We start from the raw sequence: 72,089 nt of genomic DNA, 5'->3' as shown, positions 1-72,089 counted from the left end.
GTGTCCGAGCGCGTCGCCTTGAGCAACTTGCTTTCTTGTCGCGATCGGTTTGTGCTAAAGCAACTGCGGCTGGTTTCTTCTTACCATTGTTCTTTTTTTTTTTTTTTTTCATGAAGGTTGCTCGCTGGGGCGCGGCCAAAGATGCTTTCACCTAACGCGAAATTCTGAAGGTAATAATGAATTCGCCGGACTGGCGTATGATTTGATTGCGCGACTCCCAGACGCTTATTTTTTAAGAGGACACGGAAGCAACACGCGTTTTGTGTTTCCGCTGAAACATGCACTACTTCAAGGACGCCTGGTACAGTGCGCAACTCATTTTAGGTTCGGCGGTTACGCACGCACGTGTCGTTGCCAACACGTCCTGTTACATCACACTCGATGAGCCAGCAGACGACAAGCTGAGTGCATAATCGCCGTGAATAACCACATCCAAATGCAGGAAAATTCTTTATGCACGCCAGCTGTTTCAAGTTGCAGAAAAAAGCGCGGTGGTACCACGGGACCAGCAAAACCTGCGTACGCGCGCGTTCTCGCATTTGTCGTTCAATCGAAGTATGCACAGTCGCACGCTTCTGAGAAGAAACCTGCACCATTTGGATCAGCATCACGCATCAAAACCTCAGTCATGCGTTGTGCTTGGTGTGCAGTGGTATCGCTTCTGTGCTATACTGCCCGCGTCCTCTGAAAATGAAAGGCTTGCACTCCGCACTGCTTTAAACCAGCTAAACGGAATAGCTTTATCGTATGGACAGGCTCTTGAGGCTCTCGTATCTCACAGCTGCAGAAATTCACAAAAGCGTAGTTACGATTACAGAAGGCAATGGCGGATTCAGCTTTCCGTCTGTGACACAGCGCTGATAATTTACCGCTATACATAGGCAACTTCAACAGTGGACTTTCTCTTTTTATCTTAGTCTTTTCCTCCCCTTCCACAAGTGCAGGGTAACCGACCTGGCTCAGTACATTGTTAATCTATCTGTAGTTCATTTATCCTTCCGCCTCTCTCTCTCCTGGCTGCGGTGCTGCTGTTTTAAGGTGTCGGAGAGAACTAAGAAGAGCCGTTGAAGAACTAACGAAGCGGTGTACTGGCAGCAGTTGCGCGTTTTCATTTACCCAAGAAAACAAAACAAAAACACGTAGTGACAATGACAGTGAGCACGGCTTATAGTTGATTATTTACGTGGCACTATAGCGGGAGCACAACAAAAACATTTTAAGCGGACGCGCCGGCGTTACCGTGTTTTGCCTTTGCTCCTTCTTGCGTCCGTGCTAACGAACCGACTTTCTTATTCGTTCCTCATCATACCAGCTCGCTCAGCTGACACGGCTATTCCTTCCTCTACGTTCGCAAACACGAAGCTAACCGAACAGGGGCAAGTACCGACAACGCTCGTTTGCGGGTGTAACTGCTTAACTGCACCTCATGACTCCCTCCTCGGTACACTCTTAAAAAATGTTTGCACCCTTTAGGGCTTGTCTTGCCCCACAAGAATAATCGTCATCTGTCTCGTCCGCATTATCTTTAACGCTGCGAGACCCGTACTTCCAGGTCACGTATGGCAAGCGCGTTATCACTGTTACCTACACTCCTAAAACAGTGACACCCTTTGGAATGTATATTTGTCCCACAAAGATAATCGTCATCTGTCTTGCTTGCGTTTCCTTTCTTGATAACGCTGCGCTCGCTATACTTCGCTCTCGAGAATGCTATGTCACGCCGACTGCTGTTCGTGACTTGGAAGTACCGAGTTCGCAGCGTTAAAGAAACAAAATGCGGGCAAGACAGATGACGATTATTGTTGTGGGACAAGATACGCCCCAAAAGGGTGCAAAACTTTTTTAAGAGCGTAGCTTTCGTACTCCTCGATAAAACCCCTTCATGCTGCTTTGGGCAGAGACTCAGTGAAATGAAATAAAATGTGGGGCAAGCAGTCACGTACTCCAAAGGAAGACGCCAGTGCTGTTCTTGGAGTGCAGATAAAAACGTCTCCGAGTTGAACGGGGAGGGCGAGGGGAGGGGCTTACGCTAGAAGGCCATAGAGTTTCCACTATAACACCTAGAGGGAAATCTGGCGCTTACCGTCTATGAGAGTTTCTTAAGGGGCGCCGTGAGGGGGGGGGGAGCGTCATGGGAATGACGGTATATGTGTCTGCGAGGCTCATGTAGGCTGGTGTTGCAAGAGGCTTCGCCTGGAACGTGGATATAGCTACACAAATAACGCGTTCTGAAAGTAAAATCGTCATAAAATGTTTCTATTCACGCATATTATATCTTTACTCACCTACAATGGATGAACAACCGAAGAAAAGCAAGAACGGACGGCAAACTGTTTCAAAGCGAGCGCGAATCTTGTCGTCTGTCCTCCAACTTTAGCAGCCCGCTGATACTTCTTACGTATAATATATTTGTACATGCAATAAGAAGTCCTCATAGTTAAACAAAACATGTTTTTGTGTGCTAATAAAGCGAAAACAGCTTTTTACGTGCTGTTCTAGTAGAAAATTAATAATTGTGACAGACGGAACGGTGCTTGCCTGGCTCTCCGGGAACGATGCCAATCCGATGTCACAATATACCGGCATTCCCATGCATACCACAGCGTGCACAACAGCGCCAGATTTCCCTCTAGGTAATATAGCGAGAAACTCTATGTAGAAGGCATTTGAAACAATCCAGATGCCAAAGAGGAATTTCAGGAAGGGACGGAAAAAAAAAAAGAAACATACAGAATCCGAAGCGCAACGGGCAACCCGAAACGAAGCGAGCTGGTTCCGCGCGCCTCTCCGAAAGGCTGAGATGCAAACGCGTTTGGTATCACGTTCGCGCGCGACTAGCCAGTGCCGGCACGCGATACCGGAGAGTGTGTTGCCTATCGACTTCACGCCGAGTCTGTAAGCTCCCGCGGCGGAACCGGCACATTACGGCTTCTTCGGGCGGTTGGCCTTGCCGCTCGACTGTGGAGGCATCCTTCCTCTTCTCTTCTTTTATTCTCCTTACCACTCACTGCCCTGCGCAGTGCTGTTGAGGCGTCCTCACAACGAGAGACACTTACGGCGCTGCACTTTTCAGTTTCCTTCCTTTAAAAGTCACTTACCATACGGCACATTACAAGCCGAACAGCGAGCCTCGCTCTCTCTCTCCCATCTTGGCCCGCTGCTCCAATATCATCCGCCTCAAGGTTCGCCATTGTAGCATAGAAGTGCCGCAGCTTCGGCGCGGCGGCTCGGCCCACACAGAGTGCCAACAGCGCTGACGCCGAGCGATGAAAACAAGAGAGGGTGAAAGCGAAGCAGCGGAGACAGGAAGGGTGCGGATGGCGGAGAAGGGGGGTACTAAGCTATAGGCTCAACTGCGAGTGAGGAGGCCAAGGAGAGGAGCGTTCGAAGAACAGAAGACCAGAGTGGGAACTCAAGCAACCAGAACAAAGCTTAAATATAAGCGTGCTCGTAGAAGACGGAAGAAAGAAAGGGAGACGGTGACGAACAGTGAACAGAGATGACGTGAAAAGAGAGAACGGGTTGATTGCAGAAAGTGACTAGGGCTGCAGCGAGCACGGGTTTAAAGAAAGGGCAAAGCGCAAGGAAGAGAGGAATAATAATAATAATGCGAGCGACATCAGAAAGGAAGCGAGGAGAAATATAAAGCGTGCAAAAAACTCAGCCCGAGAAACGGAACGTGAAAGACGGAAGACAAGAGAAAACAGAGATGTTGCTAAAGGAGCCCCCTGCTCGCACGTGTGTGGGTGCTCCACCGCGTTGCCCGCTTGCTTCTTTTGTCAAGCTCGAAAAAAAAAAAAGAAGAAAAGAGAGAGATAAAAAAAATGAAAGAAAGAGGAAAGTGAAACCGACGGAAAAGGAGATGACTAAGTAAAAGCGAAGTGTCGGAGGGAGAAAGTTAAAGGGGCGAAGGGCGGCGAATTGGTAGCTAAGCCCCATATTGGAAACCTTGGGGCGACCGAAGACAGTGGGAAAGGAATTCGGCACAGCACCTACGCTTGTTCAACATACCGGTACGCGTATCCCCCCTCACTACCGCTTTGTGCTTCGAAGGAATAAAAGATGATCTCGGGGGCGAACAGGCGGCGTATATGACCATCGCCCGCGAACTCCACGTATACAAGAAAGGAATGGGCCAAATAGCCGGCTGTCTCTTTTCTTCGGGGAGGGAGGAGGACGAATCTGCATCGTAAATATGGGGAGGGGAGCCAAGAGGGGACTTAAAAGGCCAAGGCGGGGGAACGGGGACGCCCAGCAGACGACGAGTAACATGTTCGCAGGTCTGAAAGGGAGAGCGAAATTGGCCGACAAAGTATTTAAAGGAACTTGGAACGGGAGTGCAGTGACGGTGGTCGGGCATGCCGACGCATTATTCTCCCCGCGCGCGCTAGCAGCATAGCGCGGTGGTCCCTAAGGGAGGGAGGGAGGGAGGGAGGGGGTTGCGAATGTGAGTCATGCCGGGAGAACTTGCATCGTCCTCGCTTGGGACATTTCCAAGCCCCGCCGCTGCGGCCGCCGTTGTCGCGTAACTTTCTTCTCTTGCGAAACTTCCATCTCCCTCTATCTCTCGCTCCGCGCTCGGCCTCTCGTAAAACTGGCTCGCGCTCCGACCGGGCGGCACTCGAGTCACAAACACGGGGTGAGGGAGCGCCCCTAGCGCGGCCTCTCACAATAGTAAGCGGGCCCTTCTTCCTAACTTCAAGGAGACGATGCTATGCGCGGAAGTGAAGAAAAAAAGAAAAAGCAGCCGACGAAAGCGGCCCAAGTCGGAAAATGAAGTTGGGGGTGTCGGTTGGGTATCCCCTTCTTCACACAAAGGAGTGAAACGCTGCGAGGTGTCGTACAGTGGATAAAGAGAGAGAGAGAGAGAGAGAGAGAGAGAGAGAGAGAGAGAGAGAGAGAGAGAGAGAGACCAACTGAACCGAGAGGGTCGTAATCTAGCGGTCCCAGAAAAAGCAGGTCCCGTTGCACAACAGCTGATTTTCGTTCGCTTCCTCTCCCCGCCACTATCTTACTTTTCTGTTTCTGATGGAAGCACTAAAGAAGAGGAATTTCGTTCTTTTTTTCTTATTATTATTGCTTCCTTTCTGCCCGCCCCGTATTCTTTGTCAGAGCGCGCGTTTCTCTTTCGGTTCGTTTGTTTACGCGTTTTCTCTTCGGGAAGCGAGGGAACGGAGGGGGCCTTTGTTTGGCCGGTCATTTCCGCGTATGTAGTATGCCTGCCTCAGCCGCATAGCTGCCGCGAGGAGAGAGTCCTGGCGGCGCATTAGGGGCGATGGCCCAAGCGCTTTGCGACCAATGAGCTGTCGCCCGGTTTCGCAGCGCTGCGTCACAGCACCTGCGCCCATGAAGCGCCGCGTTGTTCCCTCGAGGTCGGTCATGAAAAGCGGCCACGATGCATCTTATGCACAACGAGTTATGCGCCAAGGCACTTCGTTGCGAAATGCCAGCGTCCTATCCTATACAATGTAATAATACGGGCAGGAACTTCGTTCGCTTTCGACGATCAAAATCGAAAGCCCCCTCCCTCCTCCTCTTTCTTTCTTTCTTCTCCCTCCTCATTTTTCAGTGCGTGTGGGCTGCAGGACCATAACGCGCGCGGCGTCTGACCGTGATGCATAAGGCAGGCAATATGAGAATATATCGCGGAGCACGGGTCATGCGACCGCAGTGCTCAATTTCTCCAGTGTTCCATCCTTTCCAGTTCACGCGGTGATCAGTCTTGCCACGTCGTGTATGCGCGATGGCTCGCACAGCTGGGGGCTTAACCTTTCATTAAAGGGCTGTTGCATATACGCTCCATCTCAAGCGAATGCACGCAGACGGCGGTTGAAGGTTTATGCAGGAAAGAAACAAATACGACGGAGGGGAACGGAACACTGACAGGCACGTTAAAAAAAAAAAGAGAGAGAGAGAGAAAGAGACTATAGAATAAGAACTATTACTGTGTGTGAATGCGGTCCCTATAGTCAAGGCTGATCGGAGCTGAATTATAAATTACGAGATAACTTCCTTCTTGAGAATACCTCACCGCTTTCGGCACACATCCCTCTCTAGCTGGATAGCTGTAACCTTCCAGAACAACATTGTTGTTCCACATCAAGGTCGTGCAGTAGCCGTATAGGACACCCGACTATTTAAGTATTTCCTTTCTTTTTGTCTTTCTCCCCAGAAAACGTGCTCTGATAGTCACGACATGGTCACAAAATACACAGACACATAGGACATAGATACACATGGATCACAGATGGAGACGCAGACTCAGGTAACAATACATCACTGCAAATTTGCAGTGCATGGCGAAAGCCACCCCGAAGAACAAACAACCGGCACAGTCATGACGTATACATGCATGTGCACTTCCGCCTCAAACAATGCTGCGCGAAGGTTTATTCATCGAAAGGCGTCGGCATATGTGCTAATTAACAACGTGACATTGCCAAATTCAATAACTATCAATGCAGACATATATATTTTTTGCATGCACCGGTGTCACTTTTAGGAGCGCACAAATATCACTGTAACCCGCAAGCGACCGAAACAACAATCCGTGCCTGCGGCGTGCAGTGAAAATGTCGACTTCGCAACCATTTGTGCGCGCACGACCTCCGCGATATAAACGCGCCGCATCCTTTCCAGGGAACAATAACGTGACCGAGGTATAAGCGAACGACAAAAATATATCAGACGTTCGCGACGCGGGATGCACGCCACATGTGAGCGCGGTTCGAAGCGGCGAGGCCAAGCGAGCTGTTTATGCAAAAGCGGTGACGGCACAGTCAAGTTCGCTGGCCTCGCTTATTTCTGAAACGGGGTTCGCAGCACTACCTCGACTGATTCGCGGGTGGTTGACAACATGTACACCGCTATACACGTGCGCTGATCAGCTGCTGTATATATATAGACGCGCTCTAGAACAGGCGGAATGCCGTTCTTTTGTTGGCTTAACGCATGCCGCTATATATTTTCATGTATCTGCTTTCCTGTAAATAAATCACCTCTCCACCCAGCCCCCCTGCCCCCCCCCTTTCTTTTTTTTTTCATTGCGATAAAGATGTCGCTGTAATTCCTTAGCCAAAACGGCAAAAGGCGCTAAGCAACTATAACAGACACCCTCCATTTCCGTATTATGTCGTTTCTTACACGGCATGTCTTTCACTTTGCCAGCCCTTTCTACACGTTTCAGACCGCAAGCATGGGACGTCGCATAAGTTAGCGAATCGGGTGCCGTATTCGATGTGACGTTCTCACGTGTCAGGGAGAACCGTTGCTGGTCCGCGCTCGAACACTGCAGCTGACAACGACGGCTCCGCAATGCCGTCGGATAGTCGGCCAACCATGCTCTGGCGAAGGAGAATGCCGTTCCAAGCTGCAGTGTGTGTATGGGCGGACGGCCGCAGCCCTCTCCTATGTGTAGCTCGTATAGTGCAGCAACGCTTTAAATTTTGAGGCTGCTGTATACCTGTCTCCAGTGATCGTGCTTGTCAAGTCGTCGTTGGCATGTATGAGGGTTCGTGGGACTTCCGTCCACGTGTGTAGCAGCGCACTGTGGCTTTTGCCTGGCCGCTTCAGTGTTTGTCACATTCGATCACGAGGGTGCTTTGAACATGTGCGGACGGTTGTTTCCACACGAGGAGCCAATGGCTGTACCGAACACTATAGTGTCGCGCCAGTTTCTTCCATCTCTATAAAGGACGCTGGACTCGTATGGCTATGTTATATATCAGTTATATGGGGTTATATATAACCGATGTGTTATATATGGTAATATGTGTGTTATATGGTTATATCGACGATATGTTAAGATTTATGAGAGTGAGTCAGCCAGGCAGGAAAGTGGCGCTATATACTGTGTATACGGTTGTGATCTATAGCTGCCCGTACTAAAAGCATTTATTTATTTTTACTCGTGCACAGATTCGTGAATTCGTCTCATATATGTAGAGCACCTGTCAAGGGAGCCCCAATACGGGTGCCACACTGGCGCATTCTCGGTCGCGATCGATCGGCATCAAATTTCTCGATCGCGATTCGTTCCTTTACGCGAGCTTCGAAAGGAAGCCAATAGCTGTCGAAAAATTCGATCCCGATCTGGCTCGATCGCGATCGAAGATGCATCAAAAATGCACCAGTGTGACACTCCTATCAGTTAAGCTGTACATTGGTAGGTAAAAATTCTGGGATACTAACTAAGGCACCAACCTGTACGCGAACTGAGGCGCGGTGATCGCCACGTTCTTGCGTCATTCTGGCTCGAGCCATCTCCAAATTTCATCGCCTGCGCATCGTGACGTCACGGATTTTGACATCTGCGCGAGGCCAGTGAGTATTTGTTTATACGTTAAGAAAACTTGAACTGCATTCAACAAAACGCGAAAGGACTCGACCTATCACCTGTTATACAGGCACTCCCAAAGCGTAAAAATATGTTGAGTTCCAATAATGCCGTGCAGCATCGGCATGTCGCGAAATCGGAAGAACAAAGTTCACCCTCCCTTTGACCCTTACTGAATTGTTGTAACGTAAAGAGGGTTTCGAAAGAACGTTCTGTACACTCCATGTTGATTTAATACTTCCCTCTTGTGTCCCTATAATAGTCATTGCACATAAAAACCTACGCGCTGACAGTGAACTGCGTGCACATCTTTCGGCGCCTGTCCAGGAAGGAAATGCGAAATAAAGCTCAACATAAAAACGAACGCATATCATCCTGCAGCGCACGGCGGAGACACCTGAACGAAATATCTGGCGACAATAAATATAAAAATAAAAAAGGAAAAAAATTAAGAACAGATTAATGAACTTGCTGGGTGTAAACGAGGTCGTTTCCCTCTGTAAAATGGCCTAAAATGTGTATTTTTACTCCCCCTGCAATATGTGACGCCACGTGTGCGTCTGCTTCAATTTTCACTGCATGCACATAAACTTAAAGCACATTAATTTGTCTGCTTTTCTAATATGTGCTGCCTCCCTTAAAGCGGAAATAAAGACAGGTGTCTTCGCAAACGCAGCTTGTTCGTGACTGTCAACGACCGAGGGCGTTAACTTGTGTGTCGGGCGCTGGCCTTTGCAAAGTTCGAGCGCTGACTGGCAGTTCGCTTCGGTGTGTGTCTATTTTCTATAGGCTCGGGGACAAAAAGAAAGTAAAAGCCAGGAACGAAGAACAACAGCGATAGAAACGGAAATACCTGCCGTACAGACTGTACGGGTCCATGCATATATAGCTAAACTTTTGAATTATTTTTCAACGGGCACACGCCGTACCGAAGAGGTCTTTGCTATTTCGCAACATGTCCATACTACTTGTTGCCCTCGCGCCGTAAAAAGCAGTAATTTTATGAGGCGGAGAAGTATGTTGTCGGCTGTATAGTGCACACGTACGGCAAACGGTAAACGCGGTCTCAATCAACGCGCCACTGTCACGTGCATGAACAGAGAACAGGCGCTTTGGGAAGTTCCGCGTTTCATTTTTTTCTTTTGCCTATAGTATAGCGTTGGTTTGTGCTGTGTCCGCTTAAACACGAGAGAGAGAGAGAATGCGCCCGGGGAAGTATACGCCCTCGCCGTCGTACACGTGCTTCGTGTTTGGTTTCGTTCGCCCTTGTGAGACCGTGCGCAGAAAAGCCGGAGTTCGACGTCCGGCGTGTGGAGGGGAAAGCTGACGCGGCTTCCACTCCCTCCTGCCTCTCTGTGGGCGCGAACTGCGCCCGAAGGAAAGGCTCGAGTTGAGCGCGCACGTTGTGGCGACACGTACACGCTGCAGTTCGTTATCGCGGTGACGTATCGAGGATGCCGCGCCACCGGTCGCTAGCCCTCGAGGTCTTACCCACACGCCCCGCTGTACAGCATGCATGGCTGCCGCGAGGGTGGCGACGACGTGCACCCCACGCCAGGGCGCCTCGCGGGGCAAATGTATTGTGTGCTCGCGCGTGTGTATGTACACAGGTGTCCTTCGGTTCTCCGCAGTGACAAATCCCGTGGAAAAGCAGTGGACTCACTTTGTACTACGTATTTGGCGGCTTGTTCGCGCGGTTCGCGAACGACTGCAGGCCAGCACCTGCGATTCGGTGCGTTGACCCGCGAGTTGTGAACGAGGAAATAAAGCTTTCGTTCGGCGGAGTGCGCGTGACGGATTTAGCGCCGGCCTGAAATGTGGCTGTCGGAAACCTGTATGAGTCTACAACTACTTTGCAAGCAGTGATGCTTTGGCGTTAGAAAAATGGTGAGAGTGTGAGGTTCGGGAGCGCTTCACGCATGGACAGGAGACATGCAGGAAGGGTCGTTGCAATGCATGGTATGCTGGTCAAGGCCGCAGTCCGGCCGGACTGTCCATAGGGAAATCACGTATACGAAGAACGACCGGGTGCACGGGGCTAAACAACGGGAGGGAACGTGGGAAAGGAGGTTGGAATGAACTGAGGGTAAGGGAGCGTAAGTAAACCTATCTATATACCCACATCTATAAGATGTGGGTGTATAGGATGTGGATCTGGGGGAATCTGGGATGTGGATCTATAGAAGCCTGCGCTACTGCACGTTACTCAAGCGCTGCGAAAAGCCGAGGCAATGCTAAATGTAAAAGACGTGCTCACCACATACGGCGCTTACAAGCGTAGATACACATAAATAAGTTTTATTTTATATGTGCAGGCCATGGTAGAATCAACTAGTGTATGGTAAACAGGCATGCATAAGCGATTCACTCAGAGATAAGTTACCGCACGATTTTGACCCCTTGACAAATTGAGTTTTCCTTAAACCTTTAACGCGCCACTTCATAATAAAAAAACGGAAGCTGTCAAGTTATTCCCCTCGCGTAAGTGTGACTCACTTTTTCATCATTTTTCATCCTTCGCGATGACAAACGGTCCTCGCGAACCACGCTCGATGGTTTGCCCAAAGTGCGGACGCTTATTTCGCGAGACAACCACGATGAAGGCGCTCGTATAACGCTCATAACCTAATAAGCGCCATCCAAGGATTCGGGCCAATTTCGCAGCTTATGACCGCGATTAGGCCCCATTTTATCCGACTCGCTAGCAATCTTGACCGTCAGCAGCGAGAAGCGCGTAGCTCGGTGGCCCACGTACGTATACGAGTATATATTTATAAACATTGTAACGACTTCCTTGGACCGGAAGTCATCGTACGGAAGGCACATCCCCAAGTTGCGCGCGAACGGCCTTCTGAGCTACGCGGTGTAATTGTCTCGGCTCTGGTTAATTGCGGTGCCACTTGGCGCCTGCCCGGCGCTGTATGTGTTTGTTCCTTAGTGCTTGTGTGTGTGTGTGTGTTTTAATTGAAAGTAGAAATAGCATGGAAGAATGAGCTGAAGGTGGACGAGAAGGTAACTTGACGAGGTAGGAGCCACATCCACACCTTCCGTACCGTACGAGCGACTATCTGTCTGTTGCACTATACACGGCGACGGTACCCTCGCACCCACATTCTCGGTTATTTATGTATGTGCACTAGATCTGGCCCTGGCAGTGTTACCCAGCGCCACTCACATATAGCCAACGAGGTGAATGTGTGAACATCCTTCTAACCGCTAGGTGTCATGTAGTACGAGCAGGCAGATGAGCAGGCCTGTAAACCCTCGTTATGTGCTATCAATTAATGCGTGGTGGGCTGCGAACCTCGGAAACGGCATATATATATATATATATATATATATATATATATATATATATATATATATATATATATATATATATATATATATATATATATCAGCCACAGCGACGAAGTGCAGTAGACCAAACGCTAAGTGCTGGGAGACAGAATGAAGGCAACCTCTTTTCTCTCTATTTTTCTCTTTCTTTCTCTCTGTTGTCCTGGCAGAAACAAAAGCGCTTCTCCGATCTCGGAACCCATAGTACACACTGCGTAGAAGTAGGCTGAGAGAAGCAACGCGATACAAAAAAGACAAAACAAAGTTGACACATGCGCGTTTCGCATCGCATATACACACACGCGCGCGCACAGGCACCGCTCGGCACGGAGGCGCACCCAACTACTCGGAGAAACAAACACCCTTCCTCCCGCCGCGCGTGCAAGCACACTCGCGCTCGCTCGATCCGCATTGTTCGAGCGGGACTCGTCCTCGGAGAAGGGCCTGCGCGCTGCATGCAGTGCTCGCGGCAAACAAACAGCACGGGAGACGCAAACAAACACCTTTCACGCCCACGTATACAACATAGACGTGTGGACCCTTCCTGCGCGCGCGCTTGAGCCTTGGGGGCGCTCTGACGTAACGCTATTCCAGATTTTCCTATTTCAATTCGGCAATCAGCCCTCCGCGATTGGTCAAAAGCTTTTTTGGACCACCCCCACTTTGCATGTCTGTCATGCGTGCGACGTCACGAAAACCGCGACAGCTCCCGATCTGACATGACCTGTATACACACTGATTATGCATGATTCGACCAAACAAAAGAAAAATAATTATTGCTGATTCGACGCCTTTTCGCCATTAACCCTCTGCTATTGGACAAAAGCTTCAGGCTGTACCCACTTCACCTGTCTGTTAGTCGACGTTACAAAACCGCAAAAACTCATTCCGTCAAAGTGACGTGCATGTACGCGTTGAAGATGCATTAATATGCGGAACAAAACTGTTTTTTTTTTCTTTTTTTTTTCTGAATAAACGGAGTCTTCCCCATTCCCGAAGGAATAGAAGATGGCTGCCGCCGATCGCTCAGGCACTGGCTGCTCGCAGCTGCCGGAGACCATATGGGTTAATTTGCGCATAAGAAAACTTTTTTCGTGGCCGTATAACAGTATCGAGCCCTTTCGGCACGCATACGGCATCGCTCTGACAACTCTTCTTTGCTGAGAATCCGTTTTAGCGGCATTTTTAACTGTCCGTTGCACGCCACCGCGATTTTAGACAAGCCAGCGCAAGCTAAGTAAGGGAAAGCGGACCAATCCCAGACGCCGGTACCTCCCTCTTCATACGGTTATCTACTTTCAGTGCCCTGGCTCGGCTCCACCGAATCCCTCTCCACTTTAACGTGCTCCTCGCCTCACGTCAGCGAATTGGATAAGACAGGCCGCGCAGTGTAGGCAATGTTATTCGTTTTGAAACCAAACAAAAGTGACCTTCTATAAACGAGGAGAGCGTTTGATTGGGCTGTTCAGGCAAAGCTTCAGGTCACTTGCCCGATGTTTGCGTCGGCGGTTACGTAAACTTGACGTCGGTAGATTGGAATAAAAAGATATTGGAATAGTTTTATATTACAGGGCGCTTCGCATCTCTCTGTCACCCGTCCTTAAGTAATTTAATTCCTTCATCCCGCTTCCGTGTTCCTTTTCTTTTTGACATCTTGCAATTCGAAACGACACCGATCCTTCTAGCGCAGCAACATTGTTATCCTTTCCCTCAAATCATAGACTAGACCATGTATTGTAGTTTACCTCGAGAAAGAACAGAATGTATGGTGAAACCTGTCCGCGGACAGCGCAAACTATAAGCACCAAATCGCATAGCGCGAGCTTGTGGCAGTCTTCGCCTGCGTATAGAAGTGGCCTATATAGAAGCAGTTGGCCGCGCGCACACAATCTATATAGTGCGTGTGTTCGCGAAATGTACGAGAGAATTTGCCTCAACAATCGAAACCGTCGTGGATGTTATGGTGCCCGGGCCGCCTTCTACGTAAAAGTTCAGTGCAACGTTGTGTCGTCCAAGTGAATGGCATGCTGAAAAATGGGCATTTGCCCCGGGCTAGAGGTAGCCAGCGCTGAGTCTGTATAACATAACGATTCTTTTCGCTATATTGCATTCCTTTCTTATCATCCACCATTCACGCGGGTATACACGAAACCACTGAAAATGTGGGCGGAACGCCCAAAGAAATAGCTGCATTATCCTGGCTCTGGACCGAATTCGCGCCTCAATTATTTCACAGCGGAGGCGACGGATGGACTTCAGGCTGCGCAGGGAAGCTAACTTCTAAGTTTCACATAGAGCGGTCCACAGTCCATAAGAGTCCCACGTATCTTCCGTCTTCACTCAAGTGTCAGGGCTATAGCTCTGAAAGTGGAGTCAGCCTGTTTCCCTTCACAAGGAATACCGCGAGAGCAGAAATGGAGAGTCGAGGACACGGGTATACGTGGAATGAATAAGCATCTAGCGGAAGAGGCTGCGGCGCGCGGGGCTTTGGAACGCGCTTTGAAGGACCCTCAAGCCGCGCTTCGAGGGCAGAGACGATGACATGCTGGTGGGACGTTCACCGTTGCTGCTCCATAGAAAAGGCCACTGAGAACTCCTCGCCAAATATTCGTTTCTATCGAAATGTACACCATTCAACAGGAAGCAACATTTGTGAGTGTCCATCTTTTCGTTTCTTCCTTTCTTTCGCAATGGTTACGTCTCACAAGAAGGCAGCAGAGGTTTAATACCGCATACATAAGAAACGGGCATCATATTTTTTTTCGGCCTTCCCAAACATTCTCTTTCTAGAATTCTTCCTTTCTTTCTTTTCTTTCTTTCTTTCTTTCCATGTCAACCCTCCATGAGCGGGACAACGCTCTCTTGCAAAACTTGCTCATTTGGGACTCCGTTCGCTCCTTCCTTAGCTTTTCCTCCAGGCGTTCGGAACACAAATCCAGTGAGTGGTTCAAACGGTTGAGCGCGGTCAACCTTACTGGGAGTTTAACGCGCCGTGCCTTTTCCTAGTATAGCGCACGGTTGAAGTGGCAAACGCGTGAGCGGAGGACAGAAGCAGAGGAGCGCTGCTCTTCATCTTATATCGGCCCCGATCTCTCCGTCTCTCTCATAATCCTTAGAATACTGCCGAAAACGATACCGCGTTTTCTCGTAAACCCGCGTGCACTAATCCGGCGCAGCGACTAATCGGTATTTCGATCTAACTTTGCCGGTCGCTTCTTTAGTCTCTACCCGCGGACCACCCACGGCGATGCAATCCCCGACGAAAGTTGTCGCGCTGTTTCTTCGTCGCCCTTTCGAAAGGAACCCGGCGTACCTCTAGTGGCGCCTTCGCACGCGCCGAGTGCGTATATAATGCGGCCGTGCTCCCGGCTTCCAAGCGCGCCGTGCACACACACACAGCTCAGGTGTCGTACCGCTCGGCCGCAGCGGCGTGATTACCGGCCGGCGCTGCAGAAGCGTAGCGGCGGAGTGAGCGCGCGCGCTCGCGGCAAGCCGGCAGGTCTCGCCCGAGATGCCCACCGTTGCGTGTCGGCGGCAGACAGGCCCCTCGCGCGGACTGCCGCGGCCGCCTTGGCTCGGCACCAGTGTGTGTATACTCTTTACTCCGCCTTCCACGTTTGCTCACGCACCCGTGCATCAGTGAAGCTTTGGCGCCCAACCAACTCCGTGCAGTGCACCGGAAGGCGACGGCTCGCCTCGGTCAACCAGGAACGAGAACCACAGGGGCTCGTCCACTGTCTGCCGCTAATCCTTTTTAAGTGCCACGCCGGACGTACGCAAGGATAACGGAAGGATAAGCGGCGCGCAACCTATACCATACCGCCTTTCCCTGAGAACACATACGCGGATGCTTCCGGGGCTCAAAGCTTTTCGTTCAGCAATCGGCTATATACGTTCGATATAACGTTAAGTTTCTTATCGCGATTGGCTCCCGCGCCTGTTCTAACGCCACACTGATCCAGCGTACACACGAACCGGTTTTCTTGTGAATACGGGCCCATGGTTTCCGATTGGCTGAAACGATCCGCGGTAGGGTTCGCCGCGCTGCACGGAATTGGCGAGACGGATAATGGCAGCCGTGCCGGGGTAGCAGCGGTACGGGCAACAACTCGGTGGAACGTACCGCCCTCTGTTCAGCTGACCTTAGCACCCATTCTTTCCCGATTTCGCACTTCCTTTTACCGTCACCCTCGCCGAACGTTCTACAGCGGCGACTGCGGGAACGCCAAAGGAAGAAAAAAAAAAAAAAAAAGAAAGACAGTGCGAGGCAACCGCCGGCCTCTCTCGCTCGAGAAATGACGCCGACGACCCACTTCGAGGTGAACAAACACACACGCCGTCCGAGGAAAGCGAGCGCACGCGGCTCAACGGCGACCTTCTCCGCCGGCCGGCTTGGCTGAGCTCGCTCTGTACTTCTAGTTTAGCACACCGCGGAAGCGAACGCACTCTGTGCGCCGCTCGGCTGATGGGCCGCAGAGGCAAGTTCGCATTCGACTCGCCCTGCACTCAAATACTCCGTCTGACAAACTTCGTGCAAGGACTCGCGTCAGCCAATCGCTAAACCAGACCCGGCTGCGCGTGTCCCAGAGGTGGGAGGAGGAGGAGGAGGAGGAGGAGGAGGAGGATGGCTCGCCCGTGCATTGTGCGCTACTAGTTCTTCCGGGATGCCGAAGCTTTTATGCTCAGCCTACGTTAAATAACCTTAGGTGGTCGACATTAAGCCGGAGCACTTTTATAGCCCATGTGTTGCTTTGGGGCGCTAAATCTCCGTAATTCAACATTTGAGGAGCCGAATTCACAAAGCTTTTCTTACGCAAGTGCCCTCCGCAATTAGTCGGCCGCCTTCGCTAATTATATATCCAGCATCAGGACTGGCTGGAATTTGCTCTTACGAGCAATTCTAGCGTACAAGAGCTTCCTTGTGAATACGGGCCCAGTTTCTGTGCTCAGCGCCGCCATGGAGCCATGCACCTATATGCTTCGCGGGTGATGTCGAACCCAGAACCGTGAAATATGCTCTTCCCTTTACTTATGACGTACGCACTTTCGCGAAGGAACGGAGAAGAAACTTCTCGTAACTCACGGTAACCCGTTGTACGAATCATTGGCCTAACGAAATATGAAGGACGCGCACGCGGTGCCCGTGAAAGCAATTGTTCAGGCCAAGGAACGGTTAGGGGATGCGGGTGCCGCAGCCTCACTTGCTCTTCAAGTATCGACCGTCCATTCTCGGAACGGCCACGGAGCGTAAACACGTGCGTTTGTATGTACGCCAATCGATCCCGATTCACATCTCTCTCTCTCTCTCTCTCTCTTCTTTTTTTTTTCTTCTTCTTCTTCCTTTCTCAGACGACGTCGAATGAAGAACTGCAGGTGCTGCGGCGAACGGTGCACCCGCCACGAGTGAAGAGGACAGACAGAAAAGAAACAAAACGGAATAGGTGAGATGAGGTTTTCTTAAATCCGCGCGCGTTTTCCATCGACGGACCGTTACAGTGCGACGCACGCAAATGTGCGGCTGTGTTTGCGTATCTAAGGATAGAATGAAATAAAAGGACAGCTCCTCCAGATGTTCAGCGACGTTACATGTAAACCGACGCGAGGACGTTGGCTGCGGGAATGAAAGACACACCTGCAGATTCAGCAGACTGCCTTGATCGCGTCTGGGTAATAAGCGAATGGAGATAGGAGAAAATAATAATAATAAAGTTTCTGTTCCACAATGTCTGCGCAGGTGCATGCGGTGACTGCTGCTTTCATTTTCAATGTTGTGATAACGGGAACTGTTAGTCGTTACATTAACAAAATTCAGTCATACTGTATGCATGACTTACCGATAAAGCTATTGTGTAAAGAGCAAATATACATATAAAACTCTGTTATCTCGGATATTTATTGCAGCGCTACTCTGATCCTGAAGCATATATTAACGGACCCAAAATGTTCATCAAAGACAAAATCAGACTTCCTGTCTGTTTTTTTTTGAGTCCCCTGGCTGAATGACCTCAGTTCGCCCAACAAGAGGAAGACATGGAAGTGAAGTTGAAATATATTATCTACCACCATCACCGTTAGGATAATTGAAAACGTAACAATCATATCACACAAGGTGGTCAAAAGAAATCGCTTGCGAATATGGTTCCAAACGCACGCACACCCACACACACAAACGTGCGCGAAAAATACATTATATATGTATATGCCCCCTCCCTCCCTCACCCCCCCCCCCCCCCCCCGTCCGCCGAAAAAGAAAAGAAAGCCACCGAATATTTACCTTGCGTCTTAAATGAGAAGGATTTAGTAATAGTCAGCCGAACGTTCGTCAGTGAACACCTTTCAGCTTAAAGCAAATCAGTTCTGCGGAAACCCGCATGCAAAGTGGCGGAAAACTGACGAAAGGAAATATTGTGGTTCTCCCGACTGTATCACGAAGCTAAAGGAAACCGATAGGGGTTACTGAAAAAGAAAGCTTCGCAGTATACAAGAAGACCAGTACGGTTTTTTTTCCCTTCAACTGTGAATCTTTATTACTAAGAAACCTGTATGGGTTTCCCTTGTATCCTGCGTACAGTTGAGTGGACAATTTTCCTTTGACGATCTGTCTTGAGAGGAAGCATTAGCTCGGGCCCAACTCCGACGCGGCCTATATTCAAATACATGTAAAACGCAAAAACGCTTTTCTGAGATAACCCTTGCACCGATTTAAAATGAAATTTGTTGCATTTGAGAGAGGAAGTTAAATTCTAGTGACTGTTGGAAGCGGAATTTCGATTTAGGGCCTGAATTTGGTGGAAAAAGATTTTAAAAATCCGAAAGTTCGAAAAAAATAGAAGCACGAAGTTTACAAATGAATATATCTGCATCAAGAACAGGTATCGTTGTTCTGTAAACGGCATCTGTTGGATCATTTAAAGCGGACAAATTCTATATGTCAATTTATATCTTATGTGAATTTGTTACGTTGTGCACAAGGGTTATGCAAAAGCCTTATTTCCATATTACTAAATTTTTACAGATTCATGTGCAATATATCAATTTTGTCCGCTTTATATGTACTATAAGACGCAATTAACAGAATTGTAGCATTTTTCGTTGTTAAGTTAGAGTTTTAAACTTGATAGTTTCGTTTTCTGGAAGTTTGCAATTTTTTCCAATTTTTAATAAGAAGAATGATGGCCTAAATAAAAAGTTCGAAGCGAACAGTCACTAGATTTTAAGTTTTTCTTTTAAATGCAATAAATCTCGTGAAGTTTAGTGAAGTGGTTGCCGAAAAAAACGAATTCTCCTTTTGCGTGTATTTAGAGAGGAGCACCCGAGCTAAAGCTCCGAACCGACGCAATGCTTTGCATTCTGATCAGCTCGTGCTCATTCAAGGCGACGTTACCTCTCGGATTACGTCAGCTTGCTTTCTCTTACAAAAAATATCTAATTGCTCCGATTGCTAAAATATCCGTTGTTCCGGCAAAATTACGCCAGATTTCACAGTAATTAGGGAAACGAAACCGTCTGGAGCAATATTAAAGAGATATCGCATTCATTAACAACATTCACACACGTTCTCTAAATTATTATTTTTCATGCAGCTGGCATCGTATCCTTTGTATTGGCATCCTTTGTACTTCGGTGGTGTCTTTTGTAGCCGGTCATCTTTGTTCTGCGTTGAATATGTTAGTATTCTATTGCGTCTGTGCATTTTTTTTCAGCGCTTCCTGTTGTCGTAATTTATTATTTCATTCCAGTGTTCCCTTACTGAGGGTCCCGGTATACAGCCTTTCATATCGGAACCCTTGTCTGTGTATGTTGAAATGCGGTCATCCGACGAAGACAAACAAGCACAGGTGACAATATTTCTAAGCTCCCGTACATTTCGCCATCAGAATCAAGCTTCGATTTGTCTCAAATTTTGTCACAAGATATGCCAATGAGCCCGGCTGGCAAAATACTTTATATACTTCCAGGCGCACATGGGCTGGACAAGACAGGCTGATCTAACTATATACGCGTTATCCTACTTCTCAACCCGGCCTTGAATGCAAAAAAAAAAAAAATAATAATAATAATAATAAATGGGTTGGTCTTGAAGGGCTTTTGCAGAAACAAAGGCGGGCTTCAATTTGCGTCTTAAGATATCTTGGGGAACAATATGAGAAGCCCGCAAGTGGGTACGCTACTTTCATTATGTATGCATTATCACCGCAGACCTTCCGTGAAAGGCCGTCTTTAGCATACCTCTGCGTGCAGCTTTGCCTTCGCATAAGCGCCGCATGAGTCCAGCTCGCTGGCTGAACCAGTCCACACGGCGCGTGCAATGCATTCCGATTCGTTCTGCCAGTTCTGTCTCGAGCCGGGGAGAGTCGTTTGTTTTCAAGTCGGCGTATAAACCATACGGCAAAACACCGCCACGGGCACCCCGCCAGCGCTGACGGAATAAGACACGGGGAGACAACAGTACCTGCATTCACAAAAAGCTCTAGCGCTAGAATCGTTCGTAAGAGAAAGTTCCAGCCAATCATGATGCAAGGCATATATTAGACAAAGCGATCGACAAATGGCAAAGGTCACTTACGTAAGAATAGCTTTGTGAATCCCGCCTCAGTAGTTATGACTCTTCAGAATTTTTTTTTATTGAAATGAAAATAAAAGAGATGTAGTCACCTTACAATGGTGACGGCTACTGCTTTTCGCGTAGCAGAAACAACAATAACATAAAATATATGTGTAGCATGAAAATGAAAATAAACCATCTCATAGGGCCAGAAATCCACAGCACACTGTCCTCCACACCCACTAACACATATAGAAGGCAATTAATGGAAGGCGCACCACAATGAGTTTAATAACTTCCGGAGAATGGCCCTGGTACAGCTAAGGGATAATTTTGAGTGAGAAAGTCTCTGCTAGCGCCTCTTGATATCCTGAGGCCACAATCGCGAGTTCGTTGGACATGGTGCCAGCATTCTTTTCTAAAACACGCCCGATTAGTGGACGAAAAAAAGAAAAGCGTTCCACAAAAGTAGTAGCACGGGAACCGTGGCGTTATGGCGCTATTACTTATATGTCCAGTATTTTTGACGTGCAAAACTTATGGAGGGGACATAGTCACTGAATTGTCGGACAAGAAAGAGCTCAGACACCTTGACGTTCCATTTTTCGAAGCGTAGTCGTAAGGGCAAGTTTGTGTCATTGAATACTACACATCTGTCGAAAGAGTTGAGACCTAATTGTTTTGCTGGTTCTTAGAATAAGATCAGTTAAATCCAGTCTATATATATATATATATATATATATATATATATATATATATACAAGCAGCGCGCATACACAATGGCTGCTGTAAAAAATACATATATATTAAAAGGAGATAACTTAGCCAACAGCTGCCAGCTGGCAAACGAGGGCATCTCTGTCGGGGCATTCTTCGGATGGCGCAATGTGCAGTGGCTGTGAGGTACGTGTTCACCTGTGCGCGTTTCTTTCGAGTATGCGAATGTCGTGAATGTGCCAAGCGTGGCATCTCTTATAATTTACGTCAGATGCTTCGAATGACAAACTGCTAAAAGGTGCATGACACCATACAAAGCGTCGTAAGAGACGCCGAAGGAATTGCAAAAAGAAAAAAAAAAACAAAGAAAGAAAAACTCTGGAGACCTTCAGGAACGAACAATGCGAATGCGCACAATGAATAGCAAAGCTCCCCGCAAAGCTGTTCAAGAGCTGTTTTCTCGGCTGTAATGCATTTATACATCACTCACAAGCTGCCGCTGCTTTCATAAAGAGCGGCCGCTACACGAAAGCCGTTGCTTCGCAGCGAACGGGAGAGAGGGACTCGTGAGGAACAAAGCTCGTCCGACTGGCACTGACCGGCCCTCGTTGTAACCTGACGTAACGGCTTTTGAACCGAATAAGGGCATATATGACGAAGCAATCTCCCAACAACCGTTAGTGAGAGAGGGAGAGATACAAAAGATAAACGAAGAAGACATAAAGCATTGCTTCCGCAGTGGGTCAAGTCGCAGAATCCATACCACCTCTTCCCGGGCCGCAACTGTGGAAGAAACCACGACGTCGACGCCGCTCAGAAACGAGAGCGTCCCCGAGCGATTTTCACGAGCAGGCAAGGAACGGCTCCCTCAAGCTGTCGGAGTAGTTCTCCAAGCGCCGCAGCTTCGCTCGCTTCGACCCCGGAAGAGATCATGAGGCCTTGCGAGTGAGGAGGGAAAGGGGGAAGCCGCGCGGCGCAAGAAACAAAAAGCGAGAGAACCCCCTTCGCCGCCGCGCCCGCAAGCCGGCCGGCCGGCTTCTCCGACAGCGCGGAGAGAATAGGGAACAGCAAGAGCTTCGAGGACCAAGCAAACACGCACACAACCTGCCGCGCGGCTGCTAGGCGTCCCGTGCGCCTCGGGACGCAAAGAAGGGCAGCGGTTGCGCTGTGTGCTCGGACCCCGAGTAAGTCAAACATGCACAAACGAGCCGCTGCGGCGTTCCGTGGATCGAAGCAAGGGGCGAGGAGGGCTGCTGCGGAGTTGCGACACACGCACGAGAGGTGCTCGCTGCTGCTGCTGGGAGGCATTCCCGGGAAGGAAGGAGCAAAACAGGCCGTGACGTCAGGTTGACGTCGCTGCGCGTGCGCCGGTTCGCGAGGGGCGAGGCGCGCCTCCATGTTTGTGTGTACGCAGCAAGCGAGGCCGCGCCGGCCGGCTTTCGTTTGCGCGGTGGTGGCGGCGCACAGCTGATCGGCGCCGCGCCTACAGGGAGCCACTGCGCGCGCTCTCATGCTGCCCGGACTTGTCCGGACAGGGAGATTTTCTGTCAAGACAGGTTGGAAAAGCAATAAAAGGAGCACGACGTTACGTTTCGCACGCGGCGCACGGCGACCCGCTTACGAGCCGAAACCAGCTGTATCCTCAATCAGCTGGGAGTGCGGCTGCCCTCTCGCGAGCTTGCGGCCATACCGCTGGCCGGATGACGAAAGCGCCGAGGAAAATTTAGGAGGGAGTCGGACTTGTAACATGGAATGACAATCTGAATAAAATTGATTTGGGAGGTGGACTCACTTTATGGAAGGCGGCACATCGATGCTGAGTGAAGAGGCTCGCCGCCGGAGCTCGCCCTGACCTTCGGCAAGCCGCGAATAGTCCGTGTCCAAGTCCTGTAGGCGAGCTGATTTGCGGCTCTCCAAGAGTCGCACCTCTTCCAGGCGCTTGTGGACCGTCTGCGTGATGTGCTGGTTGTGCTGCGACGGCTGGATGCTGATGACCACGTCGTCGCGCACGGCGTCGTGCTCCAGCACGACGCCAGACACTTCGCGGCCGTTAAACGTCACGTACACGCGCTGGCCGCTCTTGAGAGTGAGGCCCGCTATGGTCTGGAAGCCCGGCCCGATGAGCTCTTCGCCGCGGTACTCGCCCGTCGTCTTGTCGGCGAACATGACAGTGTAGATGTTCTCGTCGTCAGTGTCCGTTTTGGTAGCCTGAATAACACCAGGCATGTGGTTGCCGTCTGCCGTTGGGGCGCACACACGCGTGCCCAGGATCGAGCGCTTCGCCAGCCGCTTGCCCGTCGACATGTCGCCGCCGCTTCCTCGCGCGCGCGTAGCTGTCGCTCTTCTCGCTATCCTCCCGTTTCACGCACGCACACTCACGATTTCACCGCCTGCTCAAGCCAGAGCCGGCGCACTGACATGCTACTAGCCCGAGGGAATAACACACAGCCGGCAAACACCGAGAGGTCCGCACCGGTGCGCCGCGGGGACAACCGTTCGCTATCTTGAGCACAGCTGGCCGATCTTGTCCTTCCCCCACACTTCGGGCCGGCTCCGCTGCCGCGCTCGACAACAAAGCCATGTGATTCTGGGGGCGCTCCGATTGGTCGCTCAGCTTCTGACCTATTTCCTCATTGGCTGGCGCCGTTGTCAGGCGGCCATGGCGTTCTAGCCAAGGTCCCGGATGTTGAGCTGCGCGCGATGCGGTGCCGGCCGCTCGTTCGTGAAAAAAGCTTGATTATCACCAACAAACACCTTTGTTTTAATTGTTTCCCTTTCCTTGCGTCAATGTGGCATCGGTAGAGACGAAACAATGCTGATTTAGCGCTCGACAACTGCGTCTAGCGGTGCGCGTGGCCCCGCCCAGCTGGCCAAAATGTAAACATGTTTACGGCGGTGCTGGGGACCGCCGGCAACCCCCGAAAAAAAAAGCAAGCTTGCGGCATCGCTTTGTTACTGTGAAGTTTGGAAGAATGATCTAACTCAGCACATGTAATGCGGTACGGACGTCGCCTAGGCCTCATCAGTGCAATCCGCACAGACTGTCTTTGCGTGAATATTGCGCTACGAACAAAGTTTCGATGGGGTGATCGGCTGTTCCACCAAGCGCCGCTCTCCCCCGACGCTCAAAAGAACGGTCAGTGTTGCCAAGCCTCGCTGAATGGCTTCGGTGGAAAATCGATACTAGCGGGAAACACTGATAGCGTACAGCTGATTCGTCAAAACAAGCTGGAAGGAAATTTCCGCGAACGGCCGGCATCGCCAGCGCCCGGTCGTTCGCTTCGCTGTTGCGCGAACTTGACTGTCAGAGCCGCCCGGCATGGTGATCCTAGAAGCGGCGCTAATATAGGACAGGAACGCGTCCAAGGTCGTTATACCGGTGCAGCTGGCTGCACGCATTGCAAACTACGAATCACGAAATAAATAAATGACGTCCTCACTGTTTTCTCTGCTTTAACTTCCACTTTCGTTGAGAGCTATACGCTGTGCGCTATCGATGCAGCATTGTTACTGAAGTTGTTCGATCGAGTTTCAGGAGAGAGAGAGAGAGAGAGAGTAAAACATCTTTATTAATAATATTTGAATGGCGAGAGCAGTGTGGGAGGAACCCTCAGTCCAGGGTCCGTCCCTAAGATGATTCCGGCGATGTTTCGAGCCCGTTGTATCACAGCTCGGAGGGCATCGGGAAGTCTGTCGCGGAGGGAATCGTCCCACAGTTTCAGGATAAATCAAACATTTTGACTGTGTTATTGATCGCAGTGGCTAAATTGTGTTGTCTAGTGAGCTTGTCGAATTAAAAGAAAAGAAAGGAGTTAAGCGAATGGAACAAATGCGCACATTTTAATAACTGTTCGGATTTTGTGAGGCTATTTGTAGCCAATCTTGATGTCGGTGACGTTACTAGGTGACACTGAGAACTTCAAAAGCAAAGGTTACGCCACAAATCGGCCGAGCAAGAATTGCACACGTTTATGACATCTGGCGTAGGATCGATTTTCTCCTCACCCTGCTGGCTGTACGTTCGTTGGCCATTGAGGACAACGAAATCAAACATTCTGCGGTCCATTGACATACGCGCTGCGATAAACTGCCCCTGTGACGCGTCGGATTGTTGCAAACGAGATATGTGTACCATGTACAGACAATATTTCGACATTATTATTGGCGAATACTGCAACTCGACCAGCATGTGGAACACGGAACCGTGGCCCGTAGTCAATGGCAAATAATTAAATGAATCAAATTGAAAGCGGTAAGCACACGTGACACAGAGAGCTCCGTGTCAACTGACTACAATGTTATTATTAAAAACTGCCGTTCCTGTTGTCAAAGTTATCAGTCATTTTACAACGCGAAAAAGCAGTTCAGCGCTTTCGCTGCAAGCTTGGTGCTCGTAGCGACATCATGTGATAGGACTGCCAGCTAAACGAAGCAAGTTTGCCATCTGCTGTCAAAGATGGCGCCAGTTTACATTTGCGCGTCATTTGTGAACTTCGTGGAGGAGGAAAAAGGTAGTTTTTTTTGTTTTCTTTCATCCGTGCTCATATTAGTAGAACGTAACATAACATCCCGTATTGTTAGTGTATGCTATTGTGTTTTGCGACAGGCTTTTCTTTTATTCACTTGTGTTTGAAGGTCATGTTTCGGCAATTAGAATCACTTGTACCGTTTTCTCCACACATATTCGGCTTGTCAGAAGAACAAACGAACGTGTTTCACTTGCCGAATCCGATCACTGAGCAACTAACCTGACCATGACCTGACCCGCAATCTAGAGACAGAGAGAGAATACAGAGGAAGGCAGGGAGGTTAACCAGAGGTAGTTCCGGTTGGCTACCCTGCACGGGGGAAGGGTTAAGGGGGTTAAAAAGAGAAGGAGAGTGGAAGGGGGAGATAGAGAGAAAGCGAGGCGAGCACTAACAAAGCGCGTACACTATAGAGCAGTAGTGGGCGGGGTTCTTAAAATCTGTCGATCGTTCAGCACCATAGACTGCAGGAACCTTCATGACGCGACCATGGCTTGGCCTTCAACGCGGATGTTCTTTCAGAGCACTGACCTAAAGCTTTCAGTTCTGATAGTGACAATGGTCCAGCACTCTGCCCATCACTTGTCTCTGGGCACTAGATCGCGGGCAGACACAGATTATGTGTGTGAGCGTCTCTTCGCTGTTGCATGTGTCGTACGTGGGGCTGTTGGCCATTCCAATAAGGAAATCATATGAGTTCGAAAAGGCAACGCCTAGCTACAGACGGCACAGCATCGTCTGTTTTTCACGACGTGGTAAGCCAGGCTGGAGGTAGGTGCATCCCTATGTCCGGAGACAACGAACGCAAACGACACATGGTGTAAGCTGTAGAGTCCCACAGGGGCAATTGAGTACAATCACGGGACACCAATCGCAGCCCAGCCGCAGCGTCTGTTCGCAAAGCGGAATATAATTTCCAGCGCGCAAATTGCAACCACAAAACGGCTAGGTCGCAGGGTAGCAGCACAGCTACGGTGCTGTCTAGCCACCATACCACAGCCGTTCAATTTCCTATCTGACCTGAAGCTTGGAGCCGCTATAACGCGACATATGAAACAAAAATTGCGGATTATTGGCCAAAAAAATCCGCGCGTAAACGTGTTGTTTATTCAAATAAGATATGTGCAAGGTAACTTTTATTATGGCGAAGTATCAAATGTACTACAATCGGTACCACAGCGCATCCTTGCAATAATAATTTAGGCAATCGGAAGGACAGCGCAGGTTTATGAATTAAACCTACTGCGACAGATGCAGCCCAGTGAAAACACATCGTCCTTAGGGCATCCGAATCAACTCCCAATATCCATGGACTATTTCGGAGACAACAAAAAAGTTAGTGACGTTTCACTTCGTGAACGCGGGTGACGCGAAAGTGTGTCGGTGCTACAGCGCACACGACGCTATTGGCCCTCGGTGCGCCTACACGCCTACACTGTCCGCATCGCAGACCTTACTCAAGACAGGGCTCGCGCAGCCGCTCCATATACGCAGCTGCCGCCGAAGTAGAAGGCCCCGTAGGGAATTCCCTACGAATATGTTAACATATTCGCTTACTACATAAATTACCAAGCATGGTGCCAGCGCGCACAGGCAAACATGAACACTTCACACTCTATGACGGCTGACACTCGCTGTCAAAACGATAGAGTGAGGAATCGCGGCAGCAGCAGCGAGCGAAGTGGCCTTCCTGCTGTCTATCGCTTCAACGCAAACTTAGTGGCGAGAACACAGCGCATGCAAAGCAATACGAGCCGTCGGCCCGCTAAGCAGTGCCCACAAAGCAGATGTCTTTCAAGATAAAGCCCGCGTGACCGCGCGCAACCGCGCCGTGCCCATGGGACGGTATGGTGGTACCGCTGGCAGGGTATCCATTCAGTACCACATGGTGGCACGGTGGTAAGGGAAGTGTTAGGGAGCCTACATACATGTAGGCTCCCTAGGGGGCGTTCTCGCATTCTTCGCTTGTGACAGCTAGCAATTTATTGAGACGCTGTCGTTGAGACGGTGCGCCTCTGGTCGCAGCGTCTGCGATCAGAGGCGGTGGCAGGCGCTGCACGGGGTTCCTAACTCGTTACTTGAGGAAGTGGCACTCGAAGTACGGGTTGACTTCCGCGTACGGCTAAAGCACGGTGGAAAGGGGAAGCACCCCCCCATAACAGAACACTGCTATACAGTGCAGCAAATAACGACCTCCCAATGCATGCTCAATGCATTCTCGAATATACTAAGCGGGGTTGGTTCGTCACAAATTTTTTCATTACCATTACGCTTCAGCAAACATTTCAGCAGCATAAATTAAAGCATATGCGCATGTTAGACTTTGTGATCAAGTTAGTTTAAAGAGTATGAAGAACCCTTAACGATTTTTATCTTCAAATTTCTGCGTTCTCACTGCCCATAGAGCTAATTAAATGTGTCGATTAAATTTGCAGGCAAACCGGAGCCACCACGGAGGCCCAGCTAGATGCCTTCCCTGTTCGCTTGCTTCGCGGCTTCCGACGAACACCGCAACATCGCCGATTTCACGGCCAGTTATAAAAAAATGCTGCAGGTCTCACGAGTTTGCTTCCATAACAGCGAGGCTTTACGTGAGTCTCAAAGAGCAGAAACACTCACAAGCGCGGGCGCGCAAATTATACCGAGTCGTTTCTTAATCAGTGGAGCTGCTGACTACTATAGCGAGCACGACGGACGCATGGAACGCATCATGGTTTCAGAGGCAGCATGAACATTTGTACGTAGCGCAATTCGAATCCACCCTATCTGCTAGAAGCGTTTACTTCCTCATTACTGTGCAGCCGCGGATGCGCGAAGTCGAGCTTTCTAGTTTTTTCTTTTTTTTTCTTTGCATGGCCGGCGCCGCTGCTGCCGCGGAGGCGAGCGCCAACTGGTGGTGGTGCAAAGAACCCCACGGCGCGCGAGGTGCGCGTACTCCGCTGTGATTGATTGGCCTCTCCCGGTCACGAAACCCGGCGAGATTCGCAAAGCTTCGCTTTTAGTAGGACATTGGCCACAAGTCCAACGGTTTCGGATGTTCTACTGCGGATGCCCCAAGGATATCGCATATGGGCTTGTTTTGACATACACGTTATTATTTGTCCTCCAATTGCGGCTTTGTCTTTGAGTTTCCCTTGTACCAGAATTATCATTTCACCCATGTTCGAATTACAATCCAAAGCTATCATGTCTGAAGCGTGTGTGTCGTTTGCGTTAAAAAACTTCAGTGAATTCCATAACCCACTTGCGCTTAGCGGAAGGCCTAGAAAAATGAGGATGATGCTGCACCACGCCAACATTCGCGTGCGCGTGTAACCTGTGCTGCTACCGTAATAATGTGCGTCCGCAAAATCTACGCAGCACGTTGTTACGATGCCCATCGCGGACATGCAAGGGATGTTCGCAAGTCCGAATGATCATGTGATGGACATCCGTAGGACACATTCGGCACACGTACGCCTAGGATATATCCTTGTGTTGGCAATTAATGTATGTCTGTAAGACGTCAGTGTTGTAACTGGAAGGTTTGGATTTTAGGCTTTGCTTAGCTAGCACAGTTGTAAAGAAAACTTATTGGTGTTAGCTATATTACGCCTAAGTTTACATGAACATTGCATTTTACGGCGAAGCTGTTTATGGCTATAGGGTTCTGTGGATAAATTTTTCGTGTCCGTCAACAAATCTGCGTGTGCAAAAACTCAGCTGCCGAAATTTGATGGAAAATCGCTTCATTCTATGCAAGAGCTTATACGTGTCATCACTCGTGTATGCATTTTCAGTACATTAGTTATCAACAGGCACCATTTCAATATCGGTAAACGCTCAGCTTATAATAAGTTAATTTTTGTTGTTTGCTTGCTTACGGGGTCGGGTATCAGTCATTCATTGTCTTACGTGACGGACTAATTTCTTGTTGAGTAGGCATATAAATTCTTACTCATTTAATAACAGATGTGATACGAGAATATATGTGTGTGCGTACCTAACGTCATGCACAAAACAAAATACGATTGACCGAAGCGCAGTTCAAAGGAGTGCACGAAACAAAACACGTTTGTTTGTAATTTGCGATTGAGCATGCTTCTTAGTTAATTAGCTTAATGAAACTTGGAACTGGACTAGAGTCTTATCCTAGCAGACACACATCGGGCTGTCCGCTTCGCTCACGACAGACGGGAATTCCACAACTTGCAACTTCACTGTGAACTACATAATTATGAAAAGTAAATGAAACTCTGCGTAATGATAGAGCACTCTTGGCGTCCAATTGCCACATAATTTTAGTAAAACAAGAGGGCACTCGTTTGGCTTCGCTGTCCAACCACGTTCACACCATGGATTGGGGGCCAATTTGTGAGCACGACGACAGCTTCGCTGGCATTCCACCTTCACAGAGTGGATTGGCCCCATTTTTTTTTTAAACAGTGACGCACATGACATTGGCGTTTCCCTACATGGTGGAAGGACATGTTTTCCAAAAATTTCCCGCAGATCCTGCAGATTTCCCGCACAACGGATGGATGGATGGACGGTATAGGAGCGTCCCCATTGAAACGGGGTGATGGCAGTTGCCACCATGCTCAGCTTTTTATTTTGCCTTTTATTTTTGTTTACCTGTGTTGTGTGTTAGTAAAATTCGCGATTTTCTTTAAATACGTCTTCCTACCCTTTTAACCTTATGTCACCTCTCTGCTTTTGAGCCACCAATCCTCCAATCGCTTTTTGCTAATTTCCACCGCATATTTATTTACATGACTATTGTTATCTCTGAACACTAGGGCCTCAGGAAGCGTGACTGTGGCCGCATCGACATCAGGATGGATACCATCACATTTTAGTATGAGGTGTTCCATTGTTTCTACATATTTACCACGCACAGTACATGCGTCTTCTTCGTTAAATTTCTTTTTATAGCTCCGCGTTCTAAGACATCCTGACCTAGCTTCAAAGAGTATGGCACTGCCTCTTGAGTTATCATAAAACGCTTCCTTCCTGATCTGCTGTTTCCAGTATCGATATAATTCCACACTATGCTTCTTTTCCATTGAATTTATCCAATTTTTACCTTCCACGTTTTTAACCTGTCGTTTAATGCTCTGTCTTTCTTCGTCCTCGTGTCTGGCATACTTACTGGTTAGCTTCCTAGTTCTTTTCCGCCATTGTGAGTCAACGCTCTTTCTGTATAGGTATTTAAATACCTTAGCTGCCCACCTGTTATCGTCCAATTTCCTCAGACGTTTTTCGTATAGGATTTTACTCTGAGCTTCCCGTGCTTCGAACGATACCCAGCCTATATCCCCCTGTACTGCTTCATTTGTGGTTTTCCCGTGGGCACCTAGTGCTAATCTTCACACAGCTCTCTGATTTACTTCTAGTCTCGACTGAACCTCTGCCCTTAAACACAGGGCCGCATTCCCGAAAGTAAGCCCCGGCACCATTACTCCCTTCCAAATACCTCTCAGTACCTCATACCTGTTGTACCCCCACAATGCCCTATGTTTCATTATCCCGGCATCTCTTCGCCCTTTTGCCATGAGAGACTGTTCGTGTTTTTCCGTGTACATCTGCCCTTTGTTTACCCATACCCCGAGATATTTGTATTCGGCCACTCCGGGTATTTCATGGCCTTGTATTGTAAGCTCCTGATCAGTTGTATCGTTGAAAAACATCCCACCAGACTTAGCTGCGCTAAAACTGAAACCTGAACTGTCTCCTTCGTCTCCACAGTAATTATCCAGACTTTGCAAATCTTCCTGGCTATCTGCTAACAGTACAATATCGTCCGCATACATTAAACCCGGTAGTGGTTGCTCAACAACTTTTCCGCCTAATCTGTACGACAGATTATACCCTAGATTGCTTCGTTGTAACCTTCTTTCCAAACTTATCATATAAAGCATGAACAGCAGCGGTGATAGAGGACAACCTTGCCTTAATCCTTTGTGTACCTCGACAGTTGTCGTACTCTTAATTCCTTCCCATGTTATTTCAACATTAATTTCTCGATATATTTCCTGTAGAAAATCAATTACCTCATGACCGATACCTTCATCTTTTAATATGTTCCACAGGAGTTCCCTGTTCACGTTGTCGTATGCACCGCTTATGTACAGGTAGGCTAAACACAAAGGTCTATTCTCCGCCTTAGCTATTTCTATGCACTGGATAAGCACGAACAGGCTATCATCTAAGCGCTTACCACTTCTGAACCCGTTCTGAAGCTCTCCGAGTATTCTATTACTTTCTACCCATGACTGCATTTTTAATTTCACCGCCTACATCGCCAGCCTATATATAATTGATGTTATCGTAATTGGTCGGAAGGACTTTGTTCAATTATCACCTTTGCCTTTATAAATCAAATTTATTTTACTCTGTTTTCAGGTGTGCGGCATTTGCTTATTTGTTATGACTGCCTCTAATGATTTTATCAGCGTTTCCTTGCTTCTTGAGCCAAGTTCATTAATTAACTTCATTGGAATTTCGTAGATCTATCCCCGCGGACGTGCATTTTGGAACATTTGCTTCCGCCTTTTTCCAGTTAAGATTGGTCAGTTCTAAGCTGGTTTTCTATTATGCTATCCTGTGTTGCTTCCTCATTTGTGGCGATTACCCTGTCGTCTTTTCTAAATGACTCTGCTATAAATGAACCAATGTAGTTCACAACGTCATCTCCCTCTAAACAATTTCCTTCGTCACCGTGAATCTGCCCTGCGACATTCCGCGACAACCGCGCCGCCACCCAAAAAAACTGAGCAACATTTAGAACGATTTGGTCAACGCTGCACCGAAAACGAATGAAATAAGTTTCATTTCCTGCCACTGCCACACCATTTTTATGACGACTGAAATTGAAATTCTAATATAGCAATTCAAACATTTGTACCGGCAAGGGCATGCACAGCCCGCGGGTGTCCGTAATCCGGAGTGATCCGGAAAGATTGTACGTACGTGTGGTGGCGCCCCCAATAGTCAGCCGCCACTCCGGCCGACCGACATCTTGAACTCGTCACAAGTGGCTTCTTTCTATCTGCCGATCAGAGCTTGCTGCGCGCTGATTGAACTGTTTCGTAGGTCGCATTGAGAACTAAACCATGGCCGACTTTGATCAGTTCGAAGCGAGTTTCGACAATCCACCAGTGACAGAAGAAGATCCAGCAGCGGAATTCCTGGCACGGGAACAAGACGTGCTGGCAGGTCTGGAGGATGACAACTTCGACGGTGTCCCCGTGCCGCAGCAGCAGCCCACCGTCGGTGCGCTTTCTTCGTCCTTATTCTGCGGTTCTGTTGCTTCAGGATATATTCTTCCTCGCGCTTAGTGACCACAGGCCGGTAGAAACGTGTCCATATTTTCGCTAGACATTCCGGCAAATTGCAAGTCTGTTATAGGTGTGTGACCGTCTGCAGAGCCTTTGGGGCGTTTCTTACGGCCTTGCAGGGGGCAGTTCAGTTCGCCAGCGTGAAAACGGCTTTGTTCTCATTGCTCTGTCTCCTTGCGTACAATAGTTAGCGAATGCTGTTTTGAAGGTAAAATGTTCTAACGGCACCGGAACGGCATATTGTTGTGATTTAACATTAGAGCGTTAGTTTGGCGAGACACGACCGAAAACACTGCATGCGTGCCTCAGGCATTCACACACGCCCGCTGGTTGAAGGGGAAAAAAAAAAAAATGTTTGTGATAGTACTGCAGACGTCACAGTACATGCGATGGTAACGAAGTAGCCGCTGTTTGCTTCCTTCCTTTAAATTAATAAATGTTATGTGTCCATATATCTCTGCAGATGGCCTCGTCGATGATGTCGCAGCGGAAGTGCAGGTGAGTTTGATCGTTTTCCACGTAATTGCCACGAATCAGTCGAACAACATCCAAAGTATTGCATTTAATCAGAGTCGCGGGGTGCTAAGACGTGCGCCTCGGTTTCGTGCCGGCGCGACGAAGGGAGCTCGCGCGTTGCGCCTCGAGACAGCTTGCGATGCACGAAAGGAACAGCTCGCAGCGGCTCATTTGTCATTTAAGTGAAGCTTTCACTGCGAACCCTCCGGGACATTGCTGAACGTGGTAGCTGCTGCTGTTTTACCCAAAAGCTCACACGCAGATCTGCACTCGTGTAGTGAATTGGCCCATATGTAGTCCCATCTGTCCTACCTGTACTTGTGCTGGTTGCCGTCTCCCTTCCTTACGGAATTACGCTGTCAAACAACAAACGTTGCATAAATATCCTGATTGTCATAAATATACAGCAGTGAGCACATAATTACTTAAAGCAGTTTTATAGCAATCAACCATTTCACGAAACCTTCGCTTCACATAGATTCCAATATATGCGTCGAGTTTACATGATAAAATATATATATATCTTAAAACTCGAATTTAAGTGCTGGGAACCCGATCCAGAGCCTGTACTAGCTTTTTTGATGTTCTGACCTCCCGTCAGTTATCAGTTATGGCTTGCTCTCAATCAATTACTATTTAATTACTGTACTAATTTTAATAAATGATAATTTCACTGTTTTATTAGTAGCAATAGACTCGCCATGGCCAGAAATAGATGTGAACAGGTTGTTCAAATTTTCTTTGAAGTGTAATGGTTTTCGGGCTTTGTGGGGATGTATATTGTTTTTCTTGTTTTCCACTTATGAATATATGTGTTCTTTCTCGGAGTTTGGCATGGCAACAATGGTTGGTTTCTCACCCAATAAAGCTAGACAGTCCTCCAGCATCGAACCACTTTACTTGGTGACCTGATCTTGGAGACAGTGTCGGCAAAATAGGCCGATCCTGAAGACATTGTAACACACGGTAATGTGGTTGGTGGGGCGCCTCCGCATCTTAACATCGGGTGGGCACTTAATCGTTATGCAGCAAGACACTATGCACAAGATGATCAGTTGTATAGCATATAATTAACCAACCACTTCACGAAACCTTCACTTCACAGATACAAATATGTGCGCTGGGTCTGCATAATTTTTAGTATGTCAGTGCAATTCATAGGTGGAAAGCAAGGAGGGAAACGAGAGAATACATTTAGAAAAATGTATATTTGCAGAACACTTATAACATTTTTTGATGTGAAAGAAAGTAGGCTTCACTGTGCTGCTTGAAGTTAGCTTTCTCATAGGCAATAAGGTAAAAAGAAAAAGTGTATGTACCAAACAAGACTTCCATGCCTTGTGAGAGTTGTGACAACCTGTGACGGAAAAACAAAACTAGACGTGTGGACTTGCTCAAATTGTCTTTGGCAAATTGTAGCTTTTTTTTATGGAGTAGGCTAGCTTCTCCACGGTAGCTGGTGTGTAAAACATGTGGACGTGGTTAGCTTGTGTACACGAGGTAAAGGGTTAAATATGCTGTGCTGTGAAGTATGCAGCAGCGCCCAGCAGTACCCTGGATGTGCAGTAGCAATGTGTTCAGTGGTTGCTGTACGCATAAAAAGTGGAGCTGTGATTTTGTCCTTCAACTTAATTTGTTTCAGATGAATGGGCCATCTCAGCCACCAACAGTTGTCCCGGACACGTCGCCACGGCCAACCCCTGTCCGTGAGGAGCCCGAGAAAATAAAGAAATGGCGTGAAGAGCAGGCCAAGAGACTGGAGCAAAAGGGTTGGTGCTTTGTTTGTTTGCAAAGATTTTTTTCAGCACAGACCACACATGTACTTGGCGACGCGTGCAAGCTTGTGTCTAAGCATTCTGTGCCTGCTGCGCCTTGCGAAGAGTGGCAGTTTGTGTGTACAAGAGACACGCGCCTCTGTGCTCACTCCTGGTATGTCGGCTTGGCACCTTAGCAGACATCGTTTCGTATTGAGCAATTGATAGTGCTTCAAAATGTGCAGTCTGGTTTTGACTACTGTCTGTTGGTTGAGCTGGTGGAAGGCACAGCCGCTCCGCACCATGTAGCACAGCCAGATGAGCAAGTGCATACTCCAGCCCGGTTGTGCACATAGCAAATGTGGTGCAACACGCACAACAGGCATCCAAGCACGAGCCTGCCCGAGTGCCCGTATCTGTTTGGAACATATGTCTGTGCTTTGACATGCACAAGCTGTCTCGCACTGTCTGCGCATGCATATGCGTGCAGGCACGCACTGGCAAGCGTATGTGTGGGTTGGCCTTTAGAATATGCCTAATGCAGCAGTAGTGCATTAAAACCTTGTTAAACCGTACCCGCTTAAACAGTAGCTTCGATTTAAAAGTAGTAAAGTCAAATCCCCGACTTAGCGGCCATTGAACATAATGTGTTTTCTATCTGCATAAACCGTACCAGCTTATTGCATACTTATTGGTTAACACATAGTGTTTCCACTTCGCGCAAACACTCCGGTGCGTCGTCTCCCTCGGGCGGCCCGGCAGAACAACAAGCCTCGGAGATGAGCACAACGGTCTCCAAGCGCCCTGTGCATTTGCACGTGAACCCACATCAACATCATCATCATTTCGGTGCCTTGTCAGAGAGCGTTGTGGCGTCATGCAAGTGAAAACTTGCGTCATGCCGAAACTCTGATAAAAGAGAATCTGGGCGCTTAGCATAGAAGAAAAATTAGGCTTTGTTCGTGCCATCAAACGTGACACGAAAAGTTGGTGCTGGCACGCGACCTGGGTCTACTCTTGTCTATGGTGTGTGGCATTTGGAATGCAAAGAAGTTGCTCGGCAGCGCTGCTGCGACTGGGAAGAGATGTCGGCTACGAGGTTCGACTTTTCGCCATCGTTGCCTCTGTTGTTGCCGAAGTGTCGCCGAGCGACAGTGATTAACGACGGCATGGAAAGTGACAGCACGGGCGATTCAGGCACGACAGTGGCAGAAGCTGCGTGTTACGTCAGCCTCGTGAATGCAATCAATGTGACTAGAACAGCACCCCGCAATGAAAAGGTGCCCTGCGATTTCTGCAGTGCTACCGCGCCTGTGCACGGAGAATATGCAACGTCAACAAGGAATCTGCCATGCGAGTGTTTGCAGAGGAGAGGGGGCTGGCTGAAAAGCTGGCCCACAGCTTCAGTAAGTTTGAGGCCGCTGTCGTCGCTGCTAGGCCGTGGCGGCATCAAACAAAAATAACACGTTAGTCGCGCGAAGTAAATAAATACTGCATGTTTTTTCCCCTTTCATTGCACTCTTTCAGAGTTCCGTTTTTGACAGTTAAGTGGGCGATCTCACGCCATTTTGGTTAAGCAGTAGCTACCGTTTCAGTACGCACTTTTTCCGAGCTCCGGCCAACTGCGGTTTAACAAGGTTTCACTGTAATGCCATAGCTGTCATGGTAGTTTGCACTGGCATCACTCCATGACATCCTTCATTGTGTCTTGGTGGCTGTGGTGTTCGCCCGCTGAGCAAAACATCACGGGTTCGATTCTAGACTGGGGCAGCCACACTTCAATCAGGGTGGAGTGCAGAAATGCTTGTAACGCCCAGGTGGTCAAAGCTAATCTGGAGCTCTCATCTGCAACATCCCTCCTAGCGCATTATGCAGCTTTGGGCCATTAATGCTTTAGGCATCTGATATTCTAAAGTACAACAAATTCAATTGCTACCCTTTTTGTCGCTGTCATTGCTTTTTAAACACATTTCGTAATCAACATAGAAGCTTTCTGAATCAATTCATAGGAAGTTTTTGGATTTGTGCATCATTTAAAAATATCCACTGGCTTTTTATTAGTCTGCCATGTCCGAAAATGAGGTGTGAGCAACACTGACAGTTTATAAGCTTTGTGGCACCATATTTCATATAGAAACAAAACCTACCATAATATTTTAGTTTAACCAACTTCCCAGTAGATGGCGCAACCAGTCTGGATGTTTCACATTCACAAATGATCTTGGGCACGACCAGGGGTGTGCATCGGCGACCAAGCGAGTATACTCGGGCACTGAACTTACAGGGTTAAACCACAGAATTGAATTTTCATTTGTACCTCTACATGACTCGAACCTCTGTGCTGGGCAGTATCGAAGGTACATGTATCCTGGATACCATCTTAGATACTCTTTGGCTATCTTGTATCTGTATCATGATGCGGCTGGCAAGATGTGTATCAATATCTGTATTTCCAATACATAAGAGGATGTATCTTGTATCTTAAAATTCAAGATACTGGCTATTGCAAAATCACCGTGCGAAACTGTAAACATTGGCTGAACTCTGCTTCTCAAGCTGATAGTGCTGCTACTAAGCCACCTGAATAAAACTAAAGGCAGTGGCATTCTTTCATATTTCCACCAGAGCCCTCCAGCGACGGCAGGCAATGAGGTCTGCGCGTCTGTATTTGTGCAGCAGAGTCATGTGGTGGCGTTCGAGATGTCTCGACAAAAATAAGTGCTGAATGTCTGTGCGCAGCCGACCTTTCTTTTTTGTTTTTAGTTCCATCAGTGCTAAAAAGTGCATAAACGGTAATATGTTTGCGGACAAGGTAGAACTCCACAGTGGTATTTGCGTCATCTTGCAGAGGCTTCTTATTGACGTTCTTGTAATTAGATGGCAACCCGCTAGTTGGTTGGCAAGCATAGCAGCGACTCCTATCAGTTGCAAAACCGACTATCAAGAACCACTTACAGCGCCGCGTGGAAAGAGTTTCCATGTTAAGCAACTAAAGCAACCCCAATGAATTGTTGCGGAATGAAAATATACTTTGAGCAAAAAAGACAAATTTTTAGATACTAAGAGTCATTGCATTCAAATGAAACTAGGTTAGTCGGAGTTAAAAAATTTACAAGGAAACATTCTTGTGCATGTGCATTTGCTGCTACATTACATCTATTGTAAGAAAGTAGCCAATGTGTTGAAGTATGTTAAGATACAAGTAGAAAGTATATTATATCGTACACAATCATTGCGGTAGTATCTTGTATCTGTAGCTCAAATACTTGTTGCCCGAGCATTTCGTATCGTGTATCTCCTATAAAATTGCAAAGTATGTTTGCCCAGCCCTGACCACGTGGATATTTCAACCCATGGTGTATCCAAACACGATCTTTGATGGTTGGTGACAGGGTACAAACAGAAGTGATGCATCCTGTTTGACTTTCTGTAAGAGTTGCCACGTTGCCCGTTTTGAACACCATTGTGGGAATCGTCACCCTTAACTCAATTATACCTATTCTGATGCTACTACAACAGCTCAATGAAACTATTATGAAGAACCTAGATCAACAGACGTTTGATAGCTCAAAGGAAAGCTGGCTTTACTTAAAGTTGCAGTGGTGCCTGCATTTCTGTACAATTTACTCGTAACCTACAATTTCAGTTAGTAAGTGCTCTTGAACGTATTGCTTTACAGAAGCATTTTGATTGTTCTGCACAATACAGCACACAACACACAATTTGCAAATGGTAATACTCATGGCTGTGTCTGGTGTAGCTCAAACACATAAATTCTTTTATATGCAATGCTGTATGCACACTTCATCCTCTTTGTAGACTGTTGAAGGTAAGGCAGCACTGCCCCACAACTAAAATGATTACTGTGCTTCAATTATGCTCTTTGGCAGTTCCTGTGATAAATTGTTGTTTGAGAGAATTTATTTCAGAGCCTCTGAGATGGCAAATACACTGTCTCATCAGAAAATGATAGCTTACGAGTTGCCTAAGAATGACTGATTCAGTTCAGGGATTGCACTGCCCTCCACCCAGTGTTGAGCTGAATATGTTAATGCCAAGGTATGTCTGATTGCAGGGATAACTTAGCAGCAGAGAATGTAAATAGGAAATGAAAGGAAGCCGAGGGTTATGAATATTGCAACAGACGTTGACAGTAGATTGAAACAGCCTTTAAAGTACACGCTCTTCATGTTGAGGCATTCGAAACCTTTTGTATTTCAGATTAGTGAATTCTTTTTACTTGCACCAAGCCTGTTATTGTCATTGGCATGATGTGTCACTGGGTGGAACATCACCCTGGGCGGTGAATTGCAGCCTCCTGTTTGCTAGGAATGGTGGAGGGACAAGGGAAGTTTTCAAAGGTCCAAGTTAAGGACCATCTCTACTGATGTGAAACACCTTGAAAAAAATTCTTGCAGAGTAGCATGTAAGTGAATACTGTGCTGGTAACTCTATGCAATCTTAAATTCAGGTTTTATTTGGACATAGAGATGTACAGGAGCTCCAGGAGCAAAGATGCCTGACACCTAGCTGCAACACACACACACACACACACACGAAAAGAAAGTTACACCATTTGCATGACAGGAGCTTAATACAGAGCTCCCTCATGAACTAATAAAAAGTTCCCTCCTTCTCCTCTTGCAAGAGGGTAGTGTCACAATATGTAAAAATACCTCAAACCACTAGAAATTCCTGAGGTTGTATTTTCTAACAATCCATTTTTTTTACATTCTTCTTATTGTCCATTGCACACAATGGCCTATCCAATACATAACAATGTTGTGGGGTTGTGCAAGCCAGTTGTCATGGGCAGTTGGAATAGAAATGAACACAAATTGTTACATAATGTGGCCCATGATTTCTAAGGTCACTTAATTTATGTGAAGGGAAGTTTACCGATGATAGTGGCCATACCCTTTGTAATGTAAAAGTAAATCCTAATGTTGGGTGACTGTTACTGGGTGAACAAAAGCTTTTTTTGTAACAATTTGTGAATCTGTAATTTTCGAAATTCTGCTTCAAGAAATGTCAGTCTATGTTTTGTCTTATGGTAAAAAAAAATATATATATACAAAGGTCACAGTGGTGTAGCAGCAATTTCTTTTTCATTCGCTTCAGATGTCGAAGAAGAGGAGAAGAAAACTGAACTTCGAGCAAACGCAAAGAAAGAGCTTGAGGAGTGGTACGCACGATATCATGAGCAAATTGAAAAGGCCAAGTTGGCCAACAGGTAATACTCGTGAACCTCACTTTACTTTGCCTTATTATTTTCATTGTGTTGTAGCACATTCACTTCATATTTAAATTGTTACACTGAGAATGCCCGTGGCTAATGCATTGTGATTGAATAGTGTCTGCAGTTACGAATCAATGTTTACATGCAGGTAAGCTTTGTTGACATTGTTCATAGTTTTGTTGAGATCAGACTAACCCTTTGTGGTGAACTGAATAACAGTGGTTGAACAAGGAACGTCGGTGGAGAATGTTCAAACAAAGGGACTTGTCTTGATCAGGGCAGGATTGCTGTCCTGATGAAGATGTCTTGTCGAAACGGCTCAGGCAACATCCTTGCTTGACTACTGTTATTCACTTCAAACCACCATGTTCCTGTGAACTTTGTCTTGTTTCTATTTGCGGCATACTGGTGTTTGTTGCCTGAGTATAGTGAAATAGGCTAAAACAGGCAGGCATTTGATAGGCTGTACTGCGCCATGTACAGTGCGCATCACCCTTGTGTAGAGTGCAGGAACAGTGGCCGCTAAGACACTCCGGAGCCAGCCAACAACATATAATGGGAGTTGCTGGGCTCAAGATAAGATGTGTCTGGGCACGTTTGGCCATACTTACAGAGGAGCCTTGCTCTTTCACTGCCCTCGGAAGTTTATGGCGTTTGTGTTGTCCACTTCTCTTCTCTTGTATCCGTGTCCGCACACCTTACCCCTTTTTTTGCATTATGAAGTCTGATTAGCTGAGTGTCAGTGAGAAGGCACTTTGCCTGTGTGCTGCGTTGCTCCGTGCGAAGCAAAACTGCCACCGAAGCAAGTGGCAGTGGCAAGACAAAGGTGCTGCGTAAATGTCTGCTCCTGCGAGTGGTAAAAGAGCAAGGCTTGTCTGTCTGTGTGGCCAAGCGTGCCCAGATGAATCTTATCTCGAGCCCAGCAACTACCGTTGATGTCGCTGGCTGGCTCTGGAGTGCCTCGGCGGCTGCCATTTGCGCGCTCTACACAAGCGCGGCGCGCACTGTGCTGTAGTTATTTCATGATTATCTAGCTTGGATGATTTAAAAAACTGATGCTTTAACAGGCTTCTAATAATTGGGCTTTATCTGTCATTTCCTCCATGACCATTCAAAGATAATGACCAGCACAAGTATTTTCCTTATGCATGGAAAATTGAGCTTGATGTAAAATTGTTGCCTGAAACACGCATTTACATTATGTTGTCTGTGTTCAGAAAGATCATGCGCCAGTTGGCCTCAATGCAATTGTAACAGTACATGTTCTTCTTACTTGAATAATGTGCTCTAAGTAACCTTAATGCTGTACAACATTTTGTTAGAGAAAAATGGCAGTGAGATTTGTTATTTGTCGTAATCACTCTAGTATGATGCCTCAAACTCGTACGAGGCGCTGGAATGTATCTGTGGTGCATAGCTCCCTTGTGCACTACTGGGATGCATTCAAGGCATAATGGGAGAGTTCCATAATGCTTAGGCAGCTAAGGAACGGCAATGGCGCATTAATGGGGAATGCCATGGGAGGTACAGGCAGGAGCTGTAAAAGTTGTGTGCGACTTGTGGGTCGTCTGTTTGAGATCCCTGTTCTTGTAGCCTGAAAAGTCCGTAATTGTGTGTGTTGTTGATGTCTTTGTCTGTTGCGTGTATTGTAGTTGAGTGCTGTTGTTCTCATTGTCAGACATATTCATATGTCTCTTCCTTTTTTTCCACTTGCTGTTCAGAGAAGTTTCCAAGTAAGTCGTCAACCGCTATTGCGCGGCTCTCTCTCATTGCGCATCATTACACTGTGTGTTGTGTGCTGTGGCTTTTTCTTCCCTGCACTCCTTTTCTTTAAAGCACTGGGGAACAGTTTCTAAAGCTTTGTGTTCGAAGCTTGTTCTAGGAATAGATTCATCGCATCCCTCTCTGCTGGTTTTTTTTTTTTTGTGCTCAGGAAGCATATTTGATGCTAGTGATACATTGCAAGGGATTACTAGAAAATGCTGGTTTATATAGTACATCTTATCAGTAAAACAATTCATTTTAAAACTTGATAATGACTAGATTTATGTTAGTTCAAGTGGCCCTAATGAAGATAGACAAACTAAACAAGTCGGAGAAGGCCACTGTAGCAAGTCACTTCAGTCCTTTGAAGGAAAAGTGTGCAAATGTTTGGGTAGGAGGAGGTTAAACTGCACATTAATGGCTGATGCAAGTTGGCATACGATAAGCCAATAAAATCACTGAATTGCCTGGAGGGAATACTAGCATGTAGCAGGGAATGGCTTATTGACTTATTGTTGCTAAGACTGTGGCATGTCGATTCATTATTTCTGCTGTCATATGAGTGGAAATCTGAATTTTCACATTTTGGTGTTGGTAAAGTGGGAGCGTCGTAACTGGTGGTCTGCCACATTGAGAAGTTAGAGCAATAGAAGATGTCAGCGAATTCGAAATCTTCCCAAAATGAGCTAGCATATCATCTCATACTATCTTTTCACCGTCCACTGCATGCAAAATTTCTAAACATTCTTCTTGGCCCTTTGATCTTCATTGTTTTCATTGCAAGGAACGTCAGTATGGAACAGAGCTGTTTTGGTCTCTCACTTCACTCTGGATGATGCGGTAATCTTTTGGGATTCTACCTACTGCAGCAGCTCGATGGCTATGACATTATACTGCTGAGCTTGAGGTTGTGGACTCTATCCCGGCCACGATGGCCAAAATTTGATGGGGGCAAAATGCAAAATCTTATGTCCCATGGATTGGGTGCACATTAAAGAACTTCAGGTAGTCAAAATAATGTGCAGTCCCCCTGCATAATGTGCTTCCTAATCAGATTGTGGTTTCCTCACCTAAAGAACCCCAGAATTTTAACTTTTTGAGGATCCTTTCATGTCAGCAAACAATGGCATACTACAAATATTCTGAAAGTTCTTAGATGCCTCAATAGTCAGTCAAATACTCAAGCAAAGTGGACTACAAGCTTCCGTTGCAGACCATAATCATGTTTCCTACTTGAAATTCTGTTTTCAAATCTTGGAACAGCCTTTATGATTTTACGTAAACCTGTAAATTCACATTGCAAGCAGGTTACGCAACAAGGCACAAGCATGTCACTGTCACCTACACTGTTAACACCACAAAGTAATTGTTTTAAAATTCTTACTCTTTAAGAACAATAATTAACTGGAACAGTCTTTAGGAAGGAACTAGCACAATTTGCTGTCATATCGTGAATGCAGCTTCTGTTGTGAGCTTTTCCTGCATGTGTATTCCTCCCTGTTTACTTGAACTACATTGTACTTTTTTTTTTCGCTTAGTTTGCTTTGCAGCATAACGCCGTAATGGAACTAAACATAATAAGCATGCAGGTCCGTTTCGCGGCAATACTGCAACAATGACATTGTACTTGACTTTGCTAGTTAATGCTTACTGTACATTTCATTATAAGGATCACATAAAATTGCAGTATCTATGAGTGAACAGTTAATTACTATAAAGGACAAATAAAATTGAAACAGAATAATTTGGACGTAAGCAAATCGAAGACTGTGGCTTGTGGAGGTTAAATAATGACATCACTTTCAGAATGCAGTGGTGGCTCTTTGCAAGTGAAAACTGCTACTTAATGAGCATTCAACTCAGATTTCCCACTGTTCAAGTGAAGCTTTCGTTGCCTACTCTCCCGGTTTTTGCATGGCTGCTGGATATATTTGCATGGCTGCTATATATATATATATATATATATATATATATATATATATATATATATATATATATATATAATATCAGCTCCAACACAAAAATGGCTTCGTCGTCGTACCATTGTTCTTCTGTCATCATTACCTTTATTCCTTTGTGGCCATTCCTTTGTTGTCATGCCATTGTCATCGTTCTGCCCTCTACATTCTCTCGTTCCCCTGCCTTGTCATTTTGTCAACATGCTGTCATTCAATCATGATCATGGCGCTGTTGTCATGCCATAATTGCAATTGCACTCTTGCAACCTTGACTGTAATTGCAATCGTACAGACGTCATGCATTCATGGTCTTATGTCATCACAGTGCTGTGACGATCGTTCCATCATTGTCATTCCAATTTCTTCATCTGATCAACGTCATGCCATCACTTCAGAAATGTCATTGCGTCGTCATGCCATCTTCGTCGTATTGCCGTCGTCGATCCAATGTCGTCGCTCCTTCATTTTATTGTCGTCATTGTGTTGTCATGCATTCAGCGGTATAATGTTGTGATACTGTTGCCTTTGTACCATCGTCGTCATTGCGTCATCATGACCGCTGTCGTCATACCATTCATCATTGTTCCAGAATCTTCATCCTGTTGTCGTCGTTAGTCATTGTCACTCAGTAGTTGTTGCTCTGTAATAGTTATTCCTGTGTCATGTTGTTGTCATGCCATCATTGCCATTCCAGTGTCATGACATTGTCGTATCGTCATCATTTCATCATCATGCATGGAATCCACATGTTCAAGTGCCATATAGAGGGACTGACAACTGGCCAGAATGTTGCGAGATGTTGGTGTAAATGAAAAAACCAGGATTTATAGTGATAGAATTGAGCATGCTGTGCATTATATAAGTAAAAATTATTATTTTAAATTGCCCCAGGAAGTTGTAAAATCCGGTATGTGGCGCGAACTGGTGGTGAAGCCTTGGTACTTCAAAAGCAGTATACGAGATTAGTGTATGTATGTTGGACGTTGTTAAGTACCACATAGTTATTGTTTAAAATTAAACTACCTATCTTATTAGGTTCTTGTGCTTTATTCTATACGTAGTATGAATTAAAAAAATGTGTGCTAACGAACGGAGCTGCCTTCATGGTAAAAAGCGGAGCAGCAGAACTGTTCAATGCATGGCGACACGCATGAGTGCTGTACCCCCTGAGTACCTAAAGTTCCGTGGTTCCTGCGAGATACAAAATGCCATTGACAAATTGTGCTCAGAATGGGGACCAGCATTGCAATAATAGCACTACTGGCATAACCTACTACTTTGCTTCAATTGGCAAAAAAAAAAAAAAAAATGGCAGAGCTACTTATAGCTATATCCGCATGACACGTTTTTCGCTCGTAAAAAGCGGACTTGCTGCCAATGTCTGCGCCACCACTGACGCGTCGGCACCCGCACAAATACAGTGGGTCCGTGCCTTCCGCGACGCATTTGCTGTGGTTGGTAGACAAAAGGAAATCCCCAGAGCATGGATTGGTGTTTTTCCGCGGAAGTAATTTACTCTTAAAATTACGAAACACTGTTAATAAAGTCACCTCGTGGGTCATTGCAGAGGTACCTTTCTCTCCCAAGTATAGTTATCGTGTTTCATTTGAAATGTGCACTGTTTGTACGACATTGTTGTACAAACGATGCACACGGTGCAAACGGTGGCTCGGCCACCGTTTGCACCATGTGCATTGATTGCACCTTGGCCACCGTGTACTCCGGTGGCCAAGGATTGTGCGGCCTGTGAAGGCCACTTTTCCCGTACGGAAATCCCACAGGACACGACGCTGCTCCACTTCTGCGATGATGGCTCCATTGAAGATGTCTTTGTCCATGATATAGTACAGGAGCACGACAGAAACAATGGCGATTTCGCACGATTACCAAACGCGTATTACCCACACTAGAACAAGTGGTTTTGAAAAGTGCGCCCTCGTTCCCCTGTTATGCCGGATTGTGCGGAGGGCAACACCATGTGGTGGCTTACGGGGAACTAATGCGTGACGTTGCCGTGACTTGCCACTCGCACTGCACTGTCATTGATGGCCGCGGGTGCGCGAGCACGATGCGATGCATTCTTTTCTACTCCCAACAGCACGAGGTGGCTACGTGATTTTCATGGGCGTGTTCGTCGAAACAATGCCCTGGCCCCTCTGCCGCGCGTCAGTTGCGGCAAAAAATGGGTCATGCTGTTCCAGCTTAAGACTGCTTACTTGTGGGAATGCAAAATCATTATGCAGTCGCTTTGGCATAATCTATGATCAGGGTTTGCTGATCATAGCAAACGCTGACCGATGGAATCCGAAGAGCAAGAGACGCAAGGCAGGCAGTGCGTTCATTTATACTCACGACGTGGCGCCACCTCCTGCCCATTGACTGCACTGTCACGTGCCCAGTAATGCACGCTCTAGGCCACATTATTAGTTAGCCAAATGGCTGCGATGTGACGTGTGCGATGACGCACGCACTAGGCACACTTTTAGTCGGCTAGAGCCGTGTAGGCACCGTGGTGCTGGGGAAGCATGCTCATCGTGCACCTTGGAGGCCCGGGTTTGGTTCCCACTCAGACCAATATGTGCCAAGTTCTCTTTCCAAAGCCATTAATTTACTTTGTTTACAGAAACTTCCCTGAGAAATTTGACGTCAATCCGAGCATTTTTGACTTGTTTTTGCTCTGTTTCGTCGGTCAGTTTTGGTACCATTCGTCGGTTACGCCGCCGCTGGATTTTCGCGTAATGGGGCATATAATGCTTGCGCATTAAACGCCTGGCACATGCAGCCAGCAAAAGCATGACTTTCGAGATTAGTTTCTATTACTTGGAGGGAGCCATCACAGGGGCATAGATTTGGACATCACCTATTATTGCAAAAATAATTAGACTTCAGAAAACATGAACTTCTGGAACATCAGCTTGATAAACAGAATTTTACTTACATCTAGGGCTGCACTTGTCTTCTGCTACCTATCAATGCTGGCATATAATTGCTATATAATTACCATTCTTTTCAGCATGTTGCTTGAGCATGTTGCTTGTAAATGATGCGAGGCGTCATCTTAGAAGGAATTATTGCAAGTTACTAATTGTATCGACCAATCTAGTAGTATCGCATGCAGCTAAAGCTGATGGCAAGCACTGATTCTAGCCCTATTTAATCACTCTGCAGCACATCCCCAACCAGTGGTACAAGTAAATTTCAACTATCGGGCAAAGTAATGGCTTGTGCTTGGCATAAAGTTTAGTTGCATGGAAAATGGGCAGAGCACAAAGCGGGAGGGTGCCCATTTTGAAAAGTGGTAAAAGTTTAAAGGCGGTCTGCGTACTCTCTTGCTGCATGTGGCCGGACAGTGAGCTTCTTTGTGGGACAGGGGCAAAGCAGTTCATCACAAGACATAGAAGGATAGAAAAGGGAGTCAGTGGGCATGTCCCTCTTAAAGTTCCTCTGTACCCTACTCCATACACTTGTGTGAGGTCCACCCTCCTCATCGGGGCACAGCTGTTGTTTTCTTTCTTCTCACCCTTTCCACGCTTCTGCAAATATTGTCACCTAATTCAATCATGCGCTGGTGTTTTGCTCCGCTGCTGACTATGGCAGTATGGATGAGCGACTCAGTGTTTCAGTAACACTAATGAAAACATTTTTCTGTCATTGGGTATTGTGACACAGGCACAATGTAAGGAACAACAAAATAATAAGTGTTGTGTAGTATTATATGCACCTTTTAGTATGTGTTGTGGCACTAACAATGTAAATAACAAACACAATAGTCACATTCACCATTATATTTAGGTGCGGAAGCATGCAAGTACTGTGTAATGTTTTACATCTCCCAGTTTGTTCTTGAAGCACAGCTATTGAAGTGAAATCTTAAAGCAGCTTGCTTCTTAATCTTAAAACATCTTTTTGCTCAGATCCCACTTTTGAATTTTAGTTTTTCTTTCTGGAAAGTAAGTTGAATTGAAAATATTTTATTGTCCTTTGCCTGCGCCACTTATGGCTATGCTTTGTAACCTTTCAGGAATGCTGAAAAAGAGTGGGTGCATGAGCGTGACTCACCGGCACCAAAGGGCCAGGAGTGGGAAGCCATTGCCAAGCTGTGCGACTTTAACCCCAAGGCTGCACGCAATAGCAAGGATGTGTCACGCATGCGCTCTATCATCTTGCAACTGAAGCAGTCTCCACCGCAGACCAACAAGACACCCTGAGGTGTACTTCTATTCATCAGCCTGATCCTCTTCAGTTGTAAAGGTGAGCAGTGTTGGTTAGTTCAGCATGACACTTGAGTGGAAAGACATGGGAAGGACCTTGAATACTGTTTTCCCAACATTATGCCTGCGCTAATATGATTTACTGAATGATTCGGTACTCTAGTTTCATCCTACAAAGCTGAAGAACTTGTTTCATGTGTCATTACACCTTGTGCTGGCACTCTAGGTCTGTTCAGATTGCTGTCATTGCAAGGCGTGATATGATGAAGCCAGAATTTCTTTTGAAAGATTATTCAAAGAATCTTACAGCAGCTGTGTAAATTACACATGTGCAGCTTCAATAATCTTCAGTTACTGAGTGAAAATCTCTCAACTTCATGATGTATGTCTACAACACAAGTTTAAGGTCACTATGCAAAACTCGCCAAATAATTAGAAGGGTTGTGGCAAACAGCAGACATGTCCAGTCAGTCTCAAGTGTATGAAAACAAAGGAAAATAACAATTCTTGAGTAACATTTACTGGCCTTTGAAATCCTGGCTTCATACATTGTTTGTTTTCATTGTGCACAGTCTGTGGTTTCCACATGGCACAATGGCCTGCTGTGAATCATGTTTGTGGTTGAACAGAATAATGCACAGGCAATATTCAGCCACAGTGGAAGAACTTCACAATGTTGAAATTATGGCAGCTTTTACCAGTACTTGCCTACGGGGCAGAAACCTGGAGGCTTACGGAAAGGGTTGTGCTTAAACTGAGGGCGACGCAACGAGCTATGGAAAGAAGAATGATGGGTGTAACATTAAGGGATAAGAGCAGATTGGGTGAGGGAACAAACGCGAGTTAATGACATCTTAGTTGAAAGCAAGAAAAAGAAATGGGGGGGGGGGGCATGGGCAGGACATGTAATGAGAAGGGAAGATGACCGATGGTCATTAAGGGTTACGGACTGGATTCCAAGGGAAGGGAAGCGTAGCTGGGGTCGGCAGAAAGTTAAGTGGGCAGATGAGATTAAGAAGTTTGCAGGGGCGACATGGCCACAATTAGTACATGACCGGGGTAGTTGGAGAAGTATGGGAGAGGCCTTTGCCCTGCAGTGAGCGTAACCAGGCTGATGATGATGATGATTACCTGTTTGAAAAGGGATGACAGCCAAATTTTTCACGGTAATACTGTTTCATAATCTTGTAATTCTACTCTATGCTCAATTCACTGGCACAGTGCAACAGTTCAACCAGCAGTGCTGATATCTGCATTGCCTCCCATGGGGGATCTAGTGGACATATTATGCACTACTCTGCTTGCTATTCCTCTTCTATAATGGTCAATTGTCTAGTTTGCTATTTCAGAAGTTTTTTCATGCTAAACTTTTGTTTTCGCAATCTTGGAAATTCTGATACAGTGAAACCTCGTTAAACTGTAGTTGGCTGAAGCTCGGAAGAAGTACATAATAAACGGTAGTACTGCTTAGCTGAAATAGCATGAGATCGCCCACTTACCTGTCAAAAACAGAACTCTGAGAGAGTGTGATGAAAGGGAAAAAGAACCATGCATTATTTATTCAATTCATGCGACAAAAGTGTTATTTTCTATTGATGCCGCGGAGGCCCAGCAGTGACGACAGCGGCCTCAAACTTACTGAAGCTGCGAGCCAGCTTTTCAGCCAGCCCCCTCTTCTCGGCAAACACTCGCATGGTAGATTGCTTGTTGGCGTTTCATGTTCTCCGTGCACCAGAAGTGTTATTTTCTATTGATGCTGCGGAGGCCTAGCAGTGACGACAGCGGCCTCAAACTTACTGAAGCGGCGAGCCAGCTTTTCTGCCAGCCCCCTCTTCTCGGCAAACACTCGCATGGTAGATTGCTTGTTGGCGTTTCATGTTCTCCGTGCATGCGGGCGGTAGCGCTACAGAAGTCGCGAGGCACCTTTCTCATTGCGAGGTGCTGTTCTCGTCGCGACGATTGCATTCACGAGGCCGACGTAACGCGCAGCCTCTGCCACTGCCGGGCCTGAATCACCTGTGCTGTCACTTTCTGTGTGGTCCTCATCACTGTCGCTAGTCAACACTTCGGCAACAACAGAGGCAACAATGACGAAAAGTCGAACCTCGTAGCCGTCATCTTTTCGCGGTCGCAGCAGCGCTGCTGAGCAACAACTTTGCATTCCAAATGCCACTCACCGTAGTCAATAGTAGATCCCTGTCGCATGCCAGCGCTGACTTCTTCGTGTCACTTTCAATAGCGCGAATGATGTCTAATTTTTCTTCTATGCTGAGCACCCGGCGTCTTTTTTATCCGAGCTTTGGCATGACGGGAGTCCTTTGCACGACGCCACAATGCGCTCTGGCATGGCGCACGGTATCGAAATGATGTTGATGTGGCTTCACGTGCAAACGCATAGGACGCTTGGAGGCCGTTCTGATCTCGGAGGCTTGTTCTGCTGGGCGGCCCGATGGAGACGACGCACCGCCGTGTTTGTGCAACGAAAAGTGGAAACACTATGTGCTAACCGATACGTACACAATAATCTGGTACGGTTTATGCGGATAGAAAATGCGTTATGTTCAATGGCCGCTGAGTCGGGGATTTGACTTTACTACTTTTAAAATGAAACTACTGTTTAAGCGGGTACGGTTTAACGAGGTTTTACTGTATGGTGAAACTTCTCTAACTTTGGAGAGTTATGTATGTTGAGATTTGACTGGCGTTTTGTGGTATTAGTTGTAATATTAGCAGTATTAGATGCATTGGATTTTCTCAGGATGGATTGCAGTGTCACTTATTATATCTGTTTTTTGTGTTTGTTACAGAGGTACCACATGGAAATACTAGACATTGGATGTGAGCTGCCGTTTGAAACATCTGATACTGCCTGCAATAGCCACACATGGAGACTTGTAGAAATGCTGTCTAATGTCATTCTTTTTCTTTTTATATACTTTTTGGTAGCCACAAACTGTCAGTGCTTTTACCATTGCTTTTGTTACATAATTTTTTTTCTTTTGTGGTGGATGTTTGCTTTCTTATAGTGGAGTAGTATTTTTTTTGCTTCTTATAACACATGCAAAGTTTAATTTTGCAGTGTATCCATAAGAACAGCCTACATGTTGGCAATGAAGGAAGAAAAAGAAATGAGATGCACTGAAAGTGCAGATCATTACATGTACTTTAGCACAATGGAGTCCAAGCTGTGTGGAAAGTGTTATGTAGAATAAGCTATTACGTGATAAACTTTTTTTTCTGTATTCTACGGAAAAAAATGCAGCTTGTCTTTCAAAGAACTATATGGTTTATGAAGCAGTTATAGTTCTGAGGAAATGAAGATGCTACTGAGTGAACAAGTTTGAGAAACATTGTCTGCAAGTTATCCTTTCAGCCACCTTTGCAGGAAAGCGACCTTTATTTTATCTTTAGTTGCCTGGTAAGAAGCTGCTAGGGCTCGGCGTTATTAAAAGCCTTTCACTCTAGTGCATCCTTGCTTTGCACTGTGAATTTGATGTTAATGTGGAAGCAAGTATGAGCAGTGGTTGCAAGTGATTGTACTATTTATGATTTAGTTCTTAAATAAACAGAACATTTCTTATTGAGGGGTGTTTTCGTCTCTCTTGGTGTGAAGGTTGCTTATGCTTCACCTTTCCCTTTGTGCACAATTTGACAATTTTGGGACACATTCCTATTGCATGATGTGCTACAGTCAAATTTTATTTCTATGAACCACATAGCAAACTTTTCAGATTATTGGTTCAGTGTAAATATATTCCAGAATAATGATGCTTATTTAGTCTCCTAGTATGTTAAAGGCCACTCTGGCTGGATTGGTTCTAGGTGAGTGTGTACAACTGAAGTAACCACGACAAAGCTGCAGGGCTGGTAATCGCATCTTAAAATGAACGATTTGTGAAAGACACCTTAGTAGACGTAAACACACCTGCTTGGTAAGCAGATATGACTCTGATCCTGGAACTGTGTACCTACGCTGATCTTGACCATGCTGAGCATTATTTTTGGCATTTTTGTGAGCTTTTCGTGGGCACATTTGCTTACATTTGAAATGCAACATTTTGCATGGTGACATTTTCACGTGTACACCACCAGAAATTAGGCTTCTTGTACGGCTCAGAATTGCATTGCAGTTAGCCTTTAGTGCCTCAGTATAATGAATCTATGTTTATGAACCTAGAGATATACAAGTTTCATTTGTATTCTTTATGGTGAATGATTTGACGAGCTAGCACACAGTCCTGTGAGCTGTGTACACATGCATTAATGCGATAGCGTTAAGAAACCAGTGTCGCAGAAAATGCGGCGTCGGACGTCATTTTGGCAAAAAGATTTTCAAACCACCTATATATGGCCCTCTGTCTGACTCGCGGAATTTACTGAACTAATTGAATTTCTCAAGCTAAAATACTTGTAAAAATTGTAAACTGTGACTTACGTACAACCTACAGACATGATAGCTCTTGTGGATTGTGACTTGACTTTACGAGAAAATGCAATTCTGTTATGCAAACTCAAAGAAACCTCTTTTCCAGCACTTATACCATTCACAGATAAGCCGCGGCATCCGCGATTTGCGTGTGCTGGCGTGCACATGTCTTGGGGGAGGGGGGGGGGATGCGGCACGAAGCGGCACGCCCAGTTCCTTGCAACACCTCCAGCTAACTTGCCTCCTTTATATCGCGGCCCACACAAGACGTCATGTTTCTACCACAAAGCCCGCCTTCATGCATGGTGTTTGCAGCCAGCATTTCCCGGTAAAAATTACGGTTACATACACTCCAGTTGCCGGGAAGCTTCAGAAGCACTCAGGGATCTTTGAATGCTATTTCGTTCCACTCTTAAAGGCGAAGCTTATGCGTCTTCCAAAATTTTACCCGACACTACTGCTTGCTCTTTTCAAACCATTAGCTCGCACTTGTTTCATAATACATGAAGTGGCTAGTTCAGTTTAGCCAAAGAAGTGAATGAAGTGCCTAGGCTTGCCTAGAGGGAGGGAGGAGAATATTAAGTGTCTGAGAGGGTAATGTTGTCGTCCCGTAGCAGAAAGTTGCAAGGAAAGCCCATATTAGTTTCTGAGAAGGAAGTCTTGTAGATGAAAAATTTGCCTTTGGTAAGGGTATTGAAGCCAGGAACAATGCCTTTTTAGTGCGATCACTCTACCCATGAACTAACCAGAAGGCTAGCAGATGGTAGAATGAAGTAAAATTTTCAGCTCCTAAGCACAGGGGCACTCTATAAGGTTATTTCTGTGGAAATCTGCAAGGTGAAGGAAGGTTAATAAAAGATGCCTTGTAGTACGAAACTAATTACTTTGAAGCTTCTCTCAGGTTGGCAGAAAATATTTCCCTTTCAGGAAACTCTCTACCTCGCAGATTTATGCTCAACTAATTCGCCGTACGTATTAGGTGCTGCTCGGTTTGATGTAAATTGGCTCCATGGTATTTTGCGATCTCCTTAGTGAAGGACGGAAGCCATGACAAAAAAGGAAAAATCGAAGAATTGTAAAAAAGAATGCTCTTAATATTCTATTTCTTGACTGCCTGCTCCCTCCCTCGCCTACCACTCTTTATTTTTTCGTTTTTTTATTTTTTTTTGTGGCACGTTTCTGACGGCGGCAGCAGCAGCACGTATATGCACCTTTTATAACTGGGCTTCGATATTCAGGTTTTCAATGTCCAAGTGCGCGCGCGAGAGCCTGCCTTTTGACCGGCCTCAGTAGGTCAGTGGCTATGGCGTTGCGCTGCTGAGCTCGAGATAGCTCGAAGTCGCGGGCTAGATCAGGGGTGTATGGAGGTGTCGCCTTTGGTTCCCTGCCCACGTCGGGGCGATTGACGGGGTTCCTCTGAACCTCAACGAGTCTGCCCACGAGGCTGCGCGTGGCTTTACCGACCGTGCTGCCCTCGGATCGGGCGACTCTCTCCCAGGACACAGAGACGCTCCCATCGGGCACAGTGAACTTACTAAATTCTTTTACTTAGAGAGAAGGGTTTTCCCGTCGCCTCACTCCAAGCTTAGCAGGCCGCAGGCGGTCACGCTCAGACTCTTGCAAACGAACTCCTACCCAAATCTGGCGTCCCTTAACGTACAGCATATATCCCGAGATTTATCCGAATTGTTTTTGCGTGGCCTGTGGTGAGGCTGCTACATTGCCTCATATGCTCTGGGAGTGCAGGTCGCTGGGCCCGAAGTTCAAGGAAGAGTGGGACGCGCTCCTGCGAAATCCAGTGTTTGAGGACCAAATCCTGGCCGTCCAGCGCGCCCGCGATCGGGCCGGCAGACTAGATCTGTCAGTGCCGTTAGGTGCACGTTTAAGAATCCATGGTGGTCAAAATTAATCGGGGAGTTCTCCACTACGTTATGACTCACAATCATATCGTGCTTTTACGCGTGTAAAGCCCCAGAGTTTAGTTTTATAATTAGCTTGGCTTGCAGCGTCTGCGCCAAAGCCTAGCTCGCGCGAGCACCCGACACACTGAAAAGCTAGCGCAAGAAGAAGAAGAGGCAGCCGAGCGCCCATGTCAAAACCTTCAGGCCTGGACGACAAGCAACGAAAGGTGAGCAGCAGCGGCAGCAGTTCGTTCTTCTCTAGGGCCAAGAACCGCCTGCGCATGCTCAATGTCCTCCGACGTACGCGAAAAGAAGCTTTGCCGCCTGCTGTCATCCGCGCTCGCAAAACGAGGTCAAGCGGGAGCACGACGGCCGCCGTCATAGCGGAAGTCCAGCCGGAAGCTACGATGTTTGAAGACAGCGACGCCTCGGTATTACGGATCGCAGCTGCTGCAACCGACGACGAGCGTAGCGGTCCGCGGTCCCCGCGCAGTCCGAAAGCACCGGGACCAGCGGAGCCGCGGAGGATTCCGAAGACGCGCAAATCGCCTCGCTCGGAACGAGTCGCTCGTAGGAGAAAGAAATCGGGTGCCAGGACAAACTCGGAATCTACTTATTTCAGCGACTTCGAGGACATCGACGCGAACAGCGAGAAGTGGAAGACCTTCGCAAGCGAGTACACGGCCGAACACTTGGCCCATCTGCAAGCAGCGGCTAGGACAAGTGGGCGCATTCGCGGCAACGTTAACGAGGCCATTATTGGGAGCTCTGTCGACGAAGCGTGCAGTCCGAGGTGCAGTGTCGTAACTCGTGAAGAAGGATCGAGGGCTCCTAAGAGGTACTCGACTTTGATTCCGTCGTCGTCTGGAACGCCCCCTGAGGACACTGCGAATCTGCGCAGGGAGCAAAATAAACTTGCGGAAGTCGCCGCAGACAAGCCCGTAACCTGCCAGCAAAAGGCTTCTTGCGAACTACGGCCTTCTTTGGTAGCGGACGGCGATTTAGCCTCTGACAAGGCAGCGACACGCGAAGACCTCGAACTTCAGGACAAGTTGACATCTTGGGATCCTTTGCAGGAAGAAGGTTACGGGCTATCTCCGTCCGACGAAGCGCTCGAATTCGTTGATGGAGAGAGAGTACGTGAACCGACGTCAAACTCCACGCCGCGGGAAACTTCAGCTGGTGTCAGATTGCCAGCGGCGGTCGCTTCCTCACCGTGCTCCCGGCGTTCCCTGATCTGTTCCGAGTCTTCGACGGGTAATAATTTTTATGAGAATTTGCAGTGGATCACCGAGGAGAGCGCAGACCGTTCTTTCAAGTCTTCGCTCAGCACTAGTGTGGAACGGCGACACACCTCCGCAAAGAAGCGTCTGTTTAACGGCCCGGCCGTCCTCGCCGCAATCAATTCCGCGACCGACAGATTGGCGTCCATGACAGCATCGCCGCGGCAACCGGCCGATAAGTCTGTCGCGGAGTGTCAGCTGACAGTCAACGCCAGCGACATCGGGACTGCACCTGTCGATGCAGTTCGAGATGTTCTACCTACATGCACACATCAGACGAAACCAGAGTTTCCTAATCAGCACGTACTGCCGCCCGTCTTAGATAAGACGATGCGACAGCGTGGAGATCAGTGTGGTGTCCGTAGGGCACAGCCTAACATGCCTACGACAGTGAACAGCAGAGAAAGGAACAGGCCTGACCATCTTGTAGAGGCAGGTGGAAACAGCAGCCAGGAAGTTGCCGACGTGACCTCAGCAGGAACAGTTCGGTCTAGCATCGCTGGAGCGCATATCATTGCGAAAGGCCAAACAGCCTTGGCCGACGAAAATAGCGAGAACATAGCTACCGTGGGCACACAGGGACAAAGCTGCGCGGATAGCGCTGACGACCGAAAGGAAGCGCCGTGCCCGGTCAGCAGCAAAATAGCTGTGACGCGTCTGGTAGGATCGCTGTGCTTAGCTGATGTGCCAGACGCTAGCTGGGATACAGCGCCACCTGCGGGCTGTGCTAGGGCACCTGGGCTGCGCATCAGCGAATTAGACAATGACGATGTCACTGTTGACAAGGAAAACGGTGAAATCAACATCCGTATCCGTACATCGACGCCTCAGAAGTCGGCGATGCTGTGGCCATTCGGTGCTACTTCCCTCAGACAACCACAACCATCTCCACGGAGACCCTAGGATAATGTCGGACGAGCAGGACAGGACGTGTCTTGCGATTAGCCTGCGATTCAAGGAACGCTAACTCAGGATTGAAAAAAAAGAAGCCTTATTTAAACAGGCTTTTGCTTATTCTTATCGCGTGCGTTGTCGCACGCTTGGTTTGATGTGTGTAGGATTGGCATCGGCTCCTGTCGTCCTTCAGGCTGCAGCTTCGCAAGGAGGTGTTTTGTGACACTACTGCGGACTTGGGCAGCTTTGAGAATGTCCGCAACAGCAGGAGCTTTTATTGACTAGACACTGTCGAGCAAAGAAGCATGCTGCCGAACATGGGTGATCGGATTGGCAGCGAGAATTCCTCCTAATTTTAGAATTCTTTGTTGTATTCGTACGGACTCGCTGCCCAAGAGCGCGAGTACTTGCTTCTGCAGCACTCGTCTTCGCCTATTGTTTAGATCGTTGGCTGTACCGTGTGCGCCCAGCTAACGTTAGCCAAGCTGATCCTAGGTCATAAGATTGTATCTTGCATCGTGCTTTTTAATCTTATTTTCTTTTTGTTGAACAACTTGGCTACTTTAGCTGGGACACCCTATATGCTATTGTTGAGCAGGGAAAATTTGGAGCAAGCCTGCAACGTTTATGCTGAATGACTCGACACGATGAAAGCAGCTCGCACGCCACTTGACCAGTTGTATAAGTGCACCTCCGAGCGGCATCGTATAATCACTGGGTAGGCTCAGTAGAATGCAATGGCATATAGCCAAGGCGAAGGGAATGGGCATGCATGACACATGCCCCCTCTCCCCGGCATTTCTGTGTGCCAGGTTACCGAATGATGAGGCCACTCTTGCTATAGAAGAAAAATATTTTTCTCTCCTATGCTTCCTTAACGTAGCTATCATATTATGCAAGTACTGCAAGAGCGGGATATCTTGCATAAACCGTTCCCATCCTCCTCCCACTTGAAAAAAAAATTACTGATGGTACGACACGACAAACTAGTATCTGTAACGAATGTGTCACTTTGCGCGCCTGTGTTTTAAGCTGGGAAGCGTGGAGGGCTGAAGAGCGTCAGCGCGCGATAACTCTAGAGCTTCCATTGATAGGTTGCAGGTTATTTGCGCATGTGATCGCGCACACAGTTAATATTTAATCGGTTTTGCTATACTCTTTATGGAGCATAATCTTTTTCGGGTTGAACAGATTTAGTCAAACTAAAAACGCTGCTGCAGCAGTCATTTCCCGCCGTCGTGACTGAGCTACATACAGATTCTGACAAACTTACTCGAGAAATCGGAATAGTCAATTGATTACCAAAATTGCACAGATGACTTACCACTTACTGACTCACATTATCACATTGTGGGCTGATTTGAAGCCTAGCTGGCATATTCTCCGAGGCCACTGACGTAAACCAGTGATGCTTTACCACAATTTTCTTTCGATTCGTTGGCTAATTGCGCACAGCTCGTCTCGCTCAGCGCCGGACACTTCGAGCAATGATGTATGCATGTAGCATGCATGATGAGCCCATGCATGTATACACGCACGACTTGCCATCCACATCTGCATGCGTTCGCTTTGTCACCCGCATTATAGCGCTAGCGAAAGAAGCGGCAGTGGCCATTAGATTGGAGTTAAGTTAGAGGCAGTCATGTTTCTACACAGTATCAGTATCAGCGTCAGATCAGGGAGGAGCTTTGCGCCGATCCTCACTCTCTTGCATGCGTAATCATTCGAACGACGATTAAAATTTAGAGTCGGCTATCTCGGAACACGGACACGCTAGGAGAATTCTTCCAAGTGATACTGTGTAGAAACACGGCTGACTCTAACTTTTCAATACAAACATACCCACTTATTGCAGTCAACGAAAAGTTAATTATTGAATTGTAGTTAATTGGGCTGCTGACAGCGATGATTATCGTCTCACTTTGTGTCCCCTTGCCACATAACATCTGCACAGGTGGCCTTCGCGTGCCTCCCAGTGCCTAATTTTAAGAAAACCATAAAGCTTAATTTTGAGCAGCCTGTTTACGCGACGTATCGGTAATCTGCGTAAGGCGAGCTGAGATGGCTGGTAGCTTCATGCGCGCTGTGTACCCGCGTACCTGGTGTTGGAGGCAGTGTTGCCAAATTTAACAGCGAAGATGCTTATGGCTAAAGTTCCGTGGATTTCTCGTGTCCGTCAACAAATCTGCGTGTGCGAAAACTCAGCTACCGAATTTGATGCAGAATCGCTTCATTCTATGCTAAAGCTTATACGTCTCATCACTTGGATATGCATTTTCAGTAGCTTAGTTATTAATAGGCACTATATTCAAGATAAGTGCTCTCAGGTGTACAATTCTTCTTTTGCTTGCTTATGGGGGTATGAGCCGTTGCTTAAGGGGGTATGAGCTATTCATTGTCTTACGTGACGGACCAATTTATCGTTCGATAGGTATAGAAATGCTTACGCACTTAATAACAGAGATGATGCGAGAATGTGTTTGTGCACCTTTCTTCACGATGAACCCCGATCACCGACCGAAATGTGTTCGTTACCTATTCAAAATTCTGTGTCACCTCTGTGGCGTGCGCTAAACAGGGGCCGTATTCTGAAACGATCACTTTCGGCGATACTATCGCCCTGGCCACGCCTTCGCCATCGGCGTGCGCTGACTGGCTGTTTCAGCAAAATCGAATGAGCTGTATGGCTGGTTGAGCACTTTGTCATCCGATTTTGCTCAACCAGCCAATCAGCGCGCGCCTGACGGTGATACTATCGCCGAGACAATAGTATCGCCGAAGTGGGTCGTTTCTGAATACGTCCCCAACTTCGCTGGTCATCCACCTTCACATAATGGAATGGCTCATGACATTTCGGAACGTGTCTCCAAAGCAAGACCACGAAGTCGCTAAATTTCCGGCAAATTTACCTTCAATGCCGCTGCAATTGTTGCTAGAACTGTCGAATAAACTTTAAATTATGTAAGCGGTTTGGAACACTATAATATGAGCTAACGTGAAGTAAATCATCTATCAAAGGCGTTTGAAGTTTGGCTATTGTCCGTTAGGTGCATGATTAATTTAAAGGTAGAGTGCAGAGGGTTTCTACTTTGCTAATATATATACAGGGGTGTTTCACGTAACTTGAACCAAGGATTTAAAAGATGTGGCTAACCTCACGTGAATAAAACCAAAGACGTGGTTTGCCGTAATGGGGCGCTCCTTAGGGTGTTCTTATATTGCACTAAATTACTTAATTAACTAAGATCAATTATGAATTTTTTAAATATTCCCTTTAGGGCCAAGTGCGTTTCGTTACGTTGTAGAGGGCATTCGAAAATGACCGATCCAAATTTTTGTGGCAAAGTAGATGCTGCGTGGCGATTTTTTACGGCTTTTGAAGAGAGCCCGCGAGATATGAAATAAAGCCACGTGACTGCTTCATGCGCTACCGTATTGCAGCGCTCTCAACCGCACTTCGTGCGACAGAACCGTGCGCGCGGACCGTGGCGAAGTGAGCGGCCGCGGCTCCAGGCATCGGCTTCACAGTGCGTCAGCATCTTTGACGGTGGCACACGGAAAGCAAGCACCGTCATCCCTGATAAGCGATAGGCTCGACACACGGTTGAGCGCGCTGCCGTACGATAGTGCACGAGCGCAGTCATGTGGCTTTATTTCTATTTTCGCGGGCTTTCCTTACACGCCGGCGAAAATCTCCACGCAGCATGTACGTTGACACAAAAAATGGAATTGATCACATTGAAATGCCTTCTACTGCGTCACGAGAAGCACTTGGCCCTAAATGGAGTATTAAAAATTTTACATAATTGATTTTGGAAATTAAGCGAAATATATAAAATAAAGTATCCTAAGAAGCTCCACATGACGGTAAACCATATGTCGTTGGTTTCATTCGGTTGCAGTTAACCACTTTTTAAAATCATTGGTTCAAGTTACGTGAAACACCCTGTGTTTTGTTACGTGTCAACACCAGCAAGGGTGCTAAATGAGCGTTTTCCACGTGTCAAACCACCGCACCTGATATCCAGACGTCAACGCGGCGTGGAAAACGACTAAAAGCGCTCACCCCATCATTTCCTGGAAACCGGAGAAAAGGATGAACGGGAGGGAACCACGACAACGAATTGATAGGCGCAGTTGATTAGACGAGTCAAATCATCACCCATTCCTCGGCACTTATCCAGCCGTCAAGACAGCGTGTAAACCGGCTGTTGCAAGGTTCCACGAAAGGCCCTCAGCCGCTCTTCACTTGGCAGACTGAGCGCAGAACGGAGGTTGGGGAGGGCAACGACGAACGAACTAGGTGTCGCCGGTTGATTTCTTTCCACAGATTTCAAACCAGTTTCTTCGAGGCGAGTTATGGTGAACATGGGCGTGGTATCACAACGGAGTCGACGATGGCGATTTGCTGCTGGACAGTCTTCAGATTACCTAGTCAACTCGCCTAGGGAAGACAACGGTATTAAAGACAGTTAGTTTTCGAGAGTGGGAACAGAGGGTCCTGATGTGAACTGAGACGTTTAACTTGCTCCTGCGTGACTGTAGCCATGTAACAAAGCTAAATAGACCCTTTTTCCTTAATTTTCTACAACCTGACGTAGTAGCCGATGGGCGTGGTGGATTCTATGCCCGGAACGCCACCTTATATCCGCAACAGTATGTACGAGGGCGAATTAGAAAGTGTTTGCCTCTGCTTTTTTAAACAGCGGAGCACTGTAAGCTTTTAGTTCCACCGTGGAGCGTTACCAGAAAACTCAGCCTATCCGTGCGTCACCTCGTGTTGCCTAGCAACCACCTGCAATAGCACCGAGCCACGTAGCCTTCTCGCACCCCTCGGGCGTAGGGAGGAGTCGTGACGTCACAGGTGAGCAAAAGCTCGGAACAGCCGACGCGGCGACACACCTCTCGCCTCCTCTACTCTGTGCGTACGTGCTGCAGCCATGGGAAGACCGAAGAAAGTCCGGACGCCCGAAGAAGAAGCGGCTTACCAAAGGAGCGCCGTACTGCCAAGCGAGAAGCGAAGCGTCGCCGCCTGGCAGATCCGGAACACCGCGCCGAAGCTGCGGCTGAGAAGAGGCGACGCCAAGTCGAGGATACCGAGGTTCAGTCCGGGAAACGCGAGAGTCGGCGCCTGAGCGCTCGACGTCGCCGAGAAAGGGATCCCAGGCTGCGACTGCTCGAATACTTCCAGCCGTCAAGCCCACCGAGACAACTTAGCAAAACATAGCATGACCTGGCAAAACCTAGAAACAACTTAGCCAAGCCTACCACAACCTCGCAAAACCTAGAAACGACTTAGCCAAGCTTACCAACAACTTAGCAAAACCTAGCATAAGCTCGCAAAACCTACAAACAACTTAGGCAAGCTACGTAAAAGCTAGGTGATCACAAGCTCCACTGCTGATTCCAGCCTTGCACCAGTGGCGCAAGCTGCGCAGGTTTTTTGTAGCCAAAATACGGCTGCAAATGCGAAGTCAACATATCCATTATCAGCGATGGATCTTTCTTGGACTGGCTCGCCCTTGTCTGCCTGTAGCTCCGCGGCACGGCGCTGCTGTCAGTTGTTGAAGATGGCGGTTGCGCTTCACACGTCCACGGCGTATGACCAACGAAGTGTGATTTGTTTTCTATGGAGCAAAGAACGAACGCTCATTGAAATCCACAAGGAATTGCAGCCCACGTATGAGGAAAGGTTTCTCGCTTTGAGAAGTGCGAGGTGGTGGTGTTGCGAGCTCGCAAATGCCGTGAAGACTTGCATGGCAATGAGCGTTCGGGGAGGTCGCGTGTGTCGCTGACAGATGTTAACATTTCCCGCATGGATTAAATAGTGAAAGCGGATCGGCGTGTGCATCTCAAAGACATTTTCAGGGAGCTTGGCATTTCGTATGGAAGCGTTTACGACATCGTTCACGGGTCCTTAGGGTACCAGAAGGTTTCATGTTGGTGGGTGCCTAAGCGGTTGAATGTTATAGTGAAAGGCAAGCGACTGATTGCTCCACTGAATCATCTGCAACGGTATACCGATGAGGGTGAAAGTGTCCTGGACCGCACTGTTACTGGGCTGAAACGTGGGTCTGCATTGCACACCGGAATCGAAGCAGCAGAGCATGGTGCGGAAATATCCGGGTTCGCTTGTGGCAAAAAAAAAAAAAAAATTCTTCAGTGCTCTTCATTGGGAAAGTGATGTTAACGGTCTTTGGTATCGCCGAGAACCGCTCCTGCTGGATTTCATACCGCAAGGTGCAACCATCAATGCCGATACTTATTGTTCCACAATGTATCGTCTGCCATCAGGCGAAAGCGCCGAGGGATTCTCGATGTGGACAACGCAGTTAACTTCCACGATAATGCGAGTCCATAAATGTGGCAGTGAGAACCGCCGAAAAGCTCCGACCACTTAACTGGGAAAGTGTGACCCCCCCCCCCTTCCCCCGCCCCATACGGTCCGGACCTCGTCCCTAGTGACATCCACGTTTTCGGTCCCCCGAAGAAGTTCCTGGCAGGACAGCGATTCAGGTGCAACGATGAAGCCAAGACAGCACTCCGACTGTGGTTCCACAGTCAGCCGGACGAATTCTACCACAGGGGCATCTCAAATTTAGTGCGGCGATGGGACGACTGTCTGAACCGGTGCGGGGACTATGTGGAAAAATAGTGTAAGGTACGTAGAATAGCACGTATATCTATAATTACCTTTATGTACCTTATTTTGGCTAATAAAGAACAGGGGCAAAGGCTTTCTCATTCGTCTTCGTAGATGCAATATTTGTGGACGGATTAGATGTGTTCGGTTTAAAAGGAAGCTTTAGGTCGGCATCTTCTATCTTAATACATGGGAATGGAGAGATCGTTTGTCTCGGGAACCACTGCACCAATTCTTATGAGGCTTGTTGCATTAAAAAAAGTTAAAATATAGTAACTGTTGTAAGTGAATTTTCAGTTTATGCTGCAAAGAGTTTTAGAAAAATTCTTGAAAATTGCAATGTCTAGAAAAGCTCGTCAAGATACTGTAACTCAGCAATAAAACGATTCCTTAAGTTAGTAAACTGCACCTAATATTGCATCTAAAGCGGACAAAACCGGTGGATTATACACCACTCCGAAATATACCAAGAACACTCGTAAAAGATTTCACGTAATCTGTAAATTCGTATATCCCGTTTGTCCGCTTGAGATCCTCTAACAGGCACATTTGACAGAACTGTGATGTCTTTTTTTCGTGCATAGTTACTGACTAAACTCCGTGCTCCTACGTTTCTTAAAACAAAAAATTCGATTTTCGGTAATTATAAATTCTAGACTATAAATCAAACTTCTGATTGCGATAGTTCTTAGAATATAACATTTTTTTCGGAAATATATCAACTTTAATTCAAATCGGTGTAGCGGTTGTCTCATAAAAGCATTTTTGCGCTTTACATGCACTTGAACAGGGAAATTCCAGTTGGCTTCGAGCTAGAGCTTCGTCTTACTCGGACTTCGAACGTGGAGTCATAATCGGTAAGCGTTTGGTGGCGGTGATGTTGAGGTTGAAACCATCTTTAGAACATCTTCTCGACTCCAAGATTTCTTTTAAAATCTGCTTGGTTGAAACAGGTGGGCTTGTATCGTCCATGATATCGCATCTTTTAGGTTACCGCACGTCTGAAACTCCGATGTCGCTAAGAGACTAGTATCGCCCATGGTATCGCATCATTTAGGTTACCACACGTCTGAAAGTCCGGTGTCGCTAAGAAACATACGCAGAGGAGCAATATGTCTGTTCTCAGAGTGTGGCTTACGAAATCGCCGATTAATCGGTGATTTCACATTAGCGCCATCGCGGAGCGCTTGTTGGAGTTGCCATCGAGTGGTGTAGGTGTGGTCTACGAGCATTGCCTCCTAAAATGTCGCTCCAAGTTGACAGTCTCGGAGTCTGTGCATTGATCATCGTGGAACGCTTGTTGGTGCTGACACCGAGTGGAACAGGCGCGGCCTATGAGCAGTGCCTCCGAAATTGTTGCTCTAAGTTGACAGTCTCGGAGTCTCGGCCTTGCGGTTTGTTCACTCGTTACAGGGAGGCGTGAGCATCCTGCGCGCAGTAGCACGCAGTACGGAGCCCACATGCGCGCTCGATTTCGTCTGTTGACATCCCAGTGCGCAAATACTGCTCCGACTTCATAGGCAGAAAATTTGTGCCATATGTGCGGAAAAAATTGGAGGCACAAGGTCATATCGCAGGTTACCTTGATTATCAATTTGCTGTGCGTTTTTAAGCTGTTTGGTTCTTTTCGAATGAGCATGGGCCTACGTAGTTTATTTCTTTATAACTGGCGCAAGAAAAGCATTCTTGCAAATCATGTACACTTGTGCATGCTGCGCCAAAATAAACGTCCTGAATGCAAGTTATGTCTTTGACTCAATAATGGGGCTGTGCGAATATTCGAAGTTTTCGAATATTCGTTTCCTTCGAATATGTAATGAATAGCAGCACTTATTATAGTCTCAAGGAAGACAGAAGGGTGGGCGTGAAGACTGTTCCCAATGATTGTAGTGCAGAATAGCTGCGGTTGTTGCGAAGGGACACCAGTTCCTAAGCTATAGGAACAGGGCGGATAACTTCGGCCCAGTAAGTTCCAGTCCTTCTATAAGGATGACTCGCTCTTAGACATCCTACATGCGAATTTGTCCGTATTTATTATTTGGCCAGTGTCACCAGGTTTGGGCTCGTTTAAAGCAACATGCGGTGCCATAGTATGACACCTCTCCTTCAGCGAACACAGCACTGTACATACATCTGGCAACATGCTGTTCCCCTGTTTCATTACTGCCACTGCCATGGTTCGCCAGATAATCGAAAGCAGTTGTTTATTTGTTACAAGCTCCCACCGGACGTCTAATTGTGGAGGGCATTACATGCATGCGTAAATGTGTATAAGCCCGATTTGCTTCTTCAGCAAACGGACTTCGCGCAAAGTTTGTATTTCATGTTGCTTTAGAAATGAGAAAATACTCGATATTCGGTTCTATAATCGGTGGTCGGCTTTCTCGAATATTCGTATTCGATTAGATTCGGAAATGTTATTATTGGAACACTCCTACTCAATAGGAATTTCTGTGGCGTATATTATATATGAAACGCCAAATTGGAGGATTTCACTGCCGTTCAATTGGCCGGTTACATCGGAGCACGATGCTGCATTATGCCGATATGCTATAGCAGGAAAGATAATTTTCTTCTTGTACTCAGACCAGCAAGTAAGGCGATATCTGCACACTGACATGGAACTGTTTACAGACACTGTTCATGTCCCGCATCTCCTCAGTGTGGTGTCGACGACAGCGGAGGAGGTTTGTTCGTCGCGGATTGGTGGAATAATAAATTTAATCCCTTTCTTCTGTCGTTTTGTCTACCCGAACATTCTCTATCAGTCTTTACGTATTTGTAGATCGAAAATTTTGCTTAATCACCGTATTTAAGACTTCTGGGACTGAATCCAATTTTCTAAGGCGGAAGGTAGGTGAGGCCAACGGCGAATCCAGTAAACTTTATTGATTGATTTTTTTTTTGCGTTCCAGAGATGCAACTAGGCTAATTAGAGGGGCGCCGGAGTAGAGGCGTCAGCACTGAATTCGGCCACCTTGTCTACGCTTCAGGTCAAATCGAAATCTCCGAACCACGCGGTAGCTATAGCATCCCTCGGGCTGTCAGAAGAACGGCCGCGGCGATTTGCAGTCGATTCTGCTATGCCAGGTGCGCAACCGCGCATCGCACTGGGCCGCCGTGGTTGGTGCTTGCGCGCTGAGGCCGGTGAGACATTGTATCTCCAACTCTGGTCCGCGGATCCCCATGCGTCCTCGATAGGCTTAGATGGTCGCGGAAAGGCGTAACAGACATCGCCTGCTGAAACGGCGAAGGAAACATTCGACGAAGTATTTGCGACGAGCTATATGTGGGGCGGCGCCTTCGATCTTCTTCGCGACGCAGAAGCAGTGTTGGTATGGAATTAGCGATTGATATAGATCTTCAACTGCTTTCAATGAATCAGAGGTCTGTGCCCCCCTCCCCCTCCCCCCCCTTTTTTTCTTTTTCAACGTGTACCGTCATCTTGCTCACTGATGGCAGACAGCAAGTGACAGTACAATGCACTTATGATGCCTGGAGGAGGGAGCGGCGTTCCGGTGCCAAAACAAGAAAACGCTATCCTTCCTTACGACAACGCCATCATAAGAAGAAAAAAAGAACACGTCACGAGCAAATTGCGTGAAAACACATGCTGATGTTAGTAGCATCTAGGCAGAAAATGGCTGACGAAAAAGGAAAACAAGAAGCCCCCGCGGCTCTACTGTAAAGTGTAAACTTGTTACAAGGAAAGAAAACATGCTTTTGAGTTGCTGTCCCAGCAACACTTGGTGACTGACACCTTTTAACTGCGCAAGGGCACCGTTGGCCAAAGAGCGTCATGACCAAGGTTGCTTCCTCGATTTCGTGACAGTTCGCGGTCGAAATGCCATTACGCTAATATTAAGTCCTGTGACTGGAAATACATCATGAAAAATAAGAAGTGTATATGACACAGGTAAAACGATGTTTAAGTGTCTGACGGAGGATCTGACATCGTCTATGCTGAAATTTCAGCATGAGAGCTAGTGGTGCAGTTCATTCCCGAAATGTGATGGGCAACGGTTAAGCGCTTGTAAGAGGTCGAAGCTACTTTAGCGTGCAGTTCTTCCCAGGGCAAGGCGAGTCAGGCCTCCGACAACAGGAAACGTGTCACACACATTCCCACTTTCGGGGACGAGCCTAGGTTTCTACCTAGCAGCACGACTTGAAGCGTTCTGTAAATTATATTTATTGCGATACCGATGCCCGATGCTCGTAAACGCGCCGTCGCCATTGCTGCCGTCGCGCTGTAACTGTATCGATGTCCATGTGCAGCCCGCTCGCGTAGATTGTTCGAACCATAGAGTTTCATACAATAATTATTGTATGAAACTCTATGGTTCGAAGGTCTTTAGAGGCGCGCGATGCGTTTGACTGCAAAAAAGCGATAAAGCTGAGGGCAGTGCACCCTCGCGCTTTCGCTCAGCCGGCTCTGCGAGATCCAGGACAGCGTTCTGGCTTCCGCTGTTGGCACGAGCGTTGTGCACAGGCACATTGCATTATCGTTCCTGATGAGCAGTTGTACGCATACCGCACCATGGTGCATATGCGCTGGTCTGAGCGAAGCAGACAGTAAACGGCAAGCTCAATCTATATGTATAGTTCTTTCTGTGGGCGCCGACGACACACGCCGACGGTTTTCCTTCGTTCTCATCTCGTGCGCCGTCGAGGTGCGACGCCTGAATGGTCTCTGGGGGCGCTCCTCATTACGCCATATTTTCGAGACGTCTTGAGCGCAACGCTAAAGCTTGCTAACGCTTTCAATGCCTCATCTTCTGGCGAAACTGCCAATTTTTCTTCAAGAAAGTAGGTATATATATGCGACAGGGGACTCGCAAAGTCCTTGTGAGCGCGTCAAGTGGTCTGTGATGACCAAAAGTGTGTGGATCACTGGGAGGCAGGAAAGCCAACGCAACCGTAATTACCCGACCCAAGTAAGTCACGCGCGAGAAGAACCTGGAGGTAGTAAAGCAGCATCTGTGCTAGTCGTCAACGGTGTACTGGCGGGATAAGACCAAGGGGCGGTGAATTATCGTTACCTTCGCGAGTTTGATATATCGTTTCGGTAGCGTCGTGTTGCAAGCGTCCGGCCTCCAGCGCGAGATTGGCGTGGTCGAGAACGGTTGCAAACTGTCGCCTCAAGGTTAGCAAATTGCCTCCTTGTTTCTGTTCTGCTCCCTGGCTCTATGGCTTTTCGCCGGCGTGATAGATGACGAAAGGAAGCTGAGGTGTGCGTGGCGCAGGGAGGTTTGTTGTTGAGAACCGCTGATGTACTTTGAGGCAGACGTGCAGTGGCGAAGTTGGGGAGGATGACGTAACAAATGGACTGTCTTTCCCTTGCCACGCCGGGACTGCGCTGGGTAGTTGCGCAAAATGACTTCAACGAGATGAAGGGCGTTGGCCAAACTCACGAGTTTTAACTTGGTGGTAGTGCAGCAGTGGACTGCACGGGCCTGCCTCGGCGTCGCCAGGACCCGTTTCCGAAGTCGTGTGCGCTGTTGGGTACGGTTGAGCGCCCTGTAGTCTGCTATGCTGGCCCTTACAGCAGCGCCATGTCTTCTCTGTCGGCAGTCGAACTATAGTATCTCCTGTGCTACTAGCACCTCGGTAATCCGAGTGGAGAATCCGAGCGGAGGAAGGTGTGTGGCGCAAGAAGCTGCAGACCGCAACGAGAAAGTCAGGAAGAAAATAGAGGAAGGCGTAGTAATTGATGGAAAATCGGAAATGAAAGGAATGCAGTCGTCCTGTCTTTTGTCATCGCCCTGTAGCTTTACGAGAAGGCAGCATCTCTGATGAAAGAATACACGAGAGTTGATATTCCAGTCGAGATTAAAAGGAAGAAGTGGCTTGTGAAATGACAAATGTTTGTGAGCTCGTAGAATAGATGAACAGTGGTGTATTTGCATAAAAGAGCATATTCCGTGCATAGATAATCTTATAGAGGAAACATAAAGAGTTAAAGGCAGGAAGGTTATTTAGGTTCAGCGTTCGGCTGGCTCCCCTAGACATGCGGATGAGAGAATAGGGAGAGAAAGGAAAGAAAGGTAACGTGGAAGGAGAATGACGTTTTCATTTCAAATGTTGACGTTTTCATGACGTTTTCATGACGTTTTCATGACGTTTTCATTTCAAAAGTACAAAAGTGCCTTTAGTGCCTACTGAGCGAATGATCGGTGTAGACAGTGTTCTAGATTGTCTGTTCATTCAGAAGACGATCGTTTAGTTTCCTGAATGCGTTGGTCATAGATTGTCTTTGTGCTTCAAACTGAGGACAGTGGCACAATAGGTGGTCAATGTTCTCCTCGCAGCGGCAGAGATCACACGCAGGACTGTCAGCCATTCCAATTACTGCTGAGTAAGCTTTCGTGAAGGCAACTCCCAACCACAACCGACGCAGAAAGGACACCTTGCGTCGGTGCAGTCCGGCTGGAGGTCCGAGTTGCAGCGATGGGTTGAGTCTGCGCTGTCTGGTGCACATTCTACGTGCGGTGTTCCACTCAGCTAACGAGAGTGTGCGTGCTAGAACCTAAAGCTGTCTCGCAGCGTCTGTCCTTGAGAAAGGAATGGGAATACAGCGGTCTTCTTGGTTTGATGTCCGAGCTGCATTATGTGTGTCGTCGTTTCCTATGGTGCCGCAGTGTCCTGGTATCCATTGAAAAGTGATATCATGACCTTTTTTTCTCAAGTGATGGATGAGTTCCACGATTTCGCACGTCAGTTGATCGTAAGTTCCATGCCGGAGAAAGAACTGTATACATCGTAACATCGTAACATCGTATACATCTCTGTGTTCAGGGGGAAAGACGTTGCCGTATTTTATGCCAAGGAAGAGGCTTTCCGTCTTGCAGGGGCGTTGCGGACTCGCGCGTGTTGTTTCTTTTTTCTTCGTGGTGCTGAACTGCTAACACCATGATGGTACATGCAAATGAACAGATGCAAGTGAGAAATTAAGGTGTTTCAGAGGGAGAACGGCACTGGCAAATTGAGCTCCCTGTCTTGCAATGAGGCGACGATGATTCCAAGATGCCGAGCTGCATGAGACAGAGAAAGCTGATGGAGAGTTATTCTCTGTTGATTGTGATGAATCGAAATTGCCTCTGTAGCAGCGCCCTTATTTATTCCTTTCCACGATGACGAGAAAAGGCCAAGGATGCTGATCACCCTTGGATAGAGGCGATACATGTGAAAGTTCTGAAGGGAGCGTTCTAACTCTTAGTTCGAGTGAAAAGTACAAAAAGAAATGTGAGTCTAGACTAATCCACAAATGTCGGTAACAGGGGGGTATAGTCGGGACGGCAAAGAAGCCGTCATCAACGGACCCGGTTGCGTTCCTTACCAACACAGAGTCTGAAGGGAGCGTTCTAACTCTTAGTTCGAGTGAAAAGTACAAAAAGAAATGTGAGTCTAGACTAATCCACAAATGTCGGTAACAGGGGGGTATAGTCGGGACGGCAAAGAAGCCGTCATCAACGGACCCGGTTGCGTTCCTTACCAACACAGAGTTGGTTCGGCTGCCTACATTTTAACTTTTAAGTATCCTGAGTTCTTACACGTACCTATTCTACATGTCTAATATACAATATTTATATCTTTATCTGCGCCTGCGTGTCTCTGAAAGTGCATCGAAGACGCGCTAAAAAATTTCGTGGTAACAACGTTGTAAAAAAAAAGAAAGAGACAGAAAAAGAAATAAAACACAAAAGACGCGGCAAATGCAAACAAATCATTTTTTTTTATTGAAAAGGTAGGAGGGAGGGGAAGGAGGAAAAGTGTAGAATGAAATGAGAAGGAGATCGTCATGGTGAGAAAGAAAGTACTTATAGTCATTTTCACCGTTTCTTTACTTACATTGAGCCCGCCCGAATCGCTTACCATCCTTCCAAACTTTCTCCATGAACGTGCTTGATACGGTCTTGAAGGAGCCCCACATCGCCCTTCGCATTCGTATAGGCTAATATTATCGATGCAGCAGTTCTGGAGGATTGAGGCGCGTCCCTCGCGAAAACTCGGGAAGCACACAACAAGCGAGATCATTGCCGCTTTTCTCGCGTATATACCTATTCTCCGCACTTTCCTTTCATTGCAGGCTGCTAAATTATTGCGGAATGGTTGTCATTAGTCTCCTTTAAAGTGCAACGCGCAAGATGGCGCATAAGCGTATGGCTCCCTTTATGTATGTCGGCGCCAAAAGCGCACCAAGGATTTTGTTTGTTTGTGTTTTTCTTTCGTTCTGTGAAACTACATGTTTCGTTTCCTCCTTCTGCACGTCTATCGGCCGGCCGCATAGATCACTAGCCTTTCGCCTCTATCGGACTCTCAGTCCCTGGACGAGTGCTCTCAAGAGAGCTGTCCTGCCCTCGCTTATACCAGAAGCTCCCGACAAAGTCGCCGCTATTATTTACGACTTTCATTTGCGGGTTGCTTCGCCTAGATCGCGGAGTGATACGAAAAGCAGATGAAGAAAGAGTTTATAAGGCGCTGCCGAAAAAGAAACTAGAAAAGACAGAAAGAGATCAAAGAACGTGAGGAACGGAAATCAAAGGCGAGAAAGAAATAGGACTCGAAGGAACCAAATAAGGCAGAAGAGCGGACGCACGATGCTGCAGTGAATATGTTCCGAGTGAAGAAGATCCTCACGGGAACCGATCGAAGTATAGTGTTATTCATCATTCGATAGCTTTAGGGCCATTCGTTTTGGATACTGTCTGTGTGTACGGTT

General features: G+C 47.3%; 2 protein-coding genes across 3 annotated transcripts in view; one reads left to right on the top strand and one right to left on the bottom strand.

Annotated features, from left to right (window-relative positions):
- Glut4EF (Glucose transporter 4 enhancer factor) overlaps positions 1-23,489 on the bottom strand; it is a 147,391-nt gene extending 123,902 nt beyond the window's left edge. Inside the window, exon 1 of the mRNA XM_075689355.1 lies at positions 22,729-23,489. Within this exon, the coding sequence (XP_075545470.1) occupies positions 22,729-23,240 (512 nt within the window). The 5' untranslated portion in view covers positions 23,241-23,489. The remainder of the gene's footprint in view (positions 1-22,728) is intronic.
- Positions 23,490-32,439: 8,950 nt separating this feature from the next.
- LOC142579303 (clathrin light chain-like) lies at positions 32,440-51,807 on the top strand. 2 transcript variants are annotated; one of them, XM_075689353.1, is made up of 7 exons: positions 32,440-32,716; positions 33,245-33,279; positions 34,940-35,066; positions 40,173-40,284; positions 42,012-42,023; positions 48,034-48,263; positions 51,031-51,807. In XM_075689353.1, exons 1-6 carry the CDS (start codon positions 32,557-32,559, stop codon positions 48,218-48,220), a joined length of 633 nt encoding a protein of 210 aa, XP_075545468.1. In that variant the 5' UTR covers positions 32,440-32,556; the 3' UTR covers positions 48,221-48,263; positions 51,031-51,807. The 2 variants fall into 2 exon arrangements, with proteins under 2 accessions (XP_075545468.1, XP_075545469.1); XM_075689354.1 differs by lacking the exon at positions 42,012-42,023 and having other exon boundaries at positions 32,442-32,716.
- The last annotated feature ends 20,282 nt before the right edge of the window (positions 51,808-72,089 follow it).

Source organism: Dermacentor variabilis, chromosome 4, assembly GCF_050947875.1.
Source record: "Dermacentor variabilis isolate Ectoservices chromosome 4, ASM5094787v1, whole genome shotgun sequence".
Lineage (NCBI taxonomy): Eukaryota > Metazoa > Arthropoda > Arachnida > Ixodida > Ixodidae > Dermacentor > Dermacentor variabilis.
Note: the sequence above shows the minus strand (reverse complement) of the source record. Positions and strands in the feature narration are given on the sequence as shown.

Bases quoted from the DNA above. Each gene is read 5' to 3' on its own strand.
- LOC142579303 (XM_075689353.1), top strand. From the start codon at position 32,557: ATGGCCGACTTTGATCAGTTCGAAGCGAGTTTCGACAATCCACCAGTG. The intron at 33,280-34,939 runs GTGAGTTTGATC...AATTTGTTTCAG, and splicing joins ATGTCGCAGCGGAAGTGCAG to ATGAATGGGCCATCTCAGCC. The intron at 35,067-40,172 runs GTTGGTGCTTTG...CATTCGCTTCAG, and splicing joins CAAGAGACTGGAGCAAAAGG to ATGTCGAAGAAGAGGAGAAG.